This window comes from Mytilus californianus, unplaced genomic scaffold, assembly GCF_021869535.1.
Source record: "Mytilus californianus isolate M0D057914Y unplaced genomic scaffold, xbMytCali1.0.p SCAF_2, whole genome shotgun sequence".
In the NCBI taxonomy this organism is placed as follows: domain Eukaryota; kingdom Metazoa; phylum Mollusca; class Bivalvia; order Mytilida; family Mytilidae; genus Mytilus; species Mytilus californianus.
Genome location: NW_026262668.1, coordinates 11,359,061 through 11,420,008, shown reverse-complemented (window position 1 = coordinate 11,420,008; position 60,948 = coordinate 11,359,061). Strand labels below are relative to the sequence as shown.

The following is a 60,948-nucleotide window of genomic DNA, read 5'->3' as shown; positions in this document are numbered from 1 at the left end:
TATACACACCTGTCAATTATGGAAGACTGTATAAGAGAGGTCAAAGATACCAAAAGAGATAATCAAACTTATAAGTCGAAAACGAACTGATAATGTCATGGCAAAAAAACAACCAAAAACGACAAACTACAGTATACAAAGTAAATTTACAAAACATATGTTGACATATAGACATCGTTCGACTTTTTTTTTGTCGTTTGGTTGTCGTCTAGCTTACATATACCCCATATCTCCTTCCATCCATAAGTATGGAGTTAACTATCGAAAACGAATGAAACTTAAAAAGTCCAATTCTAACATCATATGAAATCCTCAAATGACCAAAATCATTTTAATTTGAATTTTCATATTTGACTTGAAATCGTTGTAGATGCAAGATTCCTGGATTCAGCAACCAGACATTTGATGATGAAGACGCCACCTACAATCTGACAAAATGTACATACATTATGAATTCAACAACATATTCGTGCAAAAGCTGGGTGTACGATCAAAGTGTTTATTCTGATACCCTTATATCGTCGGTATGCATGATTTAATCATTAACCTTTGATACAATCTCTTCCCTTGTATACAGTTTCAGACAAACATCATGACCATATTGATATTGACTTGCTGTGTATCGTGCATGAATAGTGAAATCAACAATGAAATTATCCATAGTCCTGAATTCCTGAAAAGGAGATTTAGAACATCGTTTTTCTCTCCATATTCCATACATCAAAGAACGAATATCACTGTTTTTGTTGACGTCATATGCTTCAACGGTACACTTTGAAAATGATACAACAATGTGTTTGTAATGTCAACTATGTAAACTTTATGTTTACAAAGTTAAATTAATTAATAAAGGCAATTTGTATTCAAAATATGTGGAAAATAAGCATAAAAGGGTTTTCAATGTATGAAAATGATAATTATTTGGGACTAAGAGGGTTAATTTCCTATTAAAAAATGTGTATCACATATCACATAGCCCGGACATTTGTTCTTCTACGAACAAGTACCCAAGGGAGACGGATTTATATAAGTTCTTGTTTCCGAATCCCTATATTTCTATTGTATAATTGTAATTTGTGCACTTTTGAAAAATAAAATATTGTTTACTCTAAGTACCCAATATCTCTTTTTTAGACTAAAAAATAGATGAACAAATCTACAGTTCCGATTTTGGAAAAAATCTTTTACGCTTGACAAGTTTATCATGATATACGAGATTGTAAATGATGACTCAACTGGTGATGGTTGGGTAGGGGAACGATCTGTAAGATATGGAATAATGATAATAATTATAGAATAACTAATTGAAGAATTCAAATATAGAAAAAGTTTCAACGAGTGACCGAGCAACACATTGATTGACGATGAGTTAATCATCAATATTGTTCGGTCACGAATCGAATATTTTCGATATTTGAATTCTTTGATTAGTTATTCTTTTTATTACATTGACAATAGGATTTTTCATGGAAATAAAGTAGAAAATGCAAGGAACTATATCTTTTTCTACGCATTCACAATTTGTGTTGATGCAACGTAATCGATAACGACTTGACAACACCTATTGTTGTATGACGTCAGTAGAGTGAAATTATCGAGTTTATTTCACATGTGAAATTATCGGTTTTTGTTTCACTGGGAAATCACGGTAATTCATTGAAACCAATATAATAAATATCCATAACAGCGCAACCCAAATATGCAAGTTCGGCTTGTTTATTAAAATATATCTTGCACTTTGAAATAATTCCAAAATCTAATCTTGAAATACATGATAGGTTTTATTGTTTTTTTAGTTTAATTTGGTATGTGACAGGAAGTTTTACCGCAGTCATCTTGTTATGGCACACCATTTGGGGTCATTTTCGGGAATGATTATCATGAGTTGTTTTGCTGACATGTAAGTAATTTAATACGAGTCTCAAATATCTGGTAGATAATAAAACATTGAACATGAAAATAAGATGTTAGTGACATGAGACAACTATCCACCAGAGACCAAATAACATAGATGTAAACAACTATAGGTCACTGCACTGCATTCAAAAAATATAATAAAAACAACACTTTATAAATTTCATGCGGCCGAAGCACTTTTCTGGATTTACCTTCATCAATATCTGCTTCAACAATGACAATAATTTCGCGAAGTTACTTACCCTCGGGACTAATATTCCTTACCAGCTTAAAAGGATGGATACGCATTAAGATTTTAATTTTCGCGAATGTTTTGTAAAGGCAAACCAAAGGCAACTGGTGTTAGATGTTTACCCTCCTTCTTTAAAGCTCGATCAGTGGGCAACCAAAGGTATAGAAAAGACCACACCATACAGACACTACAGGAAAAGCACTTAACACAATACTAACGGTATACTAGATAACAGAAATCACAAGTATAAACGAAATAATAATTAGATATACCGTATCAAAGACTGATCAAACTTAAAGTAACTGAAAGCAAGATTTTAGTACTAAACATGCTGAACTGAAATCATGCTGTCCCGCACTCTAATATCGGTGGCTGTGATTTAAGATGATTTTATACATCAATCTCATACATTGTAGGAAGAAACAATTTTTTGCCAAGACTGTACAGTGTAAAAAAAGAAAAGACATGCTTTAGTCTTACTTCAAACTGTGAATTAGCAAATTCATGTTTATCCCAAAAAGTATAAGAACAATTCCAGTATAATTGTAACCTTTTAGATTAACAATCGTGAATGATTGAAGTTTTACATAAACTTTTGTGTAGTAAAGTGATGTGTTATCTTTTTTTTTTTGTTGAAAATCGCATATTTAATTGATTTGTTTCAATACTTGAATATTATTTTCATCCTTCATTTAATCCATAGATTCAAACTTTAATACATCAGACGCTATTCTCGATATTTCAAATCGGCACAAGGCGCATGCAAAGGTTATCAAAGTAGTTATGAAAAGGAATCCCTTAATTCTTCAAGAAACATTTGAAGAAGCTTATCTATTAACTTTATATTTTCATTTACAGATTTGGGCGGAAACCGATTATTTGTTTAGCTAATACTGTCTTATTTGCTGCAAACATTGCTCAGCCGTGGTCACAACATTTTTTTCTTACAACATTCCTGCGATATTTGAACGGTCTCAGTGGAACTGTTGCGTACGTATCTGGATTCATCTTAGGTAAATGAAATTACAAAATATTATTCTCATGCAGAGTTTATGCAATTTTAATTGATAAGCGATAAAGATTTCTTATCATAGTTGATAAATGAATAGATATTCAATAAATAGATAAGGAAATATAAAAGACGAAAGAAAAAAAAAAGATATTTCTCTAGTTCAACAAACAATATGTAATGCCTCCTTCACATACACGGTGTCCAATGTAATACTTCCGTCAAAAACTTTGCTGACTTGTACAAACACAAACGCTTTCCGAGAGAATATGACTTAATCTTCAGAAATTTTTGATATTATTATCAAATAGATACATGATTTAAAAAAAAATCTTATGAGTTCTATTAGTTTTCTCTGATTTTTACAAATGTCACTTGTAATTAGATGGAAGATATTCCATTTAGTTAATGTAAGAAGTTTGTCGATATTTTTGTCGTTTTTTAAAACTTCATATCTTCTCGGTTATTGTCATATGTATAATAGCCAGTAAATCATACACGTGATATCTTAACCTCTAACGTTTACAGTCTCGAGAATTTGGAGTGTTGTTGTCAATATTAAATTTGAAGTAAAAGATCAACAGTTAGAAATAAGGTTCTGGCAATTTTTACAGTAAGCGTAAGACAGAAAGAATAGTTCATTTGGTGTTATGAAAAACAAAACAAAAATATGATAAATAGCAAAGAGGCATCAGTTTTGGATCATAACATAACTTGACTATATTATAAATATTGACAAAATCAAGTCCTCTATCAATATATTTAAAATAAAAATATGACGTTTTGATCTATTTTTTGCGTCAAAAATTGCATACAAACCATAATATAGTTTAATTGATCGACTGGTGAACATAAGTTGAGAAAAACAAAATCGAAAGATTGATTTGAATTTTTGTAAACGGGATATGGGATAGTTTTAACAGTGTACTTCAAATCAAGCTGACAAAAATATGATAAAAGAACAGAGTATTTTCCATAAAATTTATGTTGACAGTTCTCAATTTGAAAACTATAAAAAAAGACCTTTATTTGAAACAGACAACAGACTGAAGCATTGACATTTGATAAACTATCTGCGGATTTCAAAATTGTTTTGACTAATGTATGAAATACTGTAGTGACACTTCATCATAAATAGCTACTTTTATGTTAAAAAACTTTAAAATTTATTTCAGCGTTATTCCAGAATCTCCTAGATGGTTGATTGTCAAGAAAAAATTCAGTAAAGCAGTCGAGATGTTGAATAACATGGCTGATATTAACGGAACTAAAATTCAATTTGACACTGACAACATAGCTTGTTGTATAGAAGAAAGACATCAAATCTCCTTCTTAATATCTGTAAAAAGTGTGATTACATCGAAACTGTTGTTTATTCACACACTCATTTTATCATTTAATTGGTAAGGAATTTTCATGAAAAAAAGTTATACAAACACTATGAAACTGTTTTGTAAACTATCTCTTCATAACTTTCATACTGTTTGCAATTCTGCTTCTTGACATCATTCTTTAATGAAGTGATATGAAACCATTCCCCAACCTTGGAAAAATATTAATTTTGTGTAATCTGTACATCACAAGAATTATGAGAAACAATGACGCAGACATCTCTTCAAAGAAAGTTTTGCAACTGTTCTGCTAAACTTTTTTTGGAGTAGCATATACCATAATAAAATAATAGCAGTATATAGTCAATATTAAGGGAAATTTACCTTCGAACCTCAAACATGGACTAACCTTCAAATCTTAAAAAGATATCAATTTTCAAATATCATTGAATTGAGCGCCATTAATGATATCATGTGTCGGAAGTCGTCGATACCTGTGCTTGAAAATATATAATCGTGAGCGCCAAATCTTCTATATTTTACTTATAAACAGAATTTAGTTTTCTGTTAATTGTCAACAAGACGCATGTAAAGGGATCACCATACGATCTTTTACAGAATGTTGATAATTGAATAAAACTGTCTTTGTTATAACAAGGAGACGCTATTAGCCTGTCCCAATTCAGGATCCTGTTATTCAGTAGTTTTCGATTGTCGCTATCTATCATGTTTGATGTTGGTTTATTGTCTATAAATCAGGCCATTGGTTTCCAGTTTGAATAGTTTTACCGTTTGTAATTTCGAGAGCTTTTACAGCTTACTATATGGTATGGGTTTTGCTCATTGTTGAAGGTTGTACGGGAAGTAAGGGAAGTATGTTGATGATGAGTAGTAAACAGATCATATTATAAAAGTAAGTTCGAAGCCAAAATATGGAATAAGTATGTTATGTAAATTGATGAGAATGAAAGTGTTAAGACAATGCAAAAAAAAACAATCTTTAGAACATTCGGCGGTGGGCCCATAATTCATTCATCTGGAACGAGTTAAACGATAGCAACGCGACATCAAAATTTTTCAAGATAGTTATTCCAAATGATTAACTGTCTGTACAGTAAAAGATCTTTACGATGGTTTTATATCAATTAAATTGACACGTGGAGGGGGGTATGACAATCACACTTTAACTCAAATATTGACACAGGGGTTGGTTATGATGATCACTTTAACTCAAATATTGACACAGGGGTTGGTTATGATGATCACACTTTAACTCAAATATTGACACAGGGGTTGTTATGATGATCACGGTTAAACTCAAATATTGACACAGGGATTGGTTATGATGATCACGGTTTAACTCAAATATTGACACAGGGGTTGGTTATGATGATCACATTTTGACTCAAATATAAACATCTATCAGTGATGATCTATATTCTTATTCATGACGATCCTTTTCTTTCTTAGGTTTGCTGTGTCTTTATTGTATTATGGTATTACCATGAATGTTGGCAAGCTTGGAGGTGATGTTTACGTCAACATTGCCATTTCCACCTCTGTTGGCATGCTTGGAGAGATCTTCGCTTTGTTGGCTTCATATAGAATTGATCGGAAAAGCTGTACATATCTTATATAATTGTTGGTGGAATAGGGTGTTTGTTAACTATAATCCCTTCATTGTATGGAAAGAAATATAAGTAAATGATACACAATGATCCAACACTTGTTAAATAAATATCTGAATATATGAACAAAGCCAAACGAAACCTGTCAAAAATGTGGATTATCTCAGATGTCCGACAGGATTAGAAGTTTCTGCTGCACTGGTTCAACCTGTCGTAGAATGCATGTTGAAATCCAATAGGGTATGATAATGCTTTGTGTCATAGCTAATTGATAAATGTCTCTGGTCTAAATCTAAATCACCACCAAATTCTTAAACTATTGGAACATGAAAATTATCTTACCTTAAAACATGACAACATAGAAACGGACTATTTGATAATAACTGCCATATTCCTGACTTGGTAAAGGACAGTTTAAGAAAAAATGGTGGATTGAACCTGGTTTTATGGCTAGCCAAACCTCCCGCGTATATGGCAATGTTAAAAAAAATACCGCTTAAAGACAACATTACGTGATAGTTTAAGATATCAATAGATCACGGCATGACATAGAGAAACAACAAATACACAATGTATTTGAAATGAAATATTATAAACATAATACAGATAACAAATTCCTAAGCACATTTATTAACCCTATGGAACAATTTAGGGTGAATTCATGCGCTTCGGAAATTTTAACAGTTTCTGCGAACAAATGAAAGTTTCTTTTTGTAATTTTATTGGGGTGTAAAAGTGTTGACCGAAGCATATTGTGTATGAAGTCCGCGCATCATTCTAAAAATGTGTGCACGATCAACACTTTTACACCCCAATAAAATTACAAAAAGAAGCATTTATTTCTCATAATTACATTTTTATGTTAATATGACCAACAAAAAAAGTTTTATCAAGTTTTTCTTTCATTTACCTGTGCACTTTTTGTGTAAGCACGTGTCATCACGACTGTAACATTTCATTTTGATATGAAGGTGAATTTTTGAATGACGCGCGATTGTTGTTAGCCACTTACGGATTCTCGTGAAACATACATGTAATGTAATTATTTAAGAATTGAATGCTTCTTTTTGTAAATCTATTGGGGTGTAAAAGCGTTGACATTTTGCATGAAGCGCGAAAGCGCTTCATTCTAAAAATGTGCGCACGGTCAACGCTTTTACAACTTTTACAATTTATAAAATTACTAAAAGAAACATTCAATACTTATAATTACATTTTTTTGCTAGGATCATGAAAACACGATTTCTATCAAGTTTTCTTTTATTTACCTGTGCACTTTATTGTGGAAGCTCATGTGATCATGAATATAACATTTCATTTTGAAATGAAGGTTGATTTCAGATTGACGCGAGATTGTTGTTAGCCAATCAAAATAACGTATGATAATGAAACATACATGTAATGTAATTATTGACAAGTAAATCTGGATGATACTTGTTATTGCTATATATATAAGCCATGAACGAGGGAGAAGTAGTAAACATAACAGATGACCTAAAACATATATAACATTCGAAGAGATGACTTCAACTTTATCATTAAGAACATTGACTAAAAAGCTTCATTGTAAGAAGCTATCCTTTAACAATAAAATCCTGATAAAAAACGGTAGCTTTTAAATGTCATTAACAACATATATACACTCCATGTTAAGAAACTGTTGAAATTTTGTCACATAAAAATGAAAAGTTCACAGTAACTGTTTGGAAGATAATACATCACCCTTTATCGTTAAGTTTAATTTTTTAACAGGTCATCGCTCCAAATTCCTAGGAGTATTTAAAAAAAAACCCCGATTTTATCGGTACAATGCTGTAAACGTTTTAACCGTTTTATATTAAAGAGAAACATATTATACTACTAAATACCTAAAGGTACGATTTTCTTACAGTAGATTTGCATTTTTGTATTAAAATAGATATATGGAGATCGACTTCTAGAGGTTATATAACTTCTCTTCTTTAATCTATATTATTTAAGAAACACACACAATTATGCCAAGAGAGAGAACACTATCAGGTTGAAGTTAAACAAAATTATGTTAAGTTAGCTTTAATTAAAATGACCTGTTTCAACCCACCATTTCAATTCCAAAGCAAGAGCAATAGAGTGAATAACCAATTGCTCCAATAAGGTTTCCTTAAGACATTTTCCCCAGACCAGCAAAAGTATATATGGACAAAAAATTGTCAAGAAGATATATTTAAGTTCAATGTTTAAGCTTTCTATACCAATGTAAATGCAGCATTTTCCAATGTTACATCATCCATCTTCTTAAATTTCTATTTTCATACTTTACAGCTTTACAGTTCCTGTTAATTGCACTGGCTATGATTGGAAAGTTCACTTCTAATGGAGCATATTTACTCATATATTTATATACTGTATAGAAATAGCTACTACTGTTACCCGTGGATTCTTTCTAAGCCTGTGTTCCGCAGCTGGTAGAATTGGCTCCATTTCGTCCTCTTATATAGGAGATTTAGTAAGTTGACACCAAACGTTTCACGGCTTCTCTCATTTGAAATAAATTTGAAATAACAGCAGTATTGAACGAAAATGTTATACGGTAATTGAATGAATAAAGAAAAATTTTCTGCACAAACAATAAAAAACAACTCTGTTTCATTTCATGCAGTTCCAATTTTATAGTATAAATGATAATATTTAATTTACCCATTTAAACATTGTTGTTATATTGCACTTTGTAGGGTTTATTGCTTGATACGAAATTTGGACGTGCCTTACCTATTATCATATTAGGTGCTGTTGGCTTTACGGCTGGTATACTTTGCATATTTTTGCCTGAAACTAAAGGCGCCATCTTACCAGATACTGTTGCAGATGCTGTGAAATTAGGAAGGTAATTATCCGGGCACAATGTATATTAGTTTTCATAATGTTAATTTACTAACATCTGTAAATGGAGATATTTTCTTTTGAAAAACTATTAGATAGCATTGTGAACATTTATTGCTTCTTATTACTTTTTATGTAAAACGTGAACAAAGGTTATCTACAGATGTATGTTAATTATTTCATCAATGGCTCATGTCGGTTGCCTGGAGATAGAAACAACGGTATTACCAGGAAAATTGAAAATGCCAGAGAACTCCTTGTCTTTTAGTCTTTCTTTTCGCAATGGTTCAACATAAGGTATTTAAACAACCCCTCAATATCTTCGTACAGTTTTGTTACTACTTACAAGCAAATCACCAAACCAATATTTCTTAATGGTAAAGATAAAACAATATTTTGGAAAGTGTTATGTACCAATGTAGGAAGGAATACATGTGTCATATAATTACTCTACAGATATGTCCCATTTATCATATCAACAATTTTGTCTTCCCTTATGCGGTCATGATTTAAAATTGACCTGAATTACCACTGGAATTTTCCCTTTTCTCAAACAACACAACAGACCCAGTCAACTCACAGAACAGGAGCTACTTGCTTTTCATGACAACTTCAGTTCATCGTCAGTTTTACGTTTAGAGTTCATGTTTCTTAATTTTTTAGTTATTTGTGAAGTATTATTTAGACTCGTTTTTCTTGTCTCCCTTTTCATGGTGCAGTCCATCATTCTTCCATGTGTGGTCTTTGGTGTCCACCTTTAGTATTTTCTTATATTTATCACGCAGAAAGTCAGAACTTTCGTATCATCTACGTACTAGCTGGCAAAATACCTTTCTGGAAGTCCTTGTTTTTTTATGATATTTTTTTTTTCGAAAATGTTCTCCAACTAAAGATGGGGTTCGTGTTGTTTAGTCTTTAGTTTTCTTTGTTGTGTTTTCTGTACAGTTGTTTGTCATTTGATCTTATTCTTTTTTTGCCATGACGTTGTCAGTTAATTTTCGACTTATGAGTTTGAATGTCATTTTAAATATTTAGCCTCTCTCTCCTGAACACGTCACATTTGAATTCAGCAATTGTGCTCAAGACCATAGTTTTAAAAAAAACTTGTTCAGAAATTCAATAAAAATCTTATATTTTTGTAAGTGCTAATTAGGAATTAAACAACTATCATAACGTAACAAGATTTAGTACAAAATGGCAAAAGTATTATGATTACCTTCGACAATAACGTGTATTTATATAGAAAGATTAAAAAAACTTCCTGTATGAAATTGTATCTATAAACATGCATAATTTATTTTCAATTTTGTAAGTATATTTCTGTATAATATTACTCATAATATAAAAATAAGAAGATATTGTATGATTGCCAATGAGAAAACATCATCCACAAGAGATCAATAGGACATAAAAGTAAAGAGGAAACAGTACAGTCTTAATCAATGAAGAAAACTAATATTACAGTTGGATAAAGATATTGTCAACTATCAAAATTAAAATCATAGCTGACTTAGTTCAATGATTGAATTAAAACAAATTTGAATTAAAGTAAAATGTATATCTTTCAGTTTAATCAGCAGTAGTTTACCGATGTTCAAATCCCGTAAATCGATAAAGTAGATACAACTTAAAGTATCAAACAAAAACTGAGCGAATCGCATCAAAGCCATAAGGAGCGAAACTGGGTCGGAAGGGTCAGCGTCTCATTCAACGCATGTCTCAACCTTCTTACGAATCCACGCTCAGTCAAAGTGTCATAATCGGGAATATGTGTCGAAAATCAGCAGAATTACAGATCAGACGACTATTCTTACATCTAAATATCTAAGACCGCGAAAACTTGTTTCCAAAATTAATGACATTTAGGTTTGTGAATACCGTGTTCATTAAATTTTCAAAAATACAAATATCATTGCCATTTCATAAATAATTACCTATATATTTGTCAATAAATTAAGTAAAAGTTTTGAAAAGTTTATATTTTCGATAGCATTGTTTCATCGTTTTTATCGTCATAAAAGTATTACTTAAGATCAGGACACCTCTGCATAAGCCATTTCTCGTTTTGTTCATAATGGGTATTGGAACTGTCATATGACAGCAAGTGTTTTAAGAATATATGGTTTTAAAAAAAGATTTAGCTCTCTCGAAATGATAATTTGATAATGCTTCCTACATTGAACCTTGTTAATATTCACTTCATAGTTGTTGGTAACAAGGAAGCAGAAGAAGATCTGGTTGTAAAATCACGTGATGAAGACAACAGAGATTACGAGTTGCTTGATACGGGGAAAATTGATGGCATAAAAATGTAACTATTTCATTATTAAAAGTAACAAAACAATTATGTAAGAATCTATATTTTTGTTGTTTTCTATTCAGAAATGAGAATGGATTTTGGTGGCGCGTTTCTTTTGTTGTTGAGTACAGTTACTTTAGCTGACTTCATGCGTACATTGTGAATGCTATAGTCATGTCGATCGGTTGGTTACATTGTATTGTTATGACAACGTGTACTCTATGAGTGTTTAGGTTCATTCCCGTACATTTTCATTCAACATTAATCAAATAATAACACTAAACATTCATGACTAAATATAACTTTTCCCCAATGCATTTTCACTTACTTTCATAGCACTTTTACATTGATATGTAATTTATTGTTAACTTCTTTGTTTAAAAGATACTAATTCAAATAAATCTCAAATTCAAGAAGGTTTTCCCCCGATTTAAATGCTTTCTATACAAATGTTCACCTATTCAAAAGAACTTAATCAGCAGTATTTCAGAAAATAAGAGATCAATCCATTTTTTTTATATTCTTAGTTACAGTTCAACGAGCACAAGTTGTATGCAATTTTTTTTCAAAATTTGTGACATATCCTAATAACTGTACATTGACGACCTTATAATCAGATTACTACCATGAACTGGTAATCTGAATTGCATCTTATAAATCGCTTTCCCATAATGTAAATGCTATTGGTAATCTAGAGAAGGTGTTCTTACTGAATAACTTATCCAAGAATGTTTGTCAAAAATTTTAAACGAGTGTCTTTCGTTTTCTATGTTGTGTTTTGTGTACTGTTCTTTGTTCTTTCATCGTTTTTTTGCTTTTTGCCATGGCATTGTCAGTTCGTCTTGTGAGTTTGAATATCCCTAAGGTATCTTTCGCCTCTCTTAAACCGAATTCTTATTATTTCGACTTTTAAGGTAAATGAAGTAGAAAACGCATGGACTTTAAAAATCTACAGACTGATTTCAACGGTATGATTGCCAATGAGACAACTCTCATCCAGATTACACTGTTCCAAGTTGGGGATGAGTTGAGCCCGAGTGTTGGCTTTCAAGTTGGCTTCTGGTCTTTTTTTTATCAATTGTTTTGTTGATTTAATACTACTTTCAAATTATTGAATAACTTCCTGCTAAAGAAATTTCAATAGATGCTAGGCAAACAAAAATCAACCTGTTTTTGTTTATTCATTCCAATATAGTTTGATATTTTAAGTTTTTTCCTCATTTATTTATTTAACATTGAATCAATCAGTAAAGTTAAAATTTATGATACTCATAAAAAGGTATCTTCCAAGTTATCTTCTATAGCAGTATGAGGCAAACTATAATAAATTTAAATTAATAAGTGGGAATCCTTCAGTTTATTGAAGCGTTATTGTACGAATTATGATTCTTGTTTGATCACGTTTTACCTTTTCTCATTTTTTAAACACCTATCGTAATTCAGTAATTAGTGTGTAACATCGAAATGATTAAAAATTTTTATTTTACTGTGAATAGTCATGCAATGTTGAAGGTTGTCGGAGATTTTCACTAAATATCAGAAGTAAAAAACATTAGAATTTATTACTTTTTAACTTATTAGGAGAATTACGTGTTCATGACATACATTTGAAATTTCAATTATCAGTTTAAATTAATTCAAAATTTTCATTTATCTTAAGATGAAATATAGCTTGAAATATTGTATATACATCTGTAGATTGTTGAAGACTGTATGTTGACATTTATACATCGTATAGTAATTTGGTATATTGGTACCTATCTAGTTTACTTTTACCCCACATCTCCTTTCTTTAATAAGTATGAGCTTATAAGTTGCACTTTGTAAATACAGCTGTTTCTCAAACCACGCCTCTTTTGGGGAGATATATAATATTCATAGATATGTTAATTTGTTAATGTACTGGTTCCCATTTATGATCTCTGTGTTTCATCTCATAGAGACATCACTTGGGAATGTAACTAGTATAGAAAAACATGGTAGCGCCTAAATTTTAATTCTTAGGAGGTCCAAATATGAAGGTAAGGGTAGTATAGAATTTTAGTATAAGTTTAAACTCTTAGAAGTTCAGGGCATATAAATGTTGAAAATATGCCGCACAGCCCTATACTTTGACCTTTGAATACAATAGTAGTGCATATAAACTTTCCGTTCTGGGATATTATTTTTCACGAAACTTCATAGTAAAAGTGTCACAGTTTTAGCCGCAAAGGGAGTTCCTATAGGAAATTGCATTGTCTATATTTACAGAATAGGGTTAAAAAATAGAACGTACAGAATTTCACAAAACCTGATTTATCTCAGAGATTTTAAAGAATTTAACTCAAATATGAAGTTTTATAAATATTTCATGAAGATTGAGAAAATCCTGAGCCTTAACTATGATGACTCAGCATAAATTCACAGTTTACAGTATGCATGGTTTACTTAAAGCCCTGAATTCAAAATAAATTCATAATATATGCCTATTTGTGATTTAAATTGTTTAGAAGTGCTTATATTTACTCTTCGCAGTCATTGCAACTCGTTGATCCTTCCTAAATAATTTTGTTATGTTATTTTTGTCCTGTCGATAACCCAAAAGTAAGCCGTTACACCTAAATGTGTTTTTTTGTGATCGCGGCATTAAAAAGTACAAGCTAGAATTACAAAAAGACCTCAATAAAACTTACAATAGTGTGTTCTATCCTAAATATATACTAAATACTCCACATTGCTAGAAACAGGGAAAATATTTAGGAAATGTGAGGCCCCAGGGGGCAAAAAACAGAAACTAGAGGCTCTCAAGAGCCTGTGTCGCTCACCTGTATTTACTGACATAATTAATAGTAGTATTAGATATAAGATAATATTAGATAGTATAATGAATTTTAAGATAATAACAAAATGTTTGAATATTTTTATTATAATAAACACAATAATATTCATCAGAAATTTACATATTTCATTAAGCATTTAATTATTTTCATCTTCAACCTTTTCTTTTTAACCAGAATGTTTTGTCAACATCCAAACATTGAGAGTAAAATTTTTAAGTATTTGAAAAGTAGATACATGTAATTGTACGCTACTAAATTGTCAACTGCACAACACAGTAAAATAAATCTTTACTGCAAATTAATGTTAAAGCTATTTCCAATAGGTAAATTATATTTGCTGTCTATAGGTGTCTTTAAATTTTTTGCATTCATCATATTTTACTTCCAAAGGGCTAGAAGTACAAGTATTTAACAGATTTTTCATTTAAACTGATCCTATTCAGTTGAAATATATCAGTTGCCAATTTCTATTTGATATTACGAAGGCATTTTGTCCCAATTATTGTTTTTAAACTAGCACTCCTTGTGTGTGTTACCTGCAAAAGTCCCACCATAAACGATTTTTTTTAACTTTACATTGAAGAGCTTCAATCTGCAATATCTTAATACCACAAAGAAAGTATATCATAACAAGTCCAATAAATAAATCTGAAATTCATGACATCTTTATTCATGTAAAGTAAGTAATATGGCTCAAATATTTCTTATATATTCCTTCAATACCAATACTATTAATTAACCCCAGGATATGAGAACAAGGGACTCAATTCAATTAAAAATATTTTTCAAAACTACTATAAAGTATAAAATATTTTTGTTTACAACAGCTGTTTAAAAGGAATTGTCAACTCAAACTCCATATTTGTAACATAGCTTATCAAATGAATATCCTAGATATTTTGGGAAACAACTTTATTTGCAATAAATGCTTACGTTTCAGAGATATAAGCCAAAAACTGCATTTTACCCATATGTTCTATTTATAGCAATGATAGCCATATTGGTTGGCAAGTGGGGTCACCGGACACATTTCTTTAACAAGATACCCTAATAATGATTTTGGCCAAGTTTGCTTGAATTTGTCAATATAGTTTTAAAGGAGAAGAATTGTAAAAGATTACAAAAGAATTACGAAAAAATTGTTAAAAATTAACTATAAAAGGACAATAACTCCTTAAGGGGTCAGTTGACCATTCTGGTCATGTTGACTTATTTGAAGATCTTACTATGCTGAACATTATTGCTGTTTTGAGTTTATCTTTATCTGTAATAATATTCAAGATATAATTAAAAACTGCAAAATTTTCGTAAAATTACCGATTCAGGGTCAGCTACCCAACAACCAGTTGTTTGATTTGTCTGAAAATTTCAGAGCAGATAGATCTTGACCTAATAAACAATTTTACTCCCATCAGATTTGCTCTAAATACTTTGGTTTCAGAGATAAAAGCTAAAATCTGCATTTTACCCTATGTACCATTTTTAGCCATGTCAGCCATCTTGATTCACGGGTGAGGTCATCGGACACATTTTTATAACTAGATACCATAATGACGATTGCGGACAAGTTTGGTTAAATTAGTCTTGGTAGCTTCAGAGGAGAAGATTTTTGTGAAAGATTACAAAAATTTACAAAAAAAATGTTAAAAATTGACTATAAAGGGCAATTACTCCTTAAGAGGTCAACTGACCATTTTGGTCATGTTGACTTATTTGTAGATCTTACTTTGCTGAACATTATGATGTTTACAGTTTATCTCTATCTATAATAATATTCAAAATAATAACCAAAAACTGCAAAATTTTCTTAAAATTACCAATTTAGTGACAGCAACCCAACAACAGGTTCTCCGATTCATCTGAAAATTTCCGGGCAGATAGATCTTGACCTGATAAACAATTTTACCCTATGTCAGATTTGCTCTAAATGCTTTTGTTTCAGAGATATAAGCCAAAATCTACATTTTACCCCTTTGTTCTATTTTTAGCCATGGCGGCCATCTTGGTTGGTTGACCGGATCACCGGACACATTTTTTTAACTAGATACCCCAATGATGATTGTGACCAAGTTTGGTTAAATTTGACCCAGTGGTTTCAGAGGAGAAGATTTTTGTAAAAGTTAACAGACGACACCGGACGACGACGACGACGACGACTACGGACGACGGACGCAAAGTGATGAGAAAAGCTCACTTGGCCCTTCGGGCCAGGTGAGCTAAAAAATGCCTACCCTGGGTCATAAAACAGATAATTTAACTTGTAAATGCTATGATTTTATTATTTTCAAGGTCTTTTGTAAACAAAACAATAACTGTGCTGGAAAGTTATGCAAAAATAAGATGTAAGCAGTCATTTCTATCTAACTTTGAGTGAATTTATGCACCAGACTGATATCTTTTTAAATACAATTTGCAAATATTGCTTTGTTTAGACACTTCTAGTTCATACATTAACTAACTTATGTTAGTTATATGGTTAGAGATGATACTGTTGTGACAAGAATTCTTAACTGACCATTTGAGATATAAATTGTGAACTTTCATTGACAAATAGGCATACAGTAAGATGTGGACTGGAGACACAGGCAGGATTGGATACTTTGTATAATCTTGAATGTTGGAATGATTAACTACTAAACAATACATTTATAGTATTCTAAAATGCTTTCAATTTGTTATCAGAATAGTTTCAAACATGTTTTAGACATTTCATGTCAGAAAACATGCACATAGGGAAAGCTGGCAATGCTTAAAGTCTTGTTTTCAAATTCTTTAAAAAAACTGAAATAGGGGTAGGGGTATAAAATGTACTGTAAAAGGAAACTTAGAGTATATGCAGTGATTTCCTTAAGGCTATAATTCTGATAGATAAGTATTGTTGTGAGAAAAAGTGTTTTTAGAAGGTTTTCTATTTGAATAAATGTTTGTATAGGTTGCACTTTGTAAATACAGCTGTTTCTCAAACAACGCCTCTTTTGGGGAGATATATAATATTCATAGATATGTTAATTTGTTAATGTGCTGGTTCCCATTTATGATCTCTGTGTTTCATCTCATAGAGACATCACTTGGGAATGTAACCAGTATAGAAAAACATGGTAGCGCCTAAATTTTAATTCTTAGGAGGTCCAAATATGAAGGTAAGGGTAGTATAGAATTTTAGTATAAGTTTAAACTCTTAGAAGTTCAGGGCATATAAATGTTGAAAATATGCCGCACAGCCCTATATTTTGACCTTTGATTAAAATAGTAGTGCATATAAACTTTCCGTTCTGGGATATTATTTTTCACGAAACTTCATAGTAAAAGTGTCACAGTTTTAGCCGCAAAGGGAGTTCCTATGGGAAATTGCATTGTCTATATTTACAGAATTGCAACCTTAAAACAAAACAGTTGAAAAGGAATGCTATCCAAAAATGTTAATTCAAACATCATATCAAATCCTCAAACGGACAAAATCACTTAAACGAATATGGTTATTTTTGACCTGAAATAATTGTAGATGCAGATTTCCTTTGTTCAACAACCAGATATTTGATGATGATGATGACGTCACTTACAATCTGACACAATGTACATACAGTATAAATTCAATAACATTTTACTGCAACAGCTGAGTGTACGATCAAAGTGTGTATACTGATACTCTAATATCATCGGTATGCCTGATTTAATCATTTATCTTCAATAATGACGTCTATATTTTCCTATTGATTCTAGACAGATATCAATTTGTTCCTGGTATACAGTCTCTGACATACATCACTCGATAATTGTCACTGCTTATGTGTAAACCAGATACCAATAACAAAACCTTTGAAAGAGAGAAAAAAACTCCAGTAAGAACATTTGTATTGTAAAAAAAGTATTATCAACAATACCGAACTCAAAATAAATTCAAAAAGAGGGACGTCTATAACATCTGACAAAATCAAACGCTCGACTATATCAACAACGGAACAAACTAAAAAAGGGAACAGCAAAAAGCTTTTACATGTGCATAATAACCAGGGGATGTGGTATAATTACCAATAATATAATTATCCACCAGATACAAAACGAAGTGGACGTAAGCAACTATAGGTCACCGTGTGAGTATATATGTGATCTTAGTGTTGATGTCCAATTTTACGAATTATGCATGGTTTATCGATAATTGTGCCATATAAAAATTTTATGTCCTGAATGCTTGTAAAAAAGTAAGGAGATGTGGTATGATTGCCAACGAGACAACTATCCACCAAAGTTGAAATGGAATGGATGTAAGCAATTATAGGCATCAATACGGCCTTCATCAATGAGAAAACCCATATCGTATAGTCGGCTAAAAAAGGCCCCGACATGAAAATATGAAACAATTCAATTGAAAAAGCTCATGGCCTAGTTTATAACAAAACACTTTATGAAAAACAAATATGACGGGCATGAACCAACGACAATCACTGAACTACAGGCTCGATCCTGACTTTGGACAGACACATATAGAATGTGGCGGGGTTAAACATGTTTGTGAGCGCTCAACCCCTTCCCTGACCCGGGAAAGTGGTGTTACAGCACAACATAAGAAAAACTATACAAATCAGTTGAAAAGGGCTTAACTCATCAGATCGATACAAAGCAGAAAACATCTAACAAAAACACAAAACGGACGTGACAGGGTATTTATACATCCCACTACAAACTGCTCAGAGTCTAAAAGACCATATTTTGTGCTCGACCAGTAAAGTCGAGCACAGATTTTACTTGACAAGACTCGACATAATCTCGACAGTACTTAACTGTACTTAACTGTACTCGATTTTGGTCTCTAGTTTACTTAATAAGTCTTATTGAGTAGTTGATAATTTTGGTATAGTCTGAATATGGTCACGACCAGTCTTGGCCAGTCTCGACCAGTCTCAATCAGTCTCGACTCAGTCTTGGCCAGTCTCGACCAGTCTCGACCTGTCTCGACCAGTCTCGACCAGTCTCGACTCAGTCTTGACCTTTAAATTTCGTCTAGACTGGTCTGAATCAGCCCATCTAACTCAATTATATATTGATCAAATTTCTAGGTTATTTGGTAGTTTGGTTCCTTGCTATTAAATCAAAAGATTTAATTAATAGGTAAAAAAAAAGAGAATTTTCAGTTCTGATTAAATTCAGATAGTCACCTTTAATTATTTCTATAACTTTTTCAAATCAACTTGGATTTTCATAAAAACTTAATAGCTATCTCAATAATAGATTGATTTTACAGAATGTCAGGTTGTTTGGTAGTTTGGTGTATTGCTGTCAAATTTAAGAATTTAATTAATAGGTAAAAAAGCTAGAATTTTCAGTTCGGAATAAATTAAGATAGTCACCTTTAAATTTGTTTATAACTTTTTCAAATCAACTTGGATTATCATAAAACTATATAGCTATCTCAATTATATATTGATCTTACAGAATGCAACGTTTTTTGTTAGTTTGGTTTATTTCTGTCAAATTTAAAGATTAAATTTATAGGTATCTATCTGAATAAAGTCCAAACTGAAAATTTGAGCTTTTTTTTACTTATTAAATTTAATCCTTTAATTTGAAAGCAATACACCAAACTACCAAACAAACTGACATTATGTAAGATCAATATATAATTGAGATAGCTGTATAGTGTTGTGAAAATCCATGGTGATTTGCAAAAGTAATAAAAAAATTTAAAGGTGACTATCTGAATTTAGTCCGAAATTGAAAATTCGAGCTTTTTTACCTACAAATCAAATCATAGAATTTGACAGATATACAACAAACTACTATACAACCTGGCATTCTGTAAGATAAATATATAACTGAGATAGCTGTTTAGTTTTATGAGAATCCAAGTTGATAAAAATTTAAAGGTGACCATCTGAATTTAGTCCGAACTGAAAATTTTAGCTTTTTTCACCTATAAATTAAATCCTTAAATTTGACAGCAATACACCAAACTACAAAACAACCTGGCATTCTGTAAGATCAATTTATAAATGAGAAAGCTGTAAAGTTTTATGAAAATCCAAGTTGATTTGAAAAAGTTATAGAAATAATTAAAGGGGACTATGTTAATTTAATCATAATTGAAAATTCTATCTTTTTTTTTTACCTGTTAATTAAATCTTTTAATTTGACAGCAATGAACCAAACTACCAAATAACCTGGAATTTTGTAAGATCAATATATAATTGAGTTAGATGGGTTGATTCAGACCAGTCTTACTAAATTTAAAGGTCAAGACTGAGTCGAGATAGGTAGAGACTGGTCGAGACTGGTCAAGACTGAGTCGAGACTGGTCGAGACAGGTCGAGACCATATTCAGACTATACCAAAATTATCAAGTACTTAATCAGATTTATTAAGTAAAGTCGACACCTAAGTTGAGTACAGTTAAGGACAGTTAAGTACTGTCGATTGTAGTGTCCCTAACAACAAAAAAAAAACCCGAACAGATCTGAGAGTACTCGCAGTTACTGACAGCTAGTTCAAAGCCAATAACAACTAGTAAAGAAATCGTGTATATAAGACTAAAATGCCAATCAGTACACATCCAACATCCAATGGATTAAGTGTAAAGACGTCAGTAACAGTCAGTGAAAAACATGACGTTGTGGAATGACAAAATATAGATATTTGTGCTTAAATTATCGACTGGTTAATGAACATTCTTCTATTTCATTCATCGCTGTCAGAGGAAATAATTCTTTCATCCTTGGAGAGGTTGCAAATTGTATCATATGAGATATATATTCCAAACAGAAACAAGAAAACATTTTTCTGGCAAAGGATGAGCATTCCAAAAGTAAAGAAAGGAACTTGCAGCTCTCTCAAAAATCAATAAAAAAAAATTAAAGCATAAGTAGATAATAATAAAGTTTGAAATTTCCTGCTAATCATTGAAATAGAAAAAATAACAACATAACGTTGGTGTGTATATAAAATGATTTTTCATGTGTGCCAGCTCTTCTTAATTAATTGATATTTCTTTTAATATCTATTTTTAAAAAGTCCACTAAAATGTGAACAAAGATGATTATCGAATGACTATTTGCACCGATTGGATTACATTAGATTGTTTTATTTCCAGTGAAAATACAACTTGCATTGCAAATTAAAGTGCAACGTCAAAAACGTGTATCCCATGTTGTATTGGAATTAGAAAATGGCTTTGTTCACAAAGCGTATGAAGAGCGTCATATTAGAATACACATTTTCTTACACTTTTGATTTTATACCATTATCCCCACATTTTAATTCATCCATACCTAAATTCAGAAATTTGTATGTGAAATGGTGCAAAAAAACACAAAGATAAAAAAAAAATCAATGTGGCTCTAATACGTTTCCTTAAATGTATTCAGATTAAAGTCGTTTGAACACATTCTTTGGACTTTCAAAATTTGATAGAGGTTATAAACAATTTCTATGTGCTAGGAGTGCATGAATAATTTAGATCTTAATTTTTACATCTCAAGCGTATGAATTCTTGAAATAACTTCTTCATTTTACTCATTTTTATCGAAATTGTTGTGCGGTCCCTCTGTATTATTTGACCTTTCCATACAGTATTTTCCTGTCAAGCTATGAAAAAGCTTTATCTAGAAGTACGCGGTTGCTAGTTAGGTATTTGTATTGTTTTTGTGGTTTACAGTGTGATTGTTCAGGTAATTATGCCAATATTTCAATATTTCTTATCACGTTACAATCGTTAATTTGTTGAAATTATCCTGCTCATATTGTTCTTCAAAGCACAGTTATACCAACCCGGTGTTGCTCCTTTTGAAGTTCTTGCAATTCCTTAAGTTTCTGTTGGTTACCTGGATTTGTCTCTTCTTATCCATTTATGAGATTTGAACATCGGTAAACTACTGTCGCCTTTATTTACCACTATAACATAAAGGAAATAAATCAAAGCTGCTATATGGGCCTTATTTTTTTTAACTTGAAGAGAAGTGCAAGGTATTAATTCCTGTTGAATGCCTTATTGTTAATTTGGACGAAGAACAACAACATACATGTACAGGAACTGTTCCATTTCTTTGTGTTTGTTAAAGTGCGTGAATGGATTTTGTGCCACGAATGAAAAAAAAACATATAATGCTTTTTTCCCCATAATCAAATCATTACGGTGTTCAAGGTATTACGCTTGCATATATTATTACTATTGCATGAAAAACTATCGAAGTGTTAGAATTTTTAACTCTCATCGGAAATAAAGCTTGTTGAAGATGATGCAAGTTGAAATTAAGTCAAGCTTTAAAAAAATAAGTGGTACTTCCATATAACATACATCAATGACACATATGAAACTCTCTCTCTCCTTATGTCAAACGTTGTCTCATTGGTAATTTTACCATATCTTCTTACTTTTATAAACCAGTTTTGTATGTATATTTGTATATTTTTAAGCGCTCAGCGTATCTTTAAAAGTACACGGATTCTGTGATCCGAAAGATATATTTAAAATACCTCAAACCATTTAAAACTTTAACAAAAAGTTGATAAGTGTTATCAAATGAATTTTATGTTCATAATTATTGATATAAATCATGTTTACCTTTATAGAAATTTTAAAGCACATAGATATTAATTGATCCGAATCTCAATCAAACGCATGACATACCATTTATAAAGATACATGTTTGATAAAAAAAGTTACTTAAGATTAATAAAAAAAATACAAATCGCAAATAAATTTTCTCATTGACAACATTTATGTACGTTTTGACAATAAAGTTTATCGACAGATTGTAGATATTCCTATGGGCACCAATTATGCTCCTTTAATAGCAGACTTGTTCTTGTACTGTTATGAATCACAGTTTATGGCCAAACTCAGCAAAGACCCGTCTAAATTCCATTTAATTGATAAATCCAACAACGCTTACCGTTATCTTGATGTTTTTTCGTTAAATAATCAAGAATTCTCTAAATATACTGCCATAATTTACAAACAGCAACTTACTTTAAATAAATAAAATATTAACAGCAATAAGTGTCCTTTCCTAGACTTAAAAATGTCAGTTTTACACGTTATACTGTACACAAAAATTTACGACAAAAGGGATGATTTTTCTTTCCCTATTGTTAGTTTTTTTTTTACGGTGATGTTCCTCTGGCACCATCTTACGGTGTTTATATATCCCAACTCATTCGTTATGTCCTTGTCTGTGGTGACGTTTTGGATTTCAATGAGCGTAATCTATGTATTACTGGTAAATTATTAAGCCAGAGATTTCGTTACCACAAATTACTTAAAACCTTTACTAAATTCTTCCATAGATACAAAGATTTGGTTTGCAAGTTTGGCTGTACCTATAAAAAAATTATTTCAGACGGAATAGCACATCCTAAATTTTACGATGATGTTGTTTACCGAGCCCGGAAATTCATACACGATGCGGGTAAACTTATAAATCCTTTGAATAAACTTCTTCTAAAAGGTTACCAATTCAACACTGGAATTAGATCTTCGAATATTGTTTTATTGGTATAAATATTGATTTTGTTATCAGTAAATTAAAATCAAACTAAACAGTTTTGTTATACACATACGCACATTAACGGAACTGCAATCTGTCGATACCTTTATTTTGGCATTGCGTAAGGTCGTGTTTTTCTCTATGTCGGGAAATTCACTTCCAATGGAGCTTTTTTTGTCCTACTGTTGCACGTGGATTCTTTCTAAATGTGTGTTCCGGAGCAGGTAGAATTTGTTCCATCTCATCCTATTATATTGTAGATTTGGTAAGATTCATTTGTAGCCAATGTTTCATTTCACACATATAATCTGAAAAAGACTTCGGGCGCATGAAATTTTAACGTATTCCTATCATTTTTTGTCTCACTTTAAAATAAAATTTTAATAAGCACCAGAAGTGTTGGAAAAAATTGGAATGAACAACGAACAATTTCTTGCACAAACAATAACAGACAACTCATTTCAGTTAGATTTCACACAGTTTCAATTTCAAAGTATCAATTATTACATGTTAATTTTCTCAACATTGTTGTACTATTGCATTTTGTAGGGGTTATTGCTGGATACGAAGTTTGGCCGGGCCTTACCAATTATTATATTTGGTTCCGTTAGACTGACAGCTTGTATACTCTGCATTTTCTTGCCTGAAACTAAACACACCAACTTACCAGATACTGTTGAAGATGCTGTGAAGTAAGGAAGGTAAACATTCAGGCACTTAATATATACAGTTTTGTAATGTTACTTGGCTAGCATCTCTAATTGAATCTATTTTCTCTGAAAAGAATATAGAAGTCCTTGTGATCATGTATTACCGATTAGTACTTTTTAGTGAAAAAGGGGGACAAAGGTTATCCACAGATACATGTGAATATTCATCAATAGATCGTGTCTGTTGTCAGTTTATCTTTCTAGGGTAAAAGCAGCTGTGTTACCTGGAAAATTGAAAATAACAGGGAATTCATGTGTCTTTTAATATTTATCTTTGGTAATGGTTCAACATTTTTCTTGGGTAAAAGCAGCTTTGTTATCAGATAAATTAAAAATAACAGGGAATTCATTTGTCTTTTAATCTTTATCTTTTGGCAATGGTTCAACATTTTTCTCGGGTAAAAGTAACTGTGTTATGACAAAAATTGAAATTGACAGGGAATTCATTTGTCTTTTAATCTTTTTCTTTTAGCAATGGTTTAAATTTTTTAATGATATTGTGAAATCATATCTTGGAAAATATTATGTCCTGATACACAATATGTAGGAATATGTGTCACAGGTGACTACATATATATCCCAATTAACATTTAAAATTTTTCCTACCCTCTGGTCATCTAGTCCTCAACAGATTATGCAGACATTTATTTGATGTTGAAGACAGTATGTTGAGTTTCTTTGTGTTTTTGAGATGCTGTCTCGTTAATGTATAACACATGTCTCTTTAGTATAAATTGGGCATTGACAAATATGGGAAGTTTTTCAAAGTGTCATATGACAGGCATGATTTTAACAATGGTTTTAGCTTTCTTGAAATGATAATTTTACGATGCTTGTATCATTAAACCATATATACTTCAGGGCTGTTGGTGATAATGAAGCCGAAGAAGATCTAGTGAAAAAATCACGTGATGTGGACAACACAGATTACGAGTTTCTTGATAAAGGAAAAAATGATGACGCTAAAATGTAACATTATTAAAAGCAATAAAACGTTAATGTATGCACCTATATTTTTGTTATTTTCTGTACAGAATTGGGATTGGATTAAAAAGATTTATACATATTCAGTAATTGTTCCATGCGCATGTAATTTACGAATTCATTCAATGTGCATTCTACTCAAACCCTACAATAGTTTGACAAAAATATGCTACCGATATCCGTGCGAATATGGAATAACCGTCGAAGTGATATTTGCGCAGATAAAATTTTACGTCCAAGGATAACTATACTTAACAACTAAAATATCGCACCACATCTGACCATATATAGTAGTTTCACAATTTTTTGTTTTTGCTACACATTTGTAGATTTCTATTATATCTGAAGCCTAACCTTGAAATTAACGCAGATTTAACAGAGAAATTTTCATTTTAGTGGCGATAATGGGGATTAGGCTTTTTAAACATAAGTTTGATGAATTTAGTAAAAGTTATGATAACATTTTTTCATTGTTTCTCTTGTAATAATAGTATTACGTTTACTTTAGGTCATAACATTATTCTAAACTTAGATAAAGCAACAAAACTAAAAAAGTAATGCTCTATCATATATTTTCCAACAAATGATGCCATTATGGAAAGTAGAGGTATACAAATTGATCGAAAAGCTAGATTGATCAAAATGGTGAAATGTCGATTTTGATGGGTTGTGTTTACTAACGACTAGGTAACACATTGGTTAAAACACAAAAAAACGAAGTTGGTGATCATATGATTATTTTGCATCAGTAAAACGGAAAATGAATGTATCAACAACATATATTGTTTTGGAAAGAAAATCTATGGATTTGAAATTGGAGATTTGATGATTTTTCAAAAGACAAATTTAAGAACGTTTTTTCGCCGTTTTTATGTGTTTTCTATACACATGTTCACCTATTTGAAAGAAGTCAATCTGTAGTATTTCAGAAAATGAAAGAGATAAATTCTATATTTTTGATTTCTAGTTACAGTTTAACGGGCGAAAGTTGTATGCAAAATTTTACCTAAAGTGACATAGCCCATTAACTGTACCTTGACTTTAAAATCAGTGTCCTTACTGTGTACTGGTAACTTGATTTACACAAAAACATCTTAAAAATTTCTTTCCCGTGATTTAAATACTCTCGACAATCTATAGAAGGAATTCTTCATTTTAAGCTCCAACGGCATCAATTGGTGATTTGATGGTCGCAAATTAAGTTTACTGGCGACGCGTTAGCGGAACCAGTAAACGGGTATTTGCAACCACCAAATCACCAATTGATACCGTCGGAGCTTAAAATACAATATTGTTATCTTCATTCTAATGAAACTGACAGACAACAACGTCAAATCATACATTAAAAATCTGTCATACGTCGTCTGCGCTTGCGCGTACGTTTTCATTTCATTAATTGTGAATTGATGCCATGAAAATTGGTGACGTTAACCAATCAAAATAAACGTTACAAACGATGTTGCATTAAAATGCTAAATATCTAATCCAAGAATTGTTGTCGAAAATTTTTTTAAACGAGTTACTGAATATTTTTATTACGACTTTCAAGGTAAATGACATAGAAAACGCATGTAATTTAAAAACTTACAGACTGATTTTAACGGGATGTTCTTTAAGCTGTGCCGTTATTACACTGTCCGAAGTTAGGAATGAGCCGAACCCCTGCTGAAATCCTTTACGTAATCAAACTAGACGTTATGCAAACAAAAATCAACCTGTTTTATTTTATTCATATCGATGTGTTTTTAAGAGACATTTTTTCCCTTTCGAGTCTATGTCATTGATTTTATGATGTGAAAATATATGATACTCATACAAATTTATTTTTAGTCATAGCAATATATGAAGCCACCATTGCAATTTTATTTTAATGATTAAGTGAATATAGTTTTTTGAAGCGTTCAACTATTAATAATTCATGCTTTAATAAACCAGTTTGATTGCATCTACCTCCTTATTGAATTTAAATTGATCAATATCAGTGAATGATCGTGGGATTTCCATCTGTATTTCTTAATCTGGTTGTTTTTTTACATTCCCGCTAAATACAGCCATGAGTGTTCATTACGAAGACATACTTAAGAGAATATATGGATTTGGAACATACCAAATGCGTGTTATGATATTGGTGTCAATAATGCAGATAGTAAATGCATTTACGTCTTACATTTCAAATTTTATTCTTGGAGAACACAGACACAAGTAAGTTTACATGTGAAGTATATGTACATGTGTAAATATGCATAATTATCCTGGTCAGCAGAGGCAGATCCAGGTGGTGTCAACGGGTAAATGTGACACCCCTTCTGTTGACAAAAATGGTGCACCATATAGGGTATAATTTAAATCTTGATTAATTTACTAATTAGTTTATTGCTGATAATATAATTGTCGTTCTATTTCCAATACAATTGATTTACCTTAATGCAAAAAATATGAACCTTGACAGTATTTAGTGTTCTATTGTATTATTTTTGTCTTTTTTTTAAATTTCGTACTTATAATGTAATTTTGCAAGTATGTTATATTTCTTTCTTATTTTAAAGGAGTCATTTTAATGCTTAAAAATACTGACTGTTCTTTACCTGTAATTAATTGTTAATTGTAATAACAACAACTGTCGTATTATGTTTGTTGGCACAGGCTGAATATATCTTTTTTAAATTTTTCAATTCAATGTTTTATTGAAGTCTCATCTCTCAACAAGTACAATCGATAATCATAATTGTAAAACAATACTACATAAAATAAGAGCCAGAATATACAGAATTATAAGAGAATATAAAATTTCATAGATATACTACATTAAACAATGTAAAATAAAGTACTATTTACAATAAATAAAATTTCTACGTCTTCTTAAAATATAATTTTGGCACATACACGTAACAAATGTTGGCAGAGGTTGAATATTAATTTTCAAATGTTGGCATAGTTGAAGACACAACCTTTGAAATGTATTTTTATACAATAAATTTGTAATCACCGACAGTTAATGCCTAAAGCGGTTCCTTTGATGTACAGGTGTAAAAATGAAGAGAAAATTGTCAATTTTAAAATGTTTTCGTTTTTCAATTTTATACATTTAAATTTGTTTAATTTAACGTTATTTACTATTCCTGAACATTATTTTCTTGCTACTGTGATAATAAAATCCAAATGGTTGTCATTATGATTATTATTAACATCCTAAATCCTATCCCTACCTTTAGAAATTTCCATCAAATTTTGACTTTTTAAAATGTTTAAAATTTATGTCTCTTTTCTGTAGAAAAAAAAACCAAATCAGCCCATATCTAAGCACTGACGAACCTGAATGTACCTAACATGTGATTGCTCGAATACCTTATTGTTTTTTTTTAGACTAGTGGGCTTTCTTCCGAAGTAAAAAAATGTGGTTGAATTTCTGGCAAAAAAACGAAAAATGACATTGCCAAAGTCAACAGCTGAAAGCATACAAAAATGCAACAAGTTTGACCATCAAAACGTCTTTGTTATTCTTAACATTGTCTGCAAGATAATAACCAGTTGCGAGATGACCATTTTAATAGTAAGCTTATGTTCCTGAAAATGTTTTTACGTGCAATTATTGGCGATAAATGACTAATGGATAAATACATACATTATGATTTACACTAAGACCTTGATATGATCGTTTTCACGTTTGCTCGCAGATGTCAAAGCAAAATGATGATGATTATGATTATGATGATGATGATTGACGACTGTTAAACGTCCAGTGGCAAATTAAATGCATATTCGTGAACATTGTATTGTGATATGAATAAAATCCGTACCCGTTCTCAAGGAAACAGTCCATACGAAGACATGTCATCATACCCGCCAACCAGTCTGTGTGTTTCTTTATTCTACATTCTCAATTTCATTTGCTCCTAATTGTATATGTCGAGTGTTTAGCGGAGAAGTAGCAAATATCAATTTTCAAGTCTTTGAATCGACACCTTGAATCGAACCCATGACGTCCAGCACTCGAAGCGATAACGAAACTACAAAACCCCGAGGTGGTCAAAGAAAAACTATATAGGAATCAATATGGTCTTAATTTTAAATTAACTGTTTACAAAACTTTTTCAAAAATCTAAGGATTGTCTACCCCAGGAATAGATTAGCTTAGCTGTATTTGGCAACACTTTTGGGGAATTTTGGGTCCTAAATGCTGTTCAACTTCGTACTTTATTTGGCCTTTTTTGGTTTCGAGCGTCACTGATGAGTCTTTTGTAGACAAAACGCGCGTCTGGCGTACAAAAATAAATCCTGATATCTATAATGAGTTTTTTTACCAATTGTTTTGTTACTACCAATATGACCTAAATATCAGTCAAAGTAATCAAAATATTTTAAAAGTTGGTTTTATTGACCCCTCCCCCCCTGAAAAAAATTCTGTATCCGCCCCTTGTCAGTTACCGTGTCAGTCTGGCAACGCTGGAAGTTGTCTAGGTGTAAATAGAGGTCTCAATTTACGCTATCTTAGTATTTTAATTATTTAGAGAATTTCGTGTTCATGGTACATATTTGACAGACTCAGTTCAAATGACTTAACTTTTTTTTTTTTTTCTTTGGTGAAATCGAGCTTTTATTCACACTTGTTTATTGTTGAAGACTGTATGTTGACACATATACATTGTTTGGTAATTTGTGTCTTTCATTGCTAAAGTATTGGCAAAAATCCAACATCTCCTTTCATTCACAAGAGAGAGGCAAAAGATACCAAAGGGACATTCAAACCCATAAGTCGGAAAACAAACTGACACCGTCATGGCAAGAAAAAAAAGACAACAGACAAACAGACAAACAACAGAACAGAAATCACAACATACAAAACTTAAGACTAAGCAAAACTAACCCCACCAAAAACTGTGGGTGATCTCAGGCGCTTCGGAAGGGTAAACAGATCCTGTCATCTGGGGAAACAAATATTCCATAACGGTCAACCAACTCGTAATGACGTCTGAAAAATTTACGAAGGGATGATTTCAACTTCAACATTTAGAACTCTTAGTTTAATAGCCTCCTTGTGAGCAGCAAACGTCTATCAAGAAAATCATGATAGGAAAAACAGCTCTGGAATATCGTATAAATTGGGAGATACATACTCCGTATGCAGGCGCTGCTGGAATGTAGCTACATAAAAATGAAAAGTTCACAATTGGGAAGCTTAAATCATCTCTTTTGACGTAGAATTTTGTTTTCAACCGACCCTAATTGTCAATTTCTTAATGTAAGTCAAGATATGAGGAATTCTTAACTGTATCTGTTGTATCCTTCATCTCAAGTTCGATGGGATTGATGCGTTCAACATAGTCACCAAATTTTGAATTATTTAGTTAGAGAACATCATCTATATAGCGGGAAGTGAAGTTAAAAGATACTGCTTACTTCTTTTCTTTCTTCCTAAGAAGTTCCTTTATGAAGTCAGCCTCATATGAATAAAGGAACAATTCGGCAAGAAGTGTAGCACATTTGGCATAATTAACTCCAATATTGTTAAAGAACCATCCTATCAAATCCTCAAACGGCAAAGATCCTTTTGATGAAAATATTCATAGTTGCCTTGAAATTGTTGTAGATGTAGGATTCCTGGATTCAGCAACCAGACATTTGATGATGATGGCGCTACCTACAATGTAACACAATGTACATACAGTATGAATTCGACAACACATTCCTGCAATAGCTGGGTGTACGATCAAAGTGTTTACACTGATACCCTTATATCGTCGGTATGCTTGATTTAATGATTTACCTTTAATATTGACTTTACTTTTACAAATTGAGACTTGGATGGAGAGTTGTCTCATTGGCCCTCATACCACATCTTCTTATATCTATTTCATATGACAATCTCTTCCTTGATATTCAGTTTTGGACAAACATCACTCGGTAATTGCCTATTCGTATATGTTAACTACGTTTAACATGGTATACAATGGACAATTATGTTAACTTTGTTTGTTTATCAGGTCAAGCATAAAATTCATTTCTCCTTTGCGCTCCTTGGAGAAACGGTTAAAGTGTCTAATGATGTTGAAACACTTTATATAATAGGAAGATACACACAAGACAATCGGAAACAAGTAAAGGGAAAAGGTTAATATGATGCAAGTAACTTCAAAGTCGAGATAGACTTAATCTATTTGAAAATTCTAAATCTTTACTACGGAAATTTACCTAAGGGAAGTGGCAATAACTATCCTTTTCTAGATTATGATATTTTAGTTTTTCACGGGAAACTCTTAACATAACAAAGGTTGACGACAAAAGTGACGATTTTTCATTCCCTATTGTTAATTTGTCTTTTTTGATGGTCACCGTGATATTCCTTTGGTATCTGTTTACGGTGTATATTTCCCAACTCGTTTGTTATGCTCGTGTCTGTAGTGACAGTTTAGATTTCAATGAACGTTACCCTTCTTCTATCCTTGTAAATTATGAAGTTCAATATTTCCTGACCACAAATTACTTAAAACTTTTAAAAATTGTATCATAGATACCAAGATTGTGTTTGGAAGTTAGACTGTACTTGTAGAATTCTTATCACTAACAAGGTATCACATCCTTATTGTAACAGTAATGGTGTATATAGAACTCGTCATTTTAGATACGATCCATGTCTACTTATTGATTCTTTGAATACAATTATCCTTATCAGTTATCAATTAAACACCGTAGTAAGACATTTGAATACTTATAATTATTTTGTGTTTGATAAACAAAACATAACTAGATATGTGCTGCTATACAGTTATACAAACTTATGACCCTCCATCCTGTCCATACCAAATATATATATATTTGCATTGTACAAGGTCATGCTTATTTTAGAATGTTTATGACGTCTTTACACTAAAACCGTTGGATGTGTACTGATTTATACATAAGTATCGGATAGCATGATTAATTTTAGTTGTTATTGCCTATCTAGCTTTAAGAAACTGCGAGTACTCTTGGAATTGTACTTTTTGTCTTTAGTCTTTATGTTAGTTGTGTTTGTGATTTGTGCCGATCAGATGAATCCGGCCATTTCCAAATTTTGTTAACTGTTTGATTGTATGTTTTGCTGTTATATCGCTGTCCAAGGTAAGGGGAGGATTAAGCGCTCAAGAACATCATTTACCACGCAATATTCCTAATATGCCTGTACCAAGTCAGTGGTTGTATGATAAAAAGTAAAATCACAAAAATACTGAACTCCGAGGAAAATTCAAAAAGTAAAGTCCCTAATCAAATGGCAAAATCAAAAGCTCAAACACATCAAACAAATGGATAACAACTGTCATATTCCTGACTTGGTACATGCAGGCATTTTCTTATGAAGAAAATGGTGGATTGAACCTGGTTTTATAGCTAGCTAAACCTCTCACTTGTATGACAGTCGCATCGAATGGTGTTATCGGCTCGTAAACGTTTATAAAAGTGTGGGATTTTCAAATAGGATAGCCCCGAACATCACTGAAGAGACATTAATTGTCGAAACGTGCATCAGGTGCAGTAAATTTGATACCGTTTTGTCGTTGGTTGCTGTATGTCATATTGGTTTTTGTTTGATTGTTTTATAAAAAAAACTCATCAAAGATACCAGACATATAATTTGGTACACCAGACTATATATTCTCACCAGTAGCACTCACATCAAAATAATTGGAAATTGAATAATCAAAAACGAAGTTGAAGAGCATTAATAGAGAAAATTCCGCCAAATTAGGTTGTTGGTTTTCTATTTGAATTTTTCCTATTTTGTCATGTCGGGGCCTTTTATAACTGACTATACAGTATGGGTTTTGTTTATCGTTGAAAGTCCATGCGATGACTGATAGTTGATAACAGACATACCATTTAGACTCTGGTGGATACTTGTCTCAATGGGATTCACACAACATCTTATTTTATGTTAACAATCCTCAACGTCACGAATATCTACGTTCTTTAGAAAGTACATTTCAAATATTTATTCAACTGATGTAAATTAAAATTCACGCCCCTTCAAACTCAGCACTTTCCAAAATTGCATGAATGAAGGTAACAGTAAATTATTTAACCGAATAATAGTAATTTAATCCTATACCATTGAATGCAAATTGAATGAAAAAATACTTTGATGCATTAATGACATTGTGACATCAATATAGTTATCTCAAACGTGTTTAAAATGTTTAATTCTGTATTTTCCAATTGACCATTGAAAGTCACGTTTAAAAAAAAGAATAGTTTTTGTAAGGATAATATAGTTAGTATGTCCCAATCTCTCTTTTTTTTTCGAGATATTCATTTGTTATTTGATCTCAAATTAATTCTGTAATGTTTAAATGCATAATACAATATACCTAACCTATATATTGTTGCACATGCGCAAAAGCCACCGTCCAAGACAAAGGTCACGAACTTACAAGCATGTCTACTTATTTTACGGAATCGGGTCACAATACGAAACACAGAAAGATTGACCATGTTTCTGAAGCTATTCATCAATTAAATGTATCAGACTGTTTGCAAATAAGTAAAGAATATTTACATTCACAGTGGATAATATTTGCTCCTATGTTGTGATTTTTTTCTTCCGTTTCGAGTTAGGGTAACGAACTTCTAATCATCGAGGATAAATGTGGTATTAAATATGCAGGAGAAAGGGACTCGAAGACTATCACATATATACTGCTACACAGACCTAAGAAATTATAAAGTTTGATTCACTAGCATTTAGACTAACAAAAACACCAGAGTAATTTTATAAAATTCCAGTCTATCGAAACTCACATGAAACAACCAGGAAAATATGTCAATTAGTTCAATTTTCAGATTTTCCAGGTCAGAAGTAAAAAAAAGTCATTAAATAGGAATAAAAATTAATAACCATATATAAAAAAATTAATATGAAAAAAAAAGTTTGAGTAATCATTTCCGTCTGAGTATAATTCTTATCGATAAAATATAATTTAAAAAATAGTATTTCATTTATAACCACACAAGGAATATATAGATATAAATACAGACACTATAGCAATATTTAAAGATAGACAATACAAAATATAACAGCAATTTGAATCTTGTCTTCAGCGACCAGATTTAGGTACATAAACATTAAGATAGCCTTCTTTTTATAAATGCCCCTACGGTTTACAAAGGTTATTTCGTGCATAAATTATGTTGATATGAAATTTTAATTTTCTCCGTAATGTTTACAAAACTTCGCGGCTCATTGAATGCTTTTTTCGTTACCATAAATTACTTAAAACTTTTACTAAATTCTTTCATAGATACAAAGATTTGATTAGTAAATTTGGCTGTACCTGTAGAAAACTTATTAAAAATGGTATTTCACATTCTAAATGTTATGGTAATATTGTACTTAAAGCGCGGAAATCATTATGTGATCCGTGTAAACTCATCGAACCTTTAAACAAACTTATTAGTAAGGGTTATCGTACCAATGTTGTAATTAGATCTCTGAATATAGTTTACATTGGCACTAATATCAATTTTGTCATTAGCAAATTAAAACATAACTAAATTTGTATTTTCTTTTCAAAGGGGATGTATAGAGACACACACACGTTCAATTTTATCTATAAAGAAGTCACTCCTTACTATCCTACTACCTGTCGATACATTTATTTTTGGCATTGCACAAGTCATGTCTTCTTTGACTGTTCATGACGTTAAAATACTAAATCCCTGGAATGTATTTTAGTCTCTGATGCATGATTTTTTATTATTAATTGTTTTGGCTTTTAACTAGCTGTCAGTAACTGCGAGTACTCTCAAATCTTACTTTCTTTTTAATTTGACCTGTTGATACTATTTGTAATGCTTTTTTGTTATTTAATGTTAACATGGATTTTGTCTATATACCAGCTTTGATTATTTGGTATTACTACAAATTTTCACTTCTTCGTACTATGAACATCAGAATTATCTCATTTTTCCTTAGATGCTGTTCTTGGACCTGTACTGGAAGTTTTATCTAGCACTAATTGTATAGTTTTATTGTTGATATTCACCCCATATGTACCAAGTGTTAGATTAGTTTTATTAGTATAAAGAAATTTCTTGGTATTCCTAAACGGAAGATTTTATACACACAGAAGAAGTATACTTAACAACAAAATTATTTTCATTTACCTGTGCATAATATGACGCAGGTTGTTTTTCAAAAATGATGATTTTCTAAAAATTGTTTGACATTTCACAGTGATATCATACTTTAACTTTGTTTAAACCTGTTTATTTACTTTTGAACTTTTGACTTCAATTATTTATCCCTTGTAATTTTTTATTAACTGTGTATTTGTATTCAGGTGTCACAGGTCAAATTTATTCGTTTATTGTGTGTTAATTTACGTTTTTTGATTAAGTTAAGCCTTCCAATTGATATTTTATAGTGTGCTTTTCTATGTTGTGATGTTGTACTATTGTTTCAGAAAAGGGAGAAGGTTTAATACCATTAAAACGTTTAATCCCGCTGCAAATGTTTGCACCTGTCCTAAGTCAGGAATCTGATTACAGTAGTTGTCGTCTGTTTATGTAGTTCATACGTGTTTCTCGTTTCTCGTTTTTATATAGATTAGACCGTTGGTTTTTCTGTTTGAATGGTTTTACACTAGTAATTTTTTGGGGCCCTTTATAGCTTGCTGTTCGGTGTGACCCAATGCTCCATGTTGAAGGCCGTACCTTGACCTATAATGGTTTACTTTTATAAATTGTAACTTGGATGGAGAGTTGTCTCATTGGCACTCATACCACATCTTCCTATATCTATTATTTGAATCGATAAAAATATCCGAAAATGACGGTTCACCAGCGTATTAATAACAAAACAATGAAACAAAAACACTATAAATTTTGTGCTTCCGAAGCGCTTTTCTGGACATACGCTCATCGGCAACGCTCAAACCAAAACATTTGAAGGGCAGGGATGGATGAGTTTGTATATACGGACATAAAAAGAATAGTTAAATTCAGCTAAGGTCAACTTTGCTAGAGGGAGTCCGTAACTTAGTCCCTTGGTAATTTTTAGCTCACCTGCCCCAACGGGCCAAGTGAGCTTTTCTCATCACTTTGCGTCCGTAGTCCGTCGTCGTCCGATGTCCGTCGTCGTCGTTGTCCGTCGTCGTCGTCGTCGTCCGTTAACTTTTACAAAAATCTTCTCCTCTGAAACTATTGGGCCAAATTTAACCAAACTTTGCCACAATCATCATTTGGGTATCTAGTTTAAAATACGTTTCCGATGACCCCATCTGCAAACCAAGATGGACGACATGGCTAAAAATAGAACATAGGGGTAAAATGCAAGTTTTTTTCTATTATTTTGAAAACTGTTATAAATAGAGAAAATCTGACGGAGCAAAAATGTTCAGAATGTTGTGCTCTACCAGTTGTCTATATACGTCAAAACTGTCAGACGACTTTTTATAGTAGTTATTGCCCTTAATTTACAAATTTTACCATTTTTTACATTTTTGCATATTATCTTGAAAACTAAAATAGATAGAGAGAAACTTCAAAATGCAAAAATGATCCGCAAGACAAGTTCTACAAATAAGTCTCACGAAATCGTCAGTCGACTCCTTATTAGAGTTATTGCCCTTTGATGACGATTTGTACCAATTTTTATGCGTTGCTAAATTTGATTTTTTTAACTAGTTAACCAAAATTAATAGTGGTATTAAGGTGGAAGAAACAGACTTGTTTAAAAATTGTGTACTATAGTGAAACTGTAACATGGATATAAAACAACTACTGGAAGACTCCTAGGTTCCCCTGATAGAGGTGAGATTTACAAAAGGTAACAGTAGGTAACAGATAACCAGAGACTACATGCGACATATACTATTGGTATCGGTATCGGATTCGAACCAGAACGTGTTAATTATTAGTACTATCAATTATGTGGTAAACGAAAGGGCCTGGAATGGTGTAATTTTTAAACAACACCAATGTCCTATATTAGTTATATATAAAGTTGAATTCTTTGATTCTTCGTTTGTACGTCATGCCAGGTAACAAATTGGACCTCGTTATTGTAGTAGTATAGATAAATAGACACTTTAAATCACAAAACTGACCAGCAAGGCAAGATATACTAACAAGTCAATTTTTGCCGATATAGTTAGTAGACTGTCACTCTTTATAGGAGTGATTGCCCTTAAATGAGGATTTGTTTTAACTTCTTTTGTTATTTGAGCCAAAACTAAAGAAGATAGAGATAAACTAAACAGACTAAATGATCAGCAATACAAGATCAACAAAACAGAGATTTTTTTCATGAATTATGTTCTCGTCTACAATGTTGGAGAGTGTCCTTTGTTGAATATGCACATATACCAAGGCGAGCGACACAGGCTCTTTAGAGCCTCTAGTTTAAATCATCAACGGGTAAGTTTCGAAAAAATATGTTAAAAATCTTGTTAGTACCGATGCACTGACTACTGACTGATAATAGCCTCAGGAACTAACAGTCCGACGGCAGTGAAATCGACCAAGGACATGTAAATGAAAATAACGCTTTATAAATGTCGTTCGTCCTAACCCAAACATTTGAAAGCCAAGGATGTAAAAATACGTAAAAAATCAAGGAGCTAAATGAAAGAAAGAAACATCGAAAAAATAGTCAAAATAAGCTAAGATCAACTTTGCCTGATGGAGTTTCTTCGTAATTTCGTAATTTATCAATATCAGGGAAAGTTAGTAAAATATGGTTAACAATGTCAGTGCTGAAGCCCTGACTTCTGAGCTTGTGACGACCTCGACGACAAATGGTTCACCAGAAGTGGTATCAATTCAGTGAACATTAACCAATGGTGTATTAAATTATGGCGATTTCGTATTAAAACATGTGTGTTATATTGCTAGAAATTTTCTTCTCCGTTGAACAAGTATCCAAGCTGTCTCCTCTTTCGACTTTAAAATCTATGAAATATATGAAGAAAATAAAATTTGGAGAAATCTTTCACTCTCGGTAAGTATATCATGATATATAAAATTAAAATTGTTGACTGACTTGGTAATGGTTGTGTTGGGGTGGGAAACTAGAAGACGGAATAAATTCAATAATTGAACAACCTAACAATGCAATCCTAACATGTTTTCTTACAAATGTATCTTGCCATTTTGAACTAATGCCAAACATTTTTCTTGAAAAACTATTATTTCTATTGATTTTGTTTAGTTTAATATGGTATGTGACAGGAAGTTCTACCGCAGTCATCTTGTTATGGCACACCATGTGGGGGCATTTTCGGGAATGATTATCACCACTTTGTTTGCTGACATGTAAGTAATTAAACTATAAAAGTATCACCTGTCACGTAAATAATGCTGCTCTCATTTGATATTATGAAATAAATACTGTGAAACACAAACATGCTGCAATGTGGAAATTGACAAACATTGAAAAGAAATTGATTTCACATAAATAATACTGGGCTCATTAAATACTATGATACAAATACTATGATACAAATACTATGATACAAATACTGTGATACACAAACATGCTGCAATGTGGAAATTGACAAACATTAAAAAGAAATTGATTTCACATAAATAATACTGGGCTTATTTAATACTATGATACAAATACCGTGATACACAAACATGCTGCAATGTGGAAATTGACAAACATTGAAAAGAATTGATTTCACGTAAATAATACTAAGCTCATTTAATACTATGATACAAATACTATGAAACAAATACTATGGTACACAAACATATTTCAATGTGGAAATTGACAAACATTGAAAAGAATTGATTTCAAGTAAATAACACTGAGCTAATTAAATAATATGATACAAATACTATCAAACAGATACTATGATACAAAGACATGCTTCAATTTGGAAATTGACAAACACTGAAAAGAATTGATTTCACATAATTTAATACTGAGCTTATTTAATACTATGAAACAAATACTGTGATACATAAAGATGCTGCTATGTGGAAATTGACAAACATTGAAAAGAATTGATTTCACATAAATAATACTGAGTTCATTTAATACTATGATACAAATACTATGGTACACAAACATATTTTAATGTGGAAATTGACAAACATTGAAAAAAATTGATTTCACGTAAATAATACTAAGCTCATTTAATACTATGATACAAATAATATGAAACAAAAACTATGATACACAAACATACTTCAATGTATAAATTGACAAACACAGAAAAGAATTGATTTCACATAAATAATACTGAGCTTAAATACTATGAAACAAATACTGTGATACATAAAGATGCTGTAATGTGGGAATTGACAAACATTGAAAAGAAATGATATGTTATCATGCTGTCCTACACTCTAATATTGGTGCAATTTGTCGTGTTCTAGTTGAAAACACGATTTTTGAACAATCCATGAGAACTTCCATTAAAGAGTTATATGTACATAGAGTTTTTTTTTTATTGTCATTGCAATAATATTGATTAATTCTGACACATGAATATATTATTTATTCTGTATCTAAACCGTATGATTATAAATCCAATTCATCATAACTTAACTGAATACTTGAAATGTATACAAAGCGCATCGCATGCAAAGGCTATTAAATCATAGATAAAATCATTCCATCCATCCATTCTTCAAGAAACACTAATCTATTGACGTTATTATTGTTTTACAGATTTGGACGGAAACTGGTATTTTGTTTATCTAACATTGGCTTATTTGCTGCAAACATTGCTCTACCATGGGTACAGAACTATTATGTTATAATGTTCTTAAGATATTTGAACGGTCTTAGTGGAATCGTTTCGTATGTATCTGGATTCATCTTAGGTAAAAGAAATTAAAAAAATACCTTTTTCATTCAACTTTTGTGTCAAATGTCATTGATAATTTGATTTTAAACTTGAATGCAACTTTAATTTTTTATGTGATCAGAAATACCGTAAGTTTAAATGAAATATTCACTTGATAAATTTGGTGTGTCCGAAGCGCTTTTCTGGATATACCTTCATTAGGGACGACATGGAAATGAAAGTCGGGAATGTATAACTACATGAAGAGTTATGATCCTAGAGAGAACAGCTAAAACCATATGATGCAACTTTATTTTAAGGAGTTGCAAACTCAGTTTCTTAATAATTTTCCAATTTACGACAGGAAAATGTAATAAATCTATGTTATAAATCAAGCAAGTTGTAAGTAAAGTTTATGCTGCTATTAAATTCCTGAAAGTTATCCTAATTTATTTGATAAAAAAGTTATCTGATATGGATCATATTTGTGCATTTTTAAAAGCACTTTGAAAAAGTTATTAAACCTATACATTTTTCAATTGGCTATTTTGCACTGTCTTAGAATAACTGTCACAAATTATGAATGATAATATACTTCAAAACAAGTACAATATCTATATTCAATAAAAATAGGAATGCATAGATCCCATTCATTTTCAAAATATAGATGGAAATATATAAACGAATGTTAGATAATACTAACCTTTCAAATGATTTATTTTGATTTCAACGACACAATTTTGAAAGTCGTTGTATAATGAATAAATGCAGTATGAGCAATCAAATGGTGCAAAATGAAAATGTCTACAAATAACAAAAAAGGGAGACCCCATGCCTATCTGGGAGAAATAAATTATGATTTTGTAAAAAAAACCAATTGAAATAATGCGTAATTTTGTAAAATTTTGATGATTTAAAGCAGCAACAAAAACATTTTAACACATGAATAAAGGATTTGAAGTACACGTAAGCACAAGCAAACTAGCGCAAATACACTGACGTGTATTGAAAAAAAAAAAAAAAAAAAAAAAAAAAAAAATTAAATGCATTTTATGGTGGGTACCTACATATTCTAATTCCCGTATACCTACATTTTTAAATAACTGTCTTTTAGTGATAGAAATGGTCAAACCATCAAAAAGAATGATTGTGGGATGTGCGATTTCTTGGATTTACATGAGTGGTGCATATATATTGGATTTGATAGCATACTTTGCTAGAGACTGGCATGACTTAGTGTTATATACATCAGCTCCTATTGGATTAAACTTACTGTCTTGGTTGTGAGTACACGATAAAAATATTAAACATGTTTACGATATAACCAAAACAACGTTAGGCTTAATCCATAATAAATTTAACGGTACCAATATCACTGCACCAGATACGCATTCTGACAATTAGTGTTTTACGATCCGTATAGTTAAGGATTAGGCCCAACATTAGGCAAAATGTTAAAGAATTGACGTAGTTATTCTTTTCGAATCGGGTCAGATTGTGAACTGACTGATACTTATGTCAGAATGTTAATATATGACTCCATGAAAACAGCTCCGGAGAATTCCAGCAAACATTCTCCTACATAACATGCAATTATCCACCTGCTATTTAAATTTTGCTCCCGGTAATTTTTATGGTTTCCATTTCTAAAAGGGGACAGGCTTTTCTGCTTATATTATTTGCAGACTACAAGCGACAAACGTCTTCCTTGCAAGAATTACACATTTTAACAATGTGTTAATGACAGATTGTCGGATGTGTCTTTCAAATTATCTTTCTAAACTGAGACAATTAAGAGCTTACCATACAGTATGGACAATTGCTTATTAATGAAGACCGTATGATCACAGAAATGACATTCGTTAATGATATTGATGAGTTGCTCACGCAATAACATTTACCCAACATGTTCTTATTTTCAATACATTTTTGAATACTCAGTTCATCCCTATAATCTAATCATGCTTATCCATCATCTTTCGTTCATAGTAGTATGAAATTCTGATCATATTGGACTGAACATATCATGTTAGTTTTTAATATAAATTTGTTGCCTCCGACGCGCTTTTCTGGATTTTACTTCATCAGGAACGCTCATACCTCATACTGGAAAACCAAGAATATAAGAGTTTCTGTACTTTATAATTGATATTACCAAATAAAGATAAATTCATAATGCACCTTTAAATAATTATTGTACTCTGGTGCCCGAGGGTCTCATTAGCTCAGTAGTCGGTGTTTTGGTATTTACATGGTTTATCAACTACTTTTGAAATTTAATTCGTCGTTAATAGGTTATTAAAAAAACTAAGGTTCCAACTCCCTCTCAGGTATAGTTGATTTTAGAAGGGTCTGCTTTTTAAGGCCCCGTTTGATCATATGACCCCCTTTGTTTTAATTTTTGGATCATTTTTTTATGTATATTATTATATTCTATTGATCAAGTGGATGATTAAACCTGAAAAAAAATGCAACTTATTATTGGTACTCTTCAAGGTCAACAGCCTCGTCTGTACAATTCTTTGTTAATGTCGAAGTATTTTTGTTCTCTCGAAGAATTAAGTAGTTCCCTTGAAATTTATTCACAACTTGACTAGTCTTGGAAACATGGTTTAATTTATTAGCTTGAATAGGCATAGAACTAGCTTTCAGTAACTGCGAGTACGCCATAATATGTTGTTTGTGTTTATGTCTATTGGTTATAAGCTTTAAAGTGCTTCGTACCGTTCTGATGTGTCAATCCCTTTCCAACTTTACTTTATTAGTTGGTTTTTATGTTGTGCTGTTACACCATTGTTTGATTTAAGAGGAGGATTGTGAGATCACAAATACGTTTAACCCGCCATATTCTTTATGCGCCCTCAAAGTCAGAAGCCTGCAATTTAGTAATTGTCGGTGGTTACTCTCTGTCATATTTGTTTTTTGTGGTTTGTTTATTGTTAAAACATTTATCAGGTCGTTGGTTTTCTCTTTTGAAATGTTACCTATTTTGTCATGCGTGTATAGCTTATTTTACAATATGGAGTTTGCTCATTGTGGAAGGCTGTAAGATGAATTATATTTGTTTACATACCAGTATTATAGACTCTTGTTGATAGTTATTTCATTGACAATTATACCATATCACTTTATTTAATATAGTATAACTTAAATTTTAATATATGAACGGACATTTTTTAAAGATTATATGTTGACAGCAACACGTCTTTACTGGTTCTAGGGTTGATTTTTCATTGATGCATACACTTCATCTCTTCTTTTTTTTTGCATTATAATCATCAATTACTAAGTAAATGTATATGACTGAACTGTTTTGGTTTTTATCGAATCTCATATACCTTATATAGTCTGCAAGTTTTAATGTTTAAACGTCATCAAATTTTTCACTCGAAGCCATTCCTTCGGCGACTGTAGTGAATGTTAAGTGGAAACACTTTTTCAATGATGTAATTGTATTAATCTGATCATATGTTTGTGGTTTATTGTCTATTTAGAACTTTTTCAATTTATTCAGATTTTTGTGACTTTCATATTTGATCTCATTTTCAAAGATTCCATCATAAACAACAATCTGGTTTTCGTTCATACTCTTAAAATTTTGCTGTTGCGTTCAAAATGATAATGTAAACAAATCTTGCAATTTTAAATTATAAATATAAAGAAAACGTCAGAAATACAAAAGACATCCAGAGGTCAACTTTACTGTCTTCAACAATAGAAAAGATTCCATACTGACTTTATTAGTGAGAATATCAAGCGAGCCCGTCAGGGCGAGTTCATATTCGAGTTCAGTATCAGTAAGTCAGTATCAGAAAATAAAATGCCATCGGCAATTTGTCTTAACAAAATGTGTTTTTGGTTGAGAATATGAAATACATTGAATTTGTAAAAAAATCTACTTTTACGAGTTCAAAACGTTGTGATAGTTGTTTGGCTGCATGAATGAAGTCGCGTGCATTTTAGTGACGTCATTGTCTAATATTATCAAGCATCAGTTTCTGCCCATATCGAAGTAAACTTGCAGGTACCTGAAAATGTACCATGAGCGTTGTATAGTCCACGGCTTGTAAAACGGTTTTAGTTTAATCGAATTTCATGGCGTAAAGTGTTATTGATTGAAAAAGTTCTAATTCTAAACTATCAAAGTTTGATTATTTGAAATATATTTGATATCTGCTGAACAATTTAACTAAAAAGAAGGTTTTGATATGGAAAAAATATATAAAAACTGTTGACTTTTTGTTTTATAAACATTGAAGCATAGTGTCAAACTCTGGAATTATTCTTTATGAATAGTGCCAAAGTCTACAATATCTCTTCATAAATGGAAATTCATTGTCATAATCATTACTTCAGCATCTAAACAATATGCAGTCATGTAATAAATTACCGCATCATTTACTTTGCTACTACTAGATATTTAAACCGGCTTGTCAGCGGGGAGACATTTTTCAGGCCGTTTTGTCTACATTAGACTCATCAGTATACTCAAATATATATGACGAGCTATCGTAGTTAGCTTATTCTTATGAACATAACGAAATCAGAGATCTATATTCTAATTTGATTGTTTTTTATATAGAAAATATTGTTATCCCCTTTGTGATCTTACAAAAGGGGAAAACATTATATAAAGACAATATTGTCACTTTGTATTTTTGATTGATTCTTGTTTGTTAAACGTCTAGTTTGCAACAAAAGATTTTATAGAAGGTTTTTATTTCAAATTTTAAAGGGTCCAAATCATATATTCTCCAACAATCTTTAATAATTGACGTAGAAAGGACGAGGAACAAGTATATGTATACCCCCCCCCCCCCCCCCCCCCCCATTTGTGATAGTTGCTTATAACTTGTCTATACAAGGGTTTATTTCGAGTTTGATATATCGTCATGATGTTTGGTTATTGTACAAAAAAGATTTCAGGTTGAAGGCCGTATAGTGACCTATAGTTGCTAACTTCTACGCCATTAGGTCTCTGGTGGAGAGCTGTCTCATTGATAATTATACCACTTCTTCTAATTTTATAGTGATTAAGTCTGAAAGACGCCCGTTTTGTCTACATTTGACTCATCAGTATACTCAAATAAAAAGTTGAGAATCAAGTAGTAACGAAATTTTACAGCATTAAAAAGAAAAAAAGTAATAAAAACAAATCAAATTCAAAACAAACAAAACGCACTATATATTATAGGCTTACACAAAATCATAGAGATGCAAACTACTAGTATATCATATTTTACAAATTCATTTGTTGTTTATATATGAACTTGTAGCATGGATTCAAACTGGTTTTTTGTTTTTCTTATAATTCAGCCTTTTCTAAATAAACTTCTGGATTCTACTTTTAGGTTTTATTCTGATGTGCTGATTCTTTTGTCCAAGAAGAACGAAAAATTTAATATTGACTTAAATATCTATATATTTTTTCGAAGTTCTGACGATGTCCTGACATTGAATTTATATCGATAAAATTTTATTTTTTTCTGTGTGGTCTTTTACATTTCAAAATTCGAAATGGAAAGTTTGGTATATTTTAACAACACAACCTCTTTAGAACCAGTTTGGCAAATTAAAAGATATATATGTTAAGTCACAGTCTCTCGAGAATTAAAGATTTGATATTTCTGATTATTCCAAAAGCATGTTTTTTGTCAGACTTATTCATGTCATAAATATGTACGAAATATGTCTTTTAAGATTGTGTTGGTTATTTATCAAAAAGCTTTATTAATTTATTCTTTATCAGCATTTTGCAGCTATCAACTAAATGAAGACGGCGGTGAGTGCCCCACAGTAATTTACGACGATGCACTTTGTAAATACAGCTGTTTCACAAACCACGCCTCTTTTGGGGAGATATATAATAGTCATAGATATTTTGTTTTATTTAGGTACTGGTTCCTAAGATATGATCTTTATGTTTCATCTCATACAAACATAACTTGGGAATATTACCAGTATAGATACACATGGATAGCCGCCTATTGAATTCTGAGGGAGACCCAAGTATAAATTTAAACTTAGAAGTTCCGGCATATATATGTTTAAAATATGCCGCACAGCCCTATGATTTGACCTTTGAAAAATTAGTAGTGCAAATGAACTTTCCATTCTAGGATATAATTTTTTAGGAAACTTCATAGTAAAAATGGCACAGTATTATCCGTAAAAGGAGTTCCTTTTGGGAAATTGAATTGTCTATATTTACAGAAGTACAACCTATAATAATTGATGAAATATTGGTTGGCACTGTCATATAAAGATGCCTTGAAAATGTAAAAACATATTTTGTCATATTTCAGTGTTATTCCGGAATCTCCTAGATGGTTAATTGTAAAGAAAAAATTATCTAAAGCAGTCAAGATGCTAAATAAAATGGCTGATGTTAACGGAGCTAAAGTTCAATATGATACTGACAGCATAGCTTGTATAATAGATAAGAAGCACCAAACCTCCTTCTCGAAATCCGTGAAAATTTTGATTACATCTAAACAATTGTTTATTCGAACATGCATTTTATTATTTAATTGGTAAGTTTAAAAAAAAAGTTTGTGAACATTAAATTTCTAAACATGACACAAATACTTTTCAAGGTTATTACAAGCCAAGTAATCAGTGCTCCTATGCTGACCGATTAAACAACACAGACGTATGAAATATTTTTTGATACGGTTATTTTCTGTAATTGTACTGTGAATAAAACTGAAAAATCATCTAAAACACTTAAGTTTTTTTTTAATCCCAAGCATATAAAGCCTTAGGCAGAATTGGAACAGTTTTTGGAATTTTTGATTTTCAATGCTTATCAAATTCGAACTTCATTGACCTTCAAATTGTATAGATTCAAGCGCCTTAATTGACAAATCTCATGCCTGGCGTTTATAATTACAAGCCTTGTATCTTTGGTGAGTTTTTACCACATGCATAGTCCTGAACCTTCATCGTTGTTTAGTTTTATATAATAAAAAAAAAACAAAAATGTATGAATAAATTCTAAAATTGAGGGCATATATAGCCTGTTTCTCAGATATAAAGTGCCTGGTTTGGTGTAGCTTAAATTCCGGTAACCAGTGCAGTACGGTCTGATGTATAAATACAGGTATATTGATCCCGCTTTCATAAATGTTGTTGAACGTCATTGAAGATATAATTTTTCGGAAGTTGACTTTAATTCAATTTGTGTTAAGATGACGACACTAAATGTACTATGTTTAACTTATTGACATTATTTACTCGTCTTGTTTAACTGTGAAAATGTTAACTTTCGTGCTGAACATTTGTATAACATTCAACCCATTTTTTTCTAACAAAAATATCTGATACAATGCATTCCCTCATCACCAAATTAAGAACGATGATTTATTGAAACCGTCCCAAATCAACAAAGAACGGTTTGATATTTTAACGAGAAGGAAAAAGGAGATTTATGACTTTTAATGTCATACTTTATTATATTCTTATTGAACTATTTCAATATTTTGTGAATTTAGTGCTCTGAACATGTTTGTTCCTACTGCGAACAATCAATAGGCCGCAGCTAAAGGGATCAACATATCATATTCAACAAACATTTTCTGATTAATTTGTTTAAAACCCTTACAATGAAACTTTTTTGGTAAAGAGATGCATTCACTACACAATGTCAAGAAAGACTACATATTGCATTGAAGAAAGGGTGGTGATGAGGCTGCGTTTGTAATAATTTGATTTAAATAATAATATATGTATCTTAATTCACCTTTACCCTTATCGTTGTCAGGTTTGCTGTGAATTTAGCGTATTATGGTATTACCATGAATGTCGGCAAGCTTGGAGGTGACGTTTACGTCAACGTGGCCATTTCAGTCACCGTTGGTTTTCTTGGAGAGATCGTCTGTTTGTTTGCTTCATATAAAATTGGTCGGAACAGGCTGTACATGTTTTATATGATTGTTGGTGGAATAGGTTGTTTGTTAACTTTATTACCTTCATTGTTTGGACAAAAATGTAAGTAAATGTTAAAAAAGTACCACAACTTACATGCATATTGAGCTTTATGAACAAATTCAAACGAAATCTATCAACATTTGGTATTATCTCAGATGCTCCGAAAGGTTAGCAATTTCTGCTCGAATAGTAACGCCCTTCATATTACTTATATTGAAATCCAATATGTACTAGTGGGTGTTCATGCTTCGTTTCATAGCTGAAAGCATTTTTTGCTTGTCTAACCTTAAAATACTACCAACATACATAAACTATCGATACATGAAAACTCTCTAATTTTAAAACAGAACCAAATAGTACAAATTTTAGAAATAAGAAAAATTAAGTTTTCAGGAAGAATTCAGTAAGCCAAGACCAATATTAAAACACAGACGTTGTGAAATAAAATATTGAAAAAATAATACAGAAAGCTAAAGCATCAGAACAGTTTCAGCAAACTAGTGGAACAGGTTCGGTTGCACATGATGATTAAAAATCGGTGATACTAGTCATTCGGAGATAAACCATGAAGGAGGGAGAAATGGAAAATATAACAAATCACCAATGATATGCATAACTTTTGATGAAATGATTTTAACTTTTCTACTAAGAACTTTGGCTCAGTAATTTCATTGTAAGAAGCAACCCCTATGAAGAAAATCACGATAGAAAACGTAAGATAATGAATATCGTATCACATTGGTGATATATACTCCATTTCCAGGGACTGTTGAAATCATGGCAAAAAAAATATGGAATATTCATAGTAACGGTTGGAAAGTTGAAGTCATCACTTTTATCACAAAGTTTAAGAATTAATCACAATTATGTCACTACAGAAAAATCCATCAGGCAGAAATTTATGAATTGAAAATTTATCCTTCATTGGAATCTAAATAACAATTGGGTTTCCCTTATTGTTGTTTTGCTGTAAAAAAATAAGTTGGCCGTCTTTTCGTGTTTGTTTTTTTTTTTACATTGAACGATTAAATCATCGATATTTTATCCAAATATCATTTCTATGTGAAAAAAAAACATAATTCAACAAGTTTATTTTCAAAAAAACAATAATACACACTTCTGTATTCTTAATTGGCACTACGATGAGTGTGATGCACTTCAGAGATTGTGTGCGCTGTGAAAATTGCTTAAACCTACTTCTTTTATTCGGAAGAAAAATTAACCATGAGTTCCCATGAGGATTGGTAAAGACAATTTCCCATAAAGTAGTCAGAACATACATGGTTATCTAAGAATATATGTTTAAGTTAGGTGTATTTGTAACAGTATCGATCGTTTTTAATTTTTTTACATCTTTTACAGCTTTGCATTTCCTGTTAGTAGCAATGTTTATGCTTGGGAAGTTAACTTTTAATGGAGCATTTTTACTGTTATATCTTTACACTGCAGAGGTAGCTCCAACTGTTACCCGTGGATTCTTTCTAAGCCTCTGTTCTGGAGCTGGTAAAATTGGTTCCATGTCATCCTCTTATATTGGAGATTTAGTAAGATTCATTTATAGCCAACCTTTTGTTTCACATTTTGTCTCTTTTCAATAAAATTTGAGTTTACGGCAGTTGCATAGTAGAAAATCAGGATAAAACGATAAATGAATAAATAAAGAACAATTTCACCTGACAAAAAATTACAGACAAGAATGTTTTATTTCATACAGTTTAAATTTAAGAATATCAATGATAATATGTAAAAACAAATTTCAATTTTACATTGTTATAATTTTGATCTTTGTAGGGGTTATTGCTTGATACGAAGTTTGGACGTGCCTTACCAATTATTATATTTGGTGCTGTAGGACTGACAGCTGGTATTCTTTGTGTGTTTTTGCCTGAAACTAAGGATACCATCTTACCAGATACTGTTGAAGATGCTGCGAAGTTAGGAAGGTAAACATTCTAGCATTACATATATCAGTTCTTTGTTTGTTATTTTGCTAACGTCTGTAATTAAAGCTTTTTCTTTTTGAGAAAAATAGGACCTTGTTATCATTAATTACCTCTTAGTTATTTTTTTTTTTGTAAAAAGGTGACAGAAGTTATCAAAAGAAACGTGTAAATGTTTTATCAATTACTCGTTCCTGTTTTCAGCTATTTTTCTACAGTTGAAGCAACTGTGTTACCAGGGAAAATTCCAAGTGTCGAGAATTCCTTTGTCGAGAAGCTGCTTGCCCTTCAGAAAAATCTGAGTGCATCCTCGGTTTAGGTTTTCGGAGTTCATGTTGCTTAAATTTTAGTTATTTATGTAGCTTTATATAGACTGTCTTATCCTCTTTTATATGGTGTTGTCTATCATTCTTCCGTGTGAGACATTTCTTGTCCCTCTAAAGAATCTTCGTATACTTTTCACACAGAAAGTCTTAGCTGTTGTCACATCTACTAGCTACGTTACGTTGATGACGTCAATAATAATAAAAATCATATGTTATGCCCGATTTGGTAAATCCCGATATCATCAAATTCCTACCAAAACAAATAAAATCACCGTTCAAAATCAAATACTTATATTTGTCCATAAAGGAGTATGGCCACGAAGTGCCGATATTGGCCCTGTGAGGTGATAAAAAATAAAAGAGAAATAAGGTGGATCCTTTATAGCTAAAAGATATCTACGTATATCGTTATTTGTTCTTATAGTATAAAACCATATTTTTGTGACGTCATTAATGTGACGTAATACCCGGAATAAAACCGGAACGCTCAAAATGTCCAAATCTTAAAGAAATTCACACTTCCTGGTTAAATTTCGCATTGGCCACAGGCCTCGACCAAAGTAATTTTACTCTTATTTTGATTGTTTGACACTTTGACTAAGTTTGCAACAATATTTAGCGTGGTCGAGGCCTGTGGCCACATCAAAAATTTACTTTTTGCTAACATTAGTAATAAGCAAATCCTGATTCAACGCCGCCATTTCCGAAGTACGATAGATTCTGAGACGTAAAATAACTGTACCAAGAACATGTACAATTGCTATAAATAGAATAAATTCTATAATTTATTATTTTCTTATTTATAACAAACAAAAAAAAGAAAATGGAATAACAAGTCTTTGTTCAAAAGTTTATAGCTTCGTTAACCGCCGATCCGGCGAGGTTTTTAAACATGGATAGATTCGTCTACATAACTGTTTTCATTAGAAAACAAGACAATTAAATTGGTGGAAATAAAAATTACGAACTTGCAAATTATTTAAAAGATCATTTCCACGTTATTTTGTAATAATTAACCCGGTCTGTGCTATGCAAACAAAAATATGACAGTTTTAAATTAGAGCCGTAGTTTTTTTCCGTAAAATTCTATATCCAAGAGATCGATATGGGTGTCAACATAAAAAATCTAATTCAAATTTCCTTTTAGAAAGACGAAATCGTCGAAATGTAACCGCCGCGGAATGTAATCTCATGTTGACGCGTTGATGAAGTGCTTTCTTTCACGTCCGCATTTTCTATCATGTATGGCATGCCAAGTTAACATTTTAAATAATTACTACGGAAAGTGTAAATAAATTACAGAACTATGAACATTAACATACATAGAAAATCGTAGGACATAAGAAGAAATTTAATCACGTGAGAATTTTGATATCATATTGCACAGTGGTTAACTAAGCTTTTAAATATTTCTTTAATTAAAATAAAAATTACGACGCCATGAGAGGGCATGGTGTATACTGTCCGTGACATTCATCCAGAACAAATATTTGTTTTCAATGAAAACTGAAATAAAGATGAAACAAAACTATCCGACACAATTATATCGCTTTGGTAACTTCAAATAGATATGTGATATTTACGCGTGATAGCGTGCATAATTGGTCAGAATGCATACAAGGAGCAATTGTTTATTTGGTCTCTTTTTGGTGGTGTCATTTAAAGTTGAGTGAGACTATGTTACAAGCGACCAACAAGAATGGCTGCCTACTATGAATAAATTATCTATGAGATATCTTTATATTTCTGATTTTTTCGTTTCTTGTGATGGCCCGAGGTTCGTGTACAATCTGTAGTTACCTGTTTTTATATTTTTATTCCCCTTTTTTTGTCGCCACTATATGTTCATGGTGTTGTATTATTTTATTGGTCATGTGATTCTTTATTGCCCCCCCCCTTTTCCCCCCTTTTGGAGAATTTTCTCTTATGTTCAATGACAACACATGCAATTTCTTGTTTCCTGTTTGAAATAGATTCTCTAAATTTCTCTCCGTCATAAATATGTATGAAGTATTTTCCACTGGACGTCAAACAACTATCAATCATATCTCCTCTAAAGTTACAGTACAACAATGACTTTAAACATAATTAAATAAATGATTAAAGATTTTAAAATATTTTGAGAAGATATTTACGCGTCTATTAATTCACTTTTTGGGGAAAAAGAAAAAAAAAAAGAATATTGAATATCAAAGAAACACACCATTTTACTACATGAGTTGTTTGTCTCATGATGATGGATGACTGTTTCACGTCCAGCGGCATGTTAGATGCATATTCCAGACGAGAACATGTTGATTTGCACAGATTGCCTCTAGACTCTGGTATCTAGGGTATAAAGACATAATCTGGACATCACACATGGAGTACAGAAGTGAGGAGCTTCTCTTGAAGATGCAGCATTTATCCCACATGCCATGGACGAAAGTGACAGTGAGCAGAGTGCAGTTGAAAAAAGTATTATAGCATATTAATTTAATCATTGTTAGGTAGCTGTCACATTGACGTTTATCCCAGTACTCCTCTTGCACATTTTTTTGAAACCTATTTGTTTGTATCGTACTTTTTGCAACTAAGCAAGTTTTTTGAAAACTCTTAAAACATGTTTACCGGTTAATATAACATATCCATGAGAAATAGTTTACATTTCATTTCACTTTAAAGAAAGCAAACATTGTGTGGAGTTGTCTCATTGGCAATCATACCACATCTCTTTTTTAAATATAGACGAAAATAATTGATCTTGTATATTAATTATAGTTAAAGATAATAATTACTTGAATGGACGCAGCTTACATACACTTATATCGTTACAATCAACGCCAAATAAAAAAAAACTGATATCGGGATAATCCATGGATATCTATTAGTTTTAAAATAAATCCATATGGGCAAGTCATTCGGTATCTGGTTGAAAGTTATCTTCTTTGCAATAATATCACATCTTCTTTTTTTCATACGGATTGAGGTATGAATTTGTTTAATTTGACCAAATGATAATAAAAATAATAATAAAGTACACTCGAACTTTTTTCGAGATAAGAACGATAGATGTATGTGGAATACCGGAACACTTTAACCAAGAACAAGAGTATTTAAGATTACAAGATAAAAGCTACATAAGAATAAATTGACAATTGTGAAAACCTTATAAAAGAATGCAGTTTAAAACTTAAAGGGGCATTAGCTGTCAAATTCATGTTTACCGATTTGACTCAAATTCTCATATTCGACTTATAACATACTAACACGTATATTCAAATTAAAAAAAAGTGTAAAATAAACAATTTACGATGCATAGACCCGATAGTATGTATCAACATTTCGTGTGTAGTTTAGTCTAGACGCCATCTAATTAACCATCGAGGCGACCTTCTGAAGACTGCCGACGGTCATCTTACCCGATTTAAACATAAACAAAGAAATAAATAGATAGCAAACTCGTGCAATTGGATTTGTCTAGGTCTGTTTCATTTGAAATTATAGGTTAAATCAATATTTTAATAATCGTTTTTACCTGTATAAGAATGAGTTTTTGTATATCGAATCAGTCAACCAAATGGTTGTCTCACTTCCAATGTCGACATTCTTTTACTTTTAATACCTGAACACGCCTAGATCATGCGTAACCCATCTCTAGCTAAGGGGTTCAATTGAACTTCACTTGAATATGGATTTAATGAGGTCGAATTATCCACTTGCAAGTGAATAATTCATAAGTGATGTTTCTTCGCTTATTTTGACAGAAATGAACCAGACTGGCTGCTAAAGGCGAATTATTATTTCACTATTTCACTTTCATTAATGATTGAACAAAAAAAATCTTTTTTGCTATTTTGTCGTCCTTAATGAAAATATCTTAATTAAAACAAGCAAAATAGCATATTTCGATAGCAATGACTATTTTGTCGGCGCCGGCAATACAGTGAATTTGTTTTTTTTGCCGGTTCTTTGTAAAGAGTGAATAAGATAAATGTCACAATATTTGAGATACATAAAATCGTATAAAAACATTTATAAGTCCAAATTTGTAAAAAGGAATAAAAATAAAAACTATTGAGCATCCATTTGTAGCAATGAAATCATATCAAAACATGTAGTTGAAATTATTTCTAAAATCAGTCTAATACTACACGAATGCATAAGAATAAAATCGCAGATTTTTAAACTATGCTTTAAAAAAAAATGAAAGACTAAAATATCACGGCAAATCGAATTGATAAAAACGTTATACAGTCTAAAAATATCAATCACATAGCTTCAAAATCAAAAATGTTTAAATTAAATTTAGTTTTGAAATAATAGTCAGTTTTGAATTGCATATCTGTAAACACAATTTTTTTTTACTGGCATGCTGGCTTCCGCTTAACGAAAGTTGGCAAAATAGCATATTTTTAATTTTGGCGGCGCCGGCAAAATAGCCACTGCCTTTAAACTATTACTTTATCTAGCAAAACAGTTCCGGGAAAATTTAAAAAGGATTTATTGAACCATTTGAAAGAATTATATTTCAATTTTTACAGATGACTACATATTTCATGCGCTTGAGGTACAATTCGAGATAGCAGTACTATATAATGTGGTCAGTGACGTATAAATGGCAGTATTATAAGAAACTATTGTTCATTCAAGTGTTTAATTCTGAATGTTGCTTTGAGAGTAAGCATGTAAACCTCCGGAATGAGAATGATGTTTATGAGTGCTCGTGTGGTTATGGTGTCTGATTACTTTTGTACAATTACGATGTATTTTATGATTATTGAAGTACATGTAATGCTATGTAATTTCTATACACAATGTTTATCCTTATCTGTGTTTTCATGTTTAACTTCTTTACTTGAAAATAAAATTTTCTATGTTTAAGTGAATCACGGTTTTCTTTCCGTATACAAATAAGATGATGTGGTGTGATCAACTATCCTCATACTTTTTTACGACTGTACTTTGCTGGCCAAGATATTTTACAGCTTTCAATCTAAATACCTTCTGCCCAATAGAAGACATTCATTGCTTATCTTTTAAAATCCTTTATGACTTTTAATTTAATCTATGCTATAGAATTATGTTTGTTTACATAGTCTCTGCAATTTCTATTTCGTGAATATCAATACAGAAAACGAGTATCCGGGCCACTTATACAAAATTTAATTGAAGCGCTTTTTGCAGCTTAAACCTTAATATTAGTAAGTTTCTGTTAATAGAGTTAAAAAAAAAAAAGATATATGGACGAGATTCAAGAAATATTTTGTATAAAAATTCGTGTGGTAAAATGATTATAAAGTTACTAGAACGTTAATGAAAACAATTTAAACGTTACGCGCAAATGAATAAAATACCATTGTACCTTAGTCTTTTCTGACGCCCTGGAAAATTAAACAAACACAGTTACAAGTCTAATGGTTATCATTTTATGAACTACACTAGTAAGTGATCCTTCTGCAGTAATTTCGTCAATTTCTGAGACGGGGCCGTTTTTAACCCTTCGTGGCCCTACTCCTTTAGTAAAAGTATTGAAAAATAATAATATCAATAACATTCTTTTTCATTGTTTCTCTTGTAATAAAAGTATTACGTTTACTTTAGGTAAGAACAGTACTGTAAACTTGCATAAAGCAACAAAATTCTCCTTTTGCTATTCCACTGATCAAAGTTAAAACAGGGTGGATGATTTTTTTTTTAAATTCATGTACGGTGTTTGTCTTCTGTTATATTCTAACGTTTATAACATTCGACGTTGGTTGTAGATGTTTGATAGTCTCAGTAAAAACTCTGGGAATCTAGACTTTAATCATATCATACAGAAAGATTTCTAATGTTAGGGGTAGTATGCTGACCTTTAAATGCCTGAATGTCCTTTATGTCTTTGGGATGCTATATCAATATGAATGTCCCTTTTTATATGACATTTGAAGTTGCTTAGTAATTTTATTATTTGTCTTAGCTTTCCAAAAATGATAATTGAATGATGCTTATTACTTTAAACCTTGTTGTTAATATTCATTACAGGGTTGTTGACAACAATGAAGCCGAAGAAGATCTAGAGGAAAGATCACGCGATGATGACAACAATGATTTCAAGCTTCTTGATAAAAAAAGAAACGATGACAACAAAATGTAACAGCATACAGTGTAAACAGCAATAAAACATTTTTTTAATAAATATATACATATCATTGTTCCTTTCTGTACAGTATTGAAATTGGATTTTACAGATAACTATATATTCAGTTTTTCATCCATGTGCATGTGTTTTACGAATTCATTTTATGTGCAACCTGTATTTAAACCCTAGTACAGTTAAACAAGGTTTGTGGAATAAGTGATAATATGTGATCCGAATTTGTGAATATTGGAAATATTATAGTTCTGTTGATCGATCGGTTGGCCACATCTGCTCACATTATAGTGTTATGATAATGTGTACCCTATGATTTATGACTGAATAGTGTCAGTACCGTACATTTTCATTCACTATTTTCAACTTTAATGCTCGAATTCTTAGCGGGTATTTTTCACTAGTTTCTAATCACTTTTTAACTAATATGTAATTTATTGTTAACTGCTAATCATTCGATCTACAATGTTGTAGAAATCCGCCACTGACTTATGGACACTTATGGTTCTACATCCTCTCCATACTTATATTACGGCATTAAACAGGATCATGCTTTTTCATATTGTTGACGACGTCTTTATTCGGTTTTTTTTAAAGAACGTAACCATTTTATTAATCAAATCTTGCTTGTTACAAAATACAACAAGTGCTTGTTTGTTACAAAACTCATCAAGGTCTTGCTTGTTACAAAATACAACAAGTTCTTGCTTGTTACAAAACTCATCAAGTTCTTGCTTGTTACAAAACTCATCAAAGTCTTGCTTGTTACAAAACTCATCAAGTTCTTGCTTTTTACAAGAACTCATCAAGTTCTTGCTTGTTACAAAACTCATCAAGTTCTTGCTTGTTACAAAATACAACAAGTTCTTGCTTGTTACAAAACTCATCAAGGTCTTGCTTGTTACAAAACTCATCAAGTTCTTGCTTTTTACAAAAACTCATCAAGTTCTTTCTTGTTACAAAACTCATCAAGTTCTTGCTTGTTACAAAACTCATCAAGTTCTTGCTTGTTACAAAACTCATCCAGTTCTTGCTTGATACAAAACTTATCCAGTTCTTGCTTGTTACAAACCTCATTTAGTCTATACCCTTAATCAGTTGGATGTATACTGGTTGATATGTTAGTCGGAGGGAAACTGTACTTCTGTTCATTTAGTATAAATTAAGGGAACAGTAGTTAACCGATATTCAAATCTCGTAAATCAATTAAGAAGAAACAAATCAAGGTTAAAAGTAAAAACGGAGGGACTTGCAAGAACTAGAAATGAAGCAAGACCGGTGTCGTCGACAAGGTCAGCCTCTCCTGCTATGCATACATCACCATCATACGAATCCACACTCAGTCAAATTGTCGGAAAAATCCCATATCAGCTTATCACTCTGGCATCCTATAGAGTTCTAAGACGCGAACACATGTCGTTTGTGAGTTGAGACACAGACACATCGTATCGGTTAACCAATTAGTGATGGTTATCGTAAAACTTATAAAGTGTCGATTTCAGTCGTTGCTCCTCATAACTCTGATAATTTCTATATAAAGAGAAAACCATGTTAATGAATTCCGTATAGTTGAATCATGCCCGAGCATAACATAACAACTGAGATATGTAAAGGCCAATAGTACAGAATATGTTTCTTCTGAGAAATGGGAAGTTAACAATTTTTTTGAAATCATCACGTTTGTCATAGATACTAGTTTGAAGTCGTTATATGTGTCAATGCCCATTAAAAGATCAAAATATGATGTAGACCTTCTAGTTTCGATAGTATTATGTATCTCAAGTTCAATAGAACAGATGAGATGCAAGCACACACTGAAATGTGGATTTTTGAATTACAGGACATAATCGATATATCTGAAAGGGTAAATTAAACAACTTTGCAAGAAGTTTCTTTTCTTGTTGTCTCTAAGAAAGTTCTGTATGAGTTCCGTTCCATATACGTACAATATTAAGTCGGTCAGTAGGAGTGCACAAATAGCACACATTGGAATGCCGGCTGTCTGATGAAATTTCAATCAATACCGACTGCCTGATAAAATTTCAATCAATACCGACTGCCTGATGAAGTTTCAATCAATACCGACTGCCTGATGAAATTTCATCAATACCGAACGCCTGTTGAAATTTCAATCAATACCGACTGCCTGGTGAAATTTCAATCAATACCGACTGCCTGATGAAATTTCAATCAATACCGACTGCCTGCTGAAATTTCAATCAATACCGACTGCCTGGTGAAATTTCAATCAATACCGACTGCCTGGTGAAATTTCAATCAATACCGACTGTCTGAAGAAATATCAAACAAGTAACCTCAACAAATATGTTGTCGAGCAAACGTCCAGCAATTTGATAATATCAGCGTAAATATATATCTGCTGTTTGGAAAAGTAAGGTTCTTCACAATATAACAATTTTCATTACCTAAAATAAGGAAGTTTTATTTATAAATTCCATTTTTGTAGAAAAGGCAATGTTTATTGAGATGGTGTAATCGATCTTACTTTTAATTGAGCACGATGAATAGTAGCGTAGTGTACAGAAACCTTTTTGTTACTGATATAACTGCCAAATTGCGATTGAAGATTTTGTGGGAAGCTTTTAGAATTTCAAGACCTTTGGTTGAAAGTTCTTCGTTACAATATTTCTAAAAGGTTATATTTTACTGCAGAAAGAGTAGTTAGTATGATCTTTAGAAAGATTATCAGTCGAACATCTAGAAGACATGGATAAACATTGTTCTTTATAAGGATACATTTTAATACCAAGGAGAGATGGACGGATTTGTTATTTTGTAAAAATCTCCTGTTTCATGAATGATGTAGGGGATATATGAGGGATTCTCAGATATACTGTTCTTTACATAGACATTAAAATTACTGTGTTTTACATTATAGATTAAAATTGTTTGGGGCTTGGTCTGCTGGAACAACAACATAGTTTTCGTGAAGGGATAATTAAGCATCCACAACATCGGCCTTTTTGAAAGGGTTATAAACCCGTTGCTCCTTGTAATTGTAGTGTTTCTATACACTTGCAATGCATGATCAAACAGCTGTGGTCCATTAAGATAAAGTGTCCTGTTTTGGTCCATCTGGCTCGCGCTTTAGTCATTGTCTTGCATAGTCATTAACTGCAGCCAACAGTAACCTGAAGTTCATTTTCCAGTTGATAGAAACACGCAACATCTTATCTTTGTAAACTGCTCTATTGTTTGACACAAAACTGAAAAACAGATAACTATAGCTAGATATCCATGGAATTCATCTTCATTTTTTCGATTTATGAAGAATTTTCTACCCTAGGAATATATTGCCTTAGTTGGATTTGGCAAAATCATTAAGAATTATTGGTTCTCAATGCTCTTCAACGTCGTACTTAATTTGTCCATCTTAACTTTTTTTTTATTCGAGCGTCACTGATGAGTCTTTTGTAGACGAAACATGCGTCTGGCATGACAAATGTTAATCCTGATATCTATGATGAGTCTTCCGTGACATAATTTGAAACTAATAGAACAAGAAATTAATAAGTTATGAATTAGCAAAATGTTATTTATTTGCAGCTGGTTGATCTGCAAGTAAATACAGATTCTAATTTTTATTAAGTACTAAGTGTCGAAGCCAGGAATAAGACAACACTTATGATAGTGTAAATGGTTTGATAATTGTGAGAAGGTTAATATATCACTAGTAACATGAGAAATCAAGACACTGTAATTAACGGTCACCAGATTCTTGATTGTTACCGCAGTACTTGTGAAATAACAAAATTACAAATTAGGATAGTTCTTCATTATAGCCATGCTTTTGTAGATTTTGAGTAAAACATTTACATGTCTTAGTTAAATCGCAAAAATCAAAGCATACTCCTGCATACTGTATGAATTGAAATGAAAAATGTAATAAGTGTATTCGATAACCCCCAGTTTTATAACATCCATTTATGTGGCACCATACAAAATCAGACCAAAATTCTTGGTTCTTGATAATTCTAAAGGTTTACCATGTCATCATTGCTAGTCACGTTTTGTTTATCAACAGAAAGAAATCAATTTGGTTCTTATCGTAAGCAGCTTACTTAAGTTAATACATACTTCAACAATGGGTGTCCTTACAACGCTTGTATCTGTACTTGTAATTCTTCGTAAGTATTACAATTCTATATCTGTGTAGAATCATAAGTTATATTTAGATGAAATACTTAAATAAAATTTGATATTGAAAACAGATTGGCATTGCACATCATAAAATTAATAGAAATGTGAATTACAATTGAAAAATTACGGAACAAATGGTTCCGTTTAACATTTTCCATCTGCATAAAGGTTTTTTTTTAAATTTTATTGTATATGACATAACAGATAAATTATGTAACAAATAAAAGCGTAATTCAGATACGCTTTCGTGTTGTGGTAGATGTTTGTGAGTTTTAATAGATACATTGTTGGATCAATCTTGAAAATTTAAATCAAACCCATTACAAATTTGTCTAATTTGAGGAGTTAAATTCTTAAATTATCTATTTAAATTGAATTAGACCTCTAGGTAACCTTTGGTAATATAGGTCGTTAGGTCGTTGTATCATTGACATATAAACCC

General features: G+C 31.5%; 1 protein-coding gene across 3 annotated transcripts; it reads left to right on the top strand.

Moving 5' to 3' along the window:
- Positions 1-510: 510 nt before the first annotated feature.
- Positions 511-56,399, top strand: LOC127729228 (solute carrier family 22 member 3-like). Of its 3 annotated transcripts, XM_052236956.1 has the most exons (10): positions 27,225-27,466; positions 30,852-31,005; positions 38,448-38,551; positions 39,918-40,072; positions 41,150-41,318; positions 46,341-46,568; positions 47,798-48,024; positions 49,327-49,508; positions 49,756-49,907; positions 56,237-56,399. In XM_052236956.1, the coding sequence occupies exons 1-10, from the start codon at positions 27,318-27,320 to the stop codon at positions 56,346-56,348; spliced, it is 1,632 nt and encodes a 543-aa protein (XP_052092916.1). In that variant the 5' UTR covers positions 27,225-27,317; the 3' UTR covers positions 56,349-56,399. The 3 variants fall into 3 exon arrangements, with proteins under 3 accessions (XP_052092918.1, XP_052092916.1, XP_052092919.1); XM_052236958.1 differs by lacking the exons at positions 27,225-27,466; positions 30,852-31,005 and adding an exon at positions 511-524; XM_052236959.1 differs by lacking the exon at positions 30,852-31,005 and having other exon boundaries at positions 27,338-27,466.
- The last annotated feature ends 4,549 nt before the right edge of the window (positions 56,400-60,948 follow it).

Coding starts and splice junctions, on each gene's coding strand:
- LOC127729228 (XM_052236956.1), top strand. CDS start 27,318: ATGAGTGTTCATTACGAAGACATACTTAAGAGAATATATGGATTTGGA. Junction 38,552..39,917: donor ACCACTTTGTTTGCTGACAT/GTAAGTAATTAA, acceptor ATTGTTTTACAG/ATTTGGACGGAAACTGGTAT. Junction 49,908..56,236: donor GATGCTGCGAAGTTAGGAAG/GTAAACATTCTA, acceptor TATTCATTACAG/GGTTGTTGACAACAATGAAG.